This window comes from Crocuta crocuta, unplaced genomic scaffold (genome assembly GCF_008692635.1).
Source record: "Crocuta crocuta isolate KB4526 unplaced genomic scaffold, BGI_CrCroc_1.0 scaffold586, whole genome shotgun sequence".
Classification (NCBI taxonomy): Eukaryota; Metazoa; Chordata; class Mammalia; order Carnivora; family Hyaenidae; genus Crocuta; species Crocuta crocuta.
The window spans coordinates 3,065,148-3,136,721 of record NW_027532407.1 but is presented as its reverse complement, the minus strand read 5'-3'; the positions used below and the strand labels follow the sequence as shown (position 1 = coordinate 3,136,721).

At 44.3% G+C, this 71,574-nt stretch overlaps 1 protein-coding gene across 2 annotated transcripts; it reads left to right on the top strand.

Moving 5' to 3' along the window:
* The first annotated feature begins 13,732 nt into the window (after positions 1-13,732).
* RUBCNL (rubicon like autophagy enhancer) lies at positions 13,733-58,025 on the top strand. 2 transcript variants are annotated; one of them, XM_077778751.1, is made up of 14 exons: positions 13,733-13,751; positions 29,412-30,023; positions 33,154-33,236; positions 33,941-34,151; positions 38,792-38,893; positions 39,372-39,432; positions 40,238-40,370; positions 42,031-42,176; positions 44,111-44,175; positions 50,556-50,794; positions 51,764-51,825; positions 54,478-54,631; positions 56,197-56,287; positions 57,499-58,025. In XM_077778751.1, exons 2-14 carry the CDS (start codon positions 29,504-29,506, stop codon positions 57,609-57,611), a joined length of 1,980 nt encoding a protein of 659 aa, XP_077634877.1. In that variant the 5' UTR covers positions 13,733-13,751; positions 29,412-29,503; the 3' UTR covers positions 57,612-58,025. The 2 variants fall into 2 exon arrangements, with proteins under 2 accessions (XP_077634877.1, XP_077634876.1); XM_077778750.1 differs by lacking the exon at positions 13,733-13,751 and adding an exon at positions 27,460-27,729.
* The last annotated feature ends 13,549 nt before the right edge of the window (positions 58,026-71,574 follow it).

Genomic DNA, 71,574 nt, shown 5'->3' with positions numbered 1-71,574 from the left:
CATGTTGGGCTCTGTGCTGACAGCTCAGAGCCTGGATCCTGATTCAGATTCTGTCTCCCTCTCTCTCTGCCCTTCCCCCACTAGCATTCTGTTTCTCTCTCTCAAAAATAGAACATTAGAAAAAATTCGGGGTGGCTCGATTGGTTAAGCGTCCAATTCTAGATTTTGGCTCAGGTCATGATCTCATGGCTTCATGGGTTCGAGCCCTGCATCGAGCTCTGTGCTGGCAGCATGGAGCCTGCTTGGGATTCTCTCTCTCCCTCCCAAGCTGCCTTTCCCCAACTCATGCTGTCTCTGTGTCTCTCAAAATAAATAAGTAAACTTAAAAAATTATTTTTAAATTAAAAAAGATCTGGATTATGCTGTATATACAAGGTTCTTTTCAATTTTGTAACATATGTGTGTACATATACATATATAACATATATGTATATACACATGCAAAAAGACAAAGGAAATATACCAAAATATTAAGAGTTGTTGTCTGTAAGTTATAGGATTATGTCTGATTTAGAAATTCAGCATTTTTCCATTTGAACTATCCTACAATAAATATATTTTACTTAAAATCAGAAAAAAAACCCACATTTTTAACATTTTCAAGAATTGTATCTCCCAACGTGTCCAATCTGTTTTCTGGAACATTCACAAATATGATTAAGATAAATGCAGATAAGGCCAGGAATATAAAGGTGATCATTTTGTGAACTATTAATCTTGTTTCCTTACATGCCACGTCAAATCTGTAGAACTGTCTCTAAAATAAAAGCCACTGGTAACTGCTGGAGAGGCAGCTCGAGATCTTCTTCCTTCAGTGGGTCATCATTGCCCAGAGGGAAATAATAGCCAAGAAGAACCTGAAGGTGCTCACTTGTTTACATGCCATTCAACCCCTCTCTGACTGGCAGAAGACCATGTGCTAGGGTTGCGCGGATCCTGCCCAGGAGGTCTGGAGGCCTCCTTTCTGGCCTCGGCTCTGTCTTGCACACATCGTGTGGGTTTAGACAGAAACGACACAGACCTGGTGACCCTACGCTCTACTCCAGCTCTACCTGGACCCACACAAAGGATTGAGGGGAACTGGAAATGGAGATTCCATGGAGAAATACATGGCACTCTTTGGGCACATAGGAAGACTTTCTTTCTTATGATTTAGATATCTTTTAAAGATAACCAGTTACATAAAGCAAAGACAGGACTGCAGTAAATACGCACATTGTCTAAGTTTAATTTTCCTTGTTGCTCTATTTGAAGCGGGTACCCTTATCATGTGCACTTTACAGATGAACAGACTGAGGCTGAGAGAGCTGAAATATCTTGCCCAAGGTCAAATACACACATCACTTATATTCTGTCACTTTCCGTCATTGACACAGTACACAGTTCTCTTGCTAACAGTATGTGGAAGGGGGGAAATGTATTGAGTAATTACTATATTTAGCTGCCTGAACAAATGTCTCTTTGTTTAGAAAAAAAAGACATTTATTAGGACATATTACCATGTTACTCATAAATCTAAATATAAAAGTCTATAAAAAAAAAGAATGATGCCTGATTCACTGAAAGGGAAATGATCCGAGATCCGATGGATAAGGATCAGTTAGGCTTTATGAGAATTTAGATGACAAGCAAGTGGCTTTTTATGGTAATTAACTGAAGAGGAGAGAACAATGCAATAAGAGAATCTTCACGTTTCACTTTATGTCATTTATAGCTCCCATTTGGATTAGGGGAAAAGTGGACACAGGATAACTAGCATCTGGTTCTCTGCCCCACCACGTAGAATATTATTCAAGGGAAAGAATTTAAAATAGTCAATTTAAATCTATTCAATACATTTGATGGTACAAATCTCTATGACTGGACTTGAGCCTTTCAGAACACCTCAAGCAATATATAGGTTCATGAAACAATGTATAGATTTTTCTCCTGATTCAATAGTATCAGTGTGGACCAGGGAAAACCATGCATGCGTGTGTGTGTGTGTGTGTGTGTGTGTGTGTGTGTGTACTGTGTAAGGTTTGAGAAGCAAGCAACTAACAGAAGTTTGTTTAAAAAAAAAAAAAACCTAACATAGTGGGGGCACCTGGGTGGCTCAGTCAGTTAAGCATCTGACTTCAGCTTAGGGCATCATCTAACAGTCCATTAATTCAAGCCCTGCGTTGGGCTCTGTGCTGACAGCTCAGAGTCTGGAGCCTACTTTGGATTCTGTGTCTCCCCCTCTCTTTCTGTCTGTTCCTCGCTCTCTCTCTCTCTCAAAAATCAATATACATTAAACAAAATTTAAAAAAACTAACATTTAAAAAAACTAACATTTATATTTATAATATATCAGAAATGTTCCACACATATTTTTAAATATTATCTGTAATGTAATGGTTTCTAAGGAATACAAATTTTGGCCATTCAGGTGGCAGAATATATTTCTTAGATGTATTTGGTCTTCATCCACAGTTCCTAAAAATGCCTCAGAGCCATACAGGTGAAGTGGGTGTCTTATTATTAATGAATGTAACTTTTGGACCCACACAAGATGGGGGGGGGGAGCATGTGGTTGCCAGGAGGATGAACCATGTGACTAAAGATTTGCAACTTTTAGTCCCATCCCTGGACCTCAGAGAGGGGAGTGCAGGAGGTTGAATCAGCCAATAGCCCATGACTTAGTCAATCATGATTATGTAATGAGGCCTCCATTAAAAACACAGAGGGTAGCTTTTTTGGTCTTTTTCAGAGTTTCTGTACTTGGGAAACCAGAATGCTTCCTCAGGCCACCAAATCAGTCCCCAAACTCCACGAGGACAGAGGTCCTTTGTTCAGGACATCACCCTGTGCATCTGTTCATCTGGCTATTCATTTGTATCCTTATCACATCCTTTTACAAACTGGTAAATATAAGTGTTTCCCTGAGTTCTGTGAGGAGCTCTAGCAAACTAATGGACTCTAAGGAAGAAGCCATTGGAACTTCTCATCTGTACCCAGTAGGTCAGAAGTGCAGGTAGTAGCTGGGGACTTGAGACCGGAATCTAAAGTGGGATTGGGAGTGGAAGGCAGTCTTGTGGGACGGAACCCTTAGCCCATGGAAGGTGATGCCATATCCAGGTAGATAGTGCCAGATTGAGTTGGATTCTTGAACACCCTGCTGGTGTCTGAGAATGTCCTGGTGTGGTGTGTTGAGAAACCTGCCCCGTGTTGAAATTGGGCCTAGGAACTCTAAAATACTTTCCCATTCAATCTTCATTAAAACCTATATAACAGGTGTTATTATCCTTTTTTACAGATAGGGAAAATAAGTTTTAATGAAATCATCAGCACTATTAATAATGTTCTAAGCATTTATTATATGAGTTGTACTATGTATCAAATTTCTCTGTTAATCTTCATAATCACTATTTTGAAGTACATACTTTTATCATGTAGCACAGTTTACAATTAAGTAAAGTTAAGTAAACTGAGGCTTAGAGACCTTAAATATCAGATGTCAAATAGACACTCTTCATTTATACTATCTACTGCTTTGTGTCCTTGACTGAGCACAAAAATTTGTCCCATTCGTCCCTAACATACCTGTGAGGAATATATACCAATACCAAAGACAAATTTTGGCAAGGTACGTTTTCATTTATGATAATCAGTAAAAGGCTGGTATAAAGAAGGTCCCAGGTCTTCAAATCTGCATCTCAGTCTATTAGGGACGGGTGTCTATTTTTCCTTGGTTTCCAGAATATGGTGTACACTAGCATGGGACACTTGGAAGCTTAGATGTTGAGCGTCAGGAAGAGTCTGATTGAACATGAAGTGTTTGGGGCATGGTCCTTAAGGAATATGAGTGTAGGGCAAAACCAGAAGGTAGCTTTGCTGCACAAAAGAGCTACAATCATCACACCATAGTTAACTTCTCCATGCTAGACCCTGTGCTAAGATCTGGGTGTCTAACCCTATGTGGTGCATGTTATTAGCATTCTGTCCATTTTACAACAGGGGGAACTAAGGCTTAAGACGTATCTTGCCCAAGGTGCGGAGCTGGTAAGTGACAAAGAGATGGGAACCTAAAGATGTCTGACTGGGAATCCCAAGTCCACCGCGTTTCAGAAAACTAAACCGAGGAAGGCTGGCTGAGGAAGAGGGTCGGGCTTTATCTACCGACTGTGTCTCAGTTTGTTCTTATGGTTAACTCTGAAAAGACTTAAGGAGGGAACCAAGAACAGTAAGAGGAAGATGAGGACTTGTGGAAGAAATCAAAATGGATAAAATGGTACAATGAGGAAAAATCAGTGAATCAAACGTGTTACATAAATTTCAGTCTGTAAAACAGCAGTTAAATTAATATGTAAACTAAGAATCCTGATGTTGCTAGGCTTCCGGAAACTATCTACCCTATTATCTTCTTTCCTAATAGAATAATAATCCAGCGTATAATTGCACAAATGGTGGTCTCGGGTTTTATTTAAAGACTTTCCAGAAACTACCAACCTTTAATGTCAGTAAGCTCATTCTTAAATCTGACTGCACATTGCCTGCTGTCAAAGGTTTGAGAAAGACAAAATCCTTGCTCCTGTGGCTGGGAGGTCACATGACCCGACACGATGCTGACAATGGTGACAACTTCATCAGGAGCTCTCTGCATTGATAGCCAGTTTGTTGTCCTTCTAGGACGATTTGAAAAGCATAGCTGAGTCCTCTCTTTTGTTCTCTCTTTATAAATCATTAGTTGGAAAAGGGTCTGGTATTTTGCAATTGTAACTCATCCACAAAATGAACACAGAATTTAGGGCTCTGTGTGTGTATGTGTGTGTATTTGGGTCCATCTGAATAGTCTTTCACAATACTTTGTAAATCTCTAATAAATCCAAACCATAGCTAACGTAAAAGATACAGCTAGATAGTAGGTATTATTGAATATATTATTTCAAATACCAATCTTACCTTTTATGGTTAGTATTTCCTGTGTCCTGATTAAGTAATTTTTACTCAGCTCCAAGTCACAAAGGTATTCTCCTATGTGTTTTTTAAAGAAGTGTTTTTACTGTTCTACCTATCATAAGGTCTATGATCCCTCTCCAATTAGTTTTGGTGTATTGTGTGAAGTAAACATCAAGGTTCAGTTATATTCCATACGGTATCAAATTGCCCAAGCACAATTTATATGAAAGGACCATCTTTCCCCCACTGAATTGCAACTGGTACCTTTGTTACCAATCAAGTGGCCATATATATGAGTGTATTCAAACTCTTTCTTTTATTCTAGTGATTAGTCAATGAAAGCCTTGAGCATTAAGTAGCAAATTATACTGTCTTTCTGAGGTTAGAAGGAAGAGACCTAAGTTTAACGCAGTTTAACATAGTAAATTATAAAGTCATACATTGGATGCTTCTTGTGTACTAGACGTTATGCTCAGTATGTTACATCTATCATCTCATTTATACTATATAACTATATAATGGTGTCTGCTATGTTGACAAAACAAAGGCTTGACAAGTCTTGTGTTTCTCTCTGCAATATCAGTTTAAAGGGACCTAATTTATTTTTCTGCAACCTTCCTTCACATCTCTAAATCATCCAAACCAAGGCATGATAGTCATTTTTGAAGAATCTGATGTTCTTGGCTTGATGTCAATTTCAAGAAACGGAGAAGTCAGTCCTGCTTAAGACATTAGGAAAAAGAAATTTCAAAGCCTATTTATAACTAAGCACATGGAGTGCAGGACAAGGCAGAGAGTTCTGAGCTGAAAGTGCAGAGAGTCTGAGTAATGGTCCCGAATAAATGAAGGGCTCAGAAAGAATGACTAAGGACATTGCCACAATGTTCTCTGCCCGGGCTATTAGGTCACCCCAGGAAAACACACAGCTATTTGAAAATGGAAAGAGCTTTGTGTACACCCTCCAGCTGCCCCCTTGCCTTCTTGTGGGCTCTGAAAACAAATCAATGGTGGATGCTCACAAGGGATTCTGTTTCGGCCTTTGCTACTCGAAATGTGGCCTTCAGCTCAGCAGCTGCCCTCAGACCTTATTGTAGCATCAGGGGCTCCACCTGAGAACTACTGGGTCAGAGTCTGCATTTTTTTTCAAGACTAAGGGGATTTCCGTGCACATGAAAACTTAAAAACTTAAGATGTATTAGATCACCAAGGAAGGAAAATGCAAACATCAGCAGGCTCACAACCTGATCACGTCCTACTCTCCAGAAGCCTTCAGTAGCTCCCACTGCCCTTGGGCTAAAGCTCCAATGTGGCCTTAGACTCTCCCCACCGGCCTTCTCTCCCCTTGTATTTCACCCAAGCCCAACTTAGAGCAGCAACAGGAACCAGTCAGACTTTCTTTTTCTTTTTTGTGTTGCACATGTTTCTGCTATTTGAAACAAGACTGTCTTAAAGGCACTAGTAGAAATGATGAGCATTAAAAAAGAGGCCTCCTGGCTTATCGGAGCCTGGTGAATGTGCACGTGGCTAGGTCAGTGCATCAGCTCTGTACACGGCTGAACTCAAGAAGCAGAGCGCTCCCTAGGAGGGCTCCTCAGTCAGCAACTTTCGACTAACGGCATTTTCCAAGCGACCTCTTTGTTTCCACTTGGCTGGTCTCTGACAGTAGCTCCAACACCAGAGAATGACAATAGGACTCTTGGGAGCCCTTCTCAGTTGACCAACTGCTGTAATCATTCATTGAAATGCTCTACTTGTCTTTCCTTCTTCAAATAGACCTAGTGTTTCATGTTGTAAGTGAAATGGATGTCAGCTATGTTGACAAGGATGTCACAGCTCTTTCACCAGCCAGCCGAAAGAGCTTCCTCATGCCACAGAGTAGAAAGGAAGAATGAATCTCTTATATGAGTAGTAGGGAAGTCACTACTGTCTGCTAACACTGGCATTGATTTTTAAATTGAATCCCTATTTTCTCTGTAAGCAGAAGAGAGAGCTGGGTATTATCATCACAAATTCTGTTACGTAAAGTCCATACAATTTAACTACCAATATCTTGATAGCAGTGGCATTCGTTCACAACTAGTCAGAGAAAGAGATGGTTATTCCTAAAGTTCCAGGCTATCAAAGATAGACCAATCATGGCTTGCAGACTCTACATTTTGCCAAAATTTCTTTACTTGGCAGATACTTTTAAAAGCCTATATTCTGTTCAAAGCACTTTTGTGATTAGAGAGAAAAAAAACTGAGATATTTCCAGCGGAATCCAGGAAACCACTTGGCGAGGATACTACAATGTAGCTCCCAAAACTGCATTTCAGCAGTGCAACCAAAATCAATTTCTTGAGGTCTGTAACTTAAAACAATACAAATTTATTATCATACAATTCTGGAGGGCCAAAATTCTGAAATGGGTTTCACAGACTTAAAATCAAAGGGTCAGCATGGCTGTGTTCCTTCTGGAGGCTCCGCGGAAGACTCTACTTCCTTGTCTATTCCAGCTTCTAGAGATTACCTTCATTCTTTGGCTCACGGCCTGCTTTTATCTTCAAAGCCAGCAATGGCTGGCCAGAGCTTTGTTACATCACATTGCTCTGACTCTCCTGCCTCCCTCTTTTACTTATGAGGACCATTGTGATTACATTGGGACTGCTGAATGGTCTAGGATAATCTTCTCATGCTGGAGTTAGTTGCTTAGCAACCTTAATTCTAGCTGCAATCTACATTCTCCTTTGCCATGTAACATGACATAATTACAGGTTCTGGGGATTAGGATGTGGACATCTTTGGGGGACAATTCCTCTCCCTATTACAGGATCCTATTTAATTTGACCAAACTCACTGGAGACTAATAGGCAACAGGGAATAATAATTTATTAGTATTTACTAAGAAAAATATAATTTCAGGGAAGTGGAGTAGGTGAGAATATCCTACTTGACAGTTGGTCAACACTTTTTTTCTCTGTAGGCAAACAGACCCTGAAAATCTACTTTTAAATAGAAGTTAGTATGGAGAGCATGAAATTAGAGTCAAGCTGAATGACTTAATGGCTATTGAAATGAATCAAGAAAGAGAGAGAGAAGGAGGTCCCTGGGTTCAGTTGGTTAAGTGTCCAACTTAGGCTCAGGTCATGATCTCACAGTATGGGGGCTCGAGCCCGATGTCAGGCTCTGAGCCTGCTTTGGATTCTGTGTCTCCCTCTCTCTCTGCCCCTCCCCCACTCATGCTCTGTCTCTGTCTCAAAAATAAATAAACATTAAAAATTTTTAAAAAGAAAAGAAACAAATTGAGAGAGAAGCTGTTGGTTGGAGCCAACAGACAGGAGCGCCTCCTTCTCTTCAGATGGGAGACTAGTCTACAATGGTATTCATTTTACCGGCATATTAAAAGATTATACCTTAATGTGGCAAAATAACTTATTGAGAAATATATTTGTACTTTATTGTTCATGATAACTTATTAAGAAATGCACTTGTTTTATTCTTAGTGCTTTGCAGAAAAATCCAAATGAATGAGACCACTTTTCTCTTAATCTCCCCGACCCGAGGGAGGAGGATCAGTAGAGTGTTGAGTACCCCAGGGCCAAGTTAAGCCGTTGTGTATTTAATTCAATTGGTTTGTGTGGTGTGTTAAGCAGAAAGGCAGGAGTTGCCTGAGTGGGAAGTGGCTTCTTCAAAGAGAAGAAGATTTTTTTTAAGATTATTTATTTATTTTGAGAGAGAGAGAGAGAGAGAGTGTGTGTGTGTGTGTGTGTGTGTGTGTGTGCGTCTTCCTATGCTCATGTGGGAAGGCCAGAGAGAGAGAGAGAAGGGGGAGAGAATCCCACAGCGTGGAGCCTGTCAGCACAGAACCCCACGCGGGGCTCCATCTCACAATCTGTGAGACCATGACCTGAGCTGAAATCATGAGTCTGATGTTTAACCAATTGAGCCACTCAGACACCCCTGCCTTTTTGTTTTTTAACGCGAAGGGCAGAAAGGGTCTGAGAGAGCATCTTCTCTGAAGGGACAGCATTTGAATGCTGAGTGACTGAATCCCTAAGAGCCCAGTGAAGGACCCTTGTACCCACACTTGGCATAGAGTGACGGAACTGCTCAAATTAATAAATTTCAAAAGTGAGGATGTCTATAGTGACCATGATGGAAGAGACCAGAAATCTTTTCTCAGATGTTACATAAGCACTTGAGCTCTTGAGAAACTTCAGGGCGGGAGCAAGGCCCGCTATCACATGGCACATTTTTCTTGCTACCTTTTATTTTTATTTTTTTTATTTTATTAAAAAAATTTTATGTTTTATTTATTTCTGAGAGAGAGAGAGAGAGACAGCTTGAGCAGAGGAGGGTCAGAGAGAGAGGGAGACACAGAATCCGAAGCAGCCTCCAGGCTCTGAGCTAGCCATCAGCACAGAGCCTGATGTGGGGCTCGAACCCATGAACTGTGAGATCATGACCTGAGCCGAAGTCGGACGCTCAACTGACTGAGCCACCCAGGTGCCCCTCTTGCTACCTTTTCAAGTGGGGAGACCAAGTCAACTTAATTTGATGCAGAAAAAATTTTAGAAAAATAGGGTAACTTTTCTTTTCTCTCTTTTTTATCCTTTTTCTTTTTTTTTCTTTCTTTTCTTCTTTTCTTTTTTTTTTTTTTGTATCCAAGTTACAGAGAAAGATTCCCACCAGCCACACAAGATTTAATCTAGGCATTTTAGCCTGTCCTTATCAAATAGTCCATGTGGAAATGACTTAAGGAATTATCTATACTGGGCTAGAAGGCTACCAGAAAGACTAATAAAATGTCAGGCAAGAAACACCGAGGTTACCAGGTCATCTCTGGGAAGCCAACGTGAAAAATATAAGATGTGGTCGATGGCTTGAGACACAAAGGTAGGAAACAGTGAAGAATGTTCCCAGAGCAATTGGTGGGCCATTGAAGGTCTTTGCATAATCGAGACATGACTCAGAGAAGAGACTGGAAATTGGGCTGAGATTACTGTAAAGAACACTTTAAATGTTGACTAAGAAACTGAATGTCGGATACTTCAAGTGTTTCCAAACATGGGATAACCTTGGCCTAATGTCTTTCCCTTTTGTGGGATGGCATCCAAATCACACCCCGCAAGCCACGTGAGCAGTTAACAAATACATGGAACACCAGAAACATGTGAAGTACAGGGCCAGGTCTGGGGGAAGAAATTCAGACTCGAGGAGGGTCTCCCTGGGTCCACAATCCAGAGAGCAAGACAGAATACAAACAACTTTATGTTTTAGTTCTACTGGCAGACTACTGTGTACCCTTACACTCATGTGGGACCCCAAATTTCACATTTCTTGTGAAAAGAGACCACAGAACAGGTTGAGCTTCCGGTTCTACTAGCCCCCCTAAGGTATCTTCAAAGAGGATGGGGAGAGGATGAGGGAGACTAAGGGCAAGTTTTACTGAGTATCCGTCACACCCAGGGCACATGTCCTTCACCTGGCCGTCTCCACCAGCACAGGCTGACCCCGGGGGTCTGGGTTTGCCTGAAGCGGTGGGGTGGTGTGTCTCGTATTCCTGGCTCCTGGAAACAAACATCGTTACCCAGGCCCACCGTACTTTTGCTTGTTACAAAAGAACAACAGGCTCGAAATGAAGTCATCTGCTCCCACAAGAGTAAACCAGGAAGAGTTCCTTAGTTTCAGCGACACCTGGGAATGTTTCCTCCAACCAGTCTGGAATGAACAGATCAGCACTAGTGAGAAGTCTGGGTAAGAAGCCACCCCCGCTTTCCCCCAGAGGATAGTGACCTCGTTGGAAATAATCCTTTCTTTTGTTTATGGCTTCCTTGTCTCCCTCTCTGCCTTCAAAAACCTTCCCTGTTTGTGCAGACCCTCAGAGCTCCCTTCTGTTAGCTGGAGGGCATGCTGCCTGCCTCCTGAATCCTTGAATAAAGTCAATTAGATCTTTAAATTTACTCAGTTAAATTTTGTATTTTTTTAAAACACATTTTATCCTCCTCTGTCTCTGAAAGGTAGAGCCTCTTTCAGGGTGTGGCATTTCTGAACATGCCCCCACAGACCCCAAGCTACTTGTCGCCAGCAGAAGCAAGTAGTAAAATGGCAAGATTACTCCTCCTCCTGAATGAGGACTGCGAAAAACCCAAAGCAAGGCTCTGGCAACCCTAAAGGAAAGCAAAATAGGGCAAGACTTATGAAAATTCAAGGAAAGAGTTGCCTGGGGCAGAAGCCATCTCTTAGCTTGTTGCTTTCCCTTGGGCTTTTACTCCAAAGAAGTATTACATCATGATACTATATCTTAAATATATCTGTATATGTTTATAATATTACATATATTATATATGATGTATATAATATATATCATATATAACAAATATACTATGTATTTTCAATATATATTTACATACATATATATACATACATACACATATACCTTGTTATGGTAAAATATACAGACCATAAAATTTACTAGTTTAACCATGTGTAAGTATCCAATTCAGTGCCATTAAGTACATTTGCAATCATGGGCAACCATCACCACTATCCATTTCCAGAACTTTCTTTCCACCCCAAACAGAAACTGTACCCATAAAACAATAATTTCCCATTTCCACTCCTCCCATCTCTGGTAGCCTCTATTCCATTTTCTGTCTCAATGAATTTGCCTATTCTAGGGTCCTCGTGTAAGCAGCATCATTATACAAATTTGTCCTTTTGTGGATAATGGATGTTTCAGACAGACAGGAAGGAGGATGATGTCAGCAGACTCCTCCAGATGATGTCAGCAGGGTTGCATCCCTGCTCATGGCACAAATCGCTTCTTATGAAGTCTGGCCGGGTCTGGAAGGGCAGCTGCCAGGCTTCTGCTCTCCTGTGAGGCTGTCCTGGCCACAGTGGAGCCTTGTGTGTGATCCATGCGTACTGGGCATGAGCCCGAATAGTTGAAGCTGTGAGTTCCTGATACTCTCACTGCCCTTGGTTCCTGGGGCGTGGAAGTCACTGTGACCTGGAAGATGACCTTCCCCATGAAAAAGAAAGCCAGCCTCTGCTTTTCCTGAGTGGTTTTTGGCTTATAATTATCAGTGACGTTCTCAGCATTGAACACTTGATTAAGGCAGTCTTGGAAAGCCCAGCATTTAGGATGTGGGAAATTCTACCTCCAGAACTCTAATCTCAGAGGGGACAGTCGATTGCCACTATTTATTTGAAACAGCTGTCCTTGAGCTTGCTCTCTTAGTTGTAGAGATAAGCTTGAAGAATACGACCTCCTTTACTTGTGATTAGATGTTGAATGTGTATGTTCAAGTTCATCAGATGCCCACATAACAGTGCATAGGCCAGCCTATTTTCTTTTGATAAAAATGATTCCAAAGTGACTTCAAAGGGGACTGACCAAATCTTACCATATTGGTCTAAAATCTCCTGGTGTCCCTACAAGATTCTTGCCTTGGATATTTCCTGTCTACCACCTAGTATGGTTTGTTTTTTGTTTATTTTTTTCTTTGAACAGTAGACTTGCTGGTTTACTTTGGATGACATTCTTTCTTTCCACTCCCTCCCAATTCCTTTCCTTTTTTAATTATTGCTTGAAAATTCTCTTGCTTTGCCCCTCAATTTCATTATTTTTCTGGGTAGCGTGGTGGAAATTGACATAAGGTTTGGTTGCTAGACACATCGGTCTTCAGAACCTAACTGTGCTTTACTAACTGTGTGACCTTGGGCAAGTAACTTAACCTCTTTAAGACACAGAGGAAGAATCTGTGGAAACAAATGATTTGTTATTCTCAGGAATATTGATAGGATGGCTCAAAAATAATTTGTAAATGTACCTAATACATAGCCGAGCAGCGCACATCTACAAACTTTTTTTTTAGTTTAATGTAAACCCTCCCCAGTCTGCCTTCAGCTGATCTGAATACCTGAAGCAGAACCCCAAAAGTTCAGAGTCTTTTCAGATCTAAGCTGTTCTAGGCTCCAAACACGCTGTGCTCAATGTAAGTGGGGTGACTGACAGCTAGTGTTCACCAGACTTTGACACTGGATCCTCCTGTCTTCCAAGAGAGCAGAGACCACCTGACGCCGCCCCTGAGCCGCTCCAGTCCAGGCTGTGCCAGGGAGGGGATGTTCCAAAGAGACATCGAGCGAATAAAGCCCAGCATACCCTTGAGCTGGCCCCACAACCTGGAAGTGACACAGGACAAAGCCCCAGAACCAAGGAGGCTGCACTGCGGTTGTTTCATCCTGCAGAAGGGATCCTTTTAAGTAATCCTGGGCCTGCTCACCTGCCTGTTGTTACCGGGGCAGATAACTCTGAGATTCTTTCCCCAAGAGAGACTGGGGCGCTGGCGGAGCGCGTTCGGCCTCTCTAGGGGTGAAGAGACATCGTGCACTCAGCCCTGCTAACGGTCAGGGCTTCGGTTTCCAAGTGTGAAAGCTTCCTATTTGGGTTGGCAGCTTCTCCCCAGCGTCCACCTGGATCTGGATGCAACCGCGGCGCAGCAGCGACGAGACCGCCAACCCTCGCTTCCAGAGCACAGGGTGGTGATTAGGTAGGAGGCGGCCAGGGAAGTCCTCGTCGTCGGGCTTCGCGCGGAGCAGCCAGCTGAGGTCACGCTCGGGGCAAGTTTTAGGTCTCGGTTGGGCGCGTAGATCTCCGAGCGGACGAATCCCAAGTATTCGGGAAGTTCACTCCTTATCTCAGGCAACTGCACTGAACGCCAAACACCGCTGCCCGGGCTCCTGGGGCTGGGAATTCATGCCCACCGGGTCTGCGCGTTATCTCCGTATTTCAACCCCCGAAAGCGCGTTTGCGCCTGGGCCCCCAGCNGCTCACCCAGCGAACGGGGGTGAGCGGGCCTGGGGCGCGCGGGCAGGGCGAGGCTGCTGCAGGGGTGAGGTGGGGCGAGGGACGCCAGGGCTGCCTGCGCGAGCCTGAGAGCGCGCCGGGNGAGGGCTCAGGAGCCGAACCTCGGGGCTCTTTAGCGCTGGGCGACGGTCAGTGAGCCCAAAGCCTGCGCTCTGCGTGGTCCCAGGCGCTGTGCTCCTGGAAGCGCTGGGTTTTCTCGGTTCCCCAAAAGCGCGCACACAGATGTCGAGGGCCCGCGGAGGACTCCCTCCCAACACACCCACACCTATGTTTGGATGTCTGGTGGCAAAAAACCATAAACTTTCTGCTACTTAACCGAGCTGGGTTAGAGCACGAGGGCGCGGCAGGTTGTGTGGCCCGAGCCCCCACTGAGAAGTCCACCTGCTGACCCTGCGGTGGCGGGGAAAGCGGAATTGGTGCGATTCCCCACCGCCACCCCCTCCAGCCTGCCTGTGGCCACGAGCTGAGGCTTGCCACCCCCTCCTGCCACGTTGATAATGTCTGCAAGGAGAATGCGGAGAACCTCCAGAAGAGGGGTTATGTAGCCCGAGTGGGAATCAAGACAACGAGGAAGGGGTGTATTCACGAACCGTGCTTTCCATGTTACTGCAGTGTAACTTGGAAGGATCTTTGAACTGGAGGTGTGTTGGGAAAGCGCAGAGGATTGAGTGAGGGTCGTCCAACTTGGGTTCCGTGGACTCTGTCCTAAAAGGCTGAATACCAGTGAGGTTTGGGCAAAGTCGAGAACCTTGCTTGCGTGAGAAGTAGGAGGGTCCCTGCCCTACCTCACTGGACGGTTTGGAAGGTAACTGGAGGGAGAGTAGAGTTTTGACCAGCTGAAGTGTGGTTTCCATAAATCAAGGTATCGCCACGTTGCTGCCCACACCTTGCCCTGGCCACCAGCAGACCCTTGTTTGGGGCAGAGGTAAGGCAGTAACTTTAGGGTAGTGCTGGCACTTCGCTGCTTACCTGTCCACAGTATCGGGTTGTGGCTGTTCCTCAGTGTGTTGTTCTGCCCCCTCTTCCCAGCACTGCTACCTGACGCTGCGCATCGGTGTGACATCAGGGGACGGGAACTGTGCCTTCCTCATCTTCTTTAGGGCCTGACGGAGATGCTAGGAAAGTTGATGAAAACTGGTCATGGCCTCTGGGGGTTAGAACTGATCTGAGATGCTCTTCATGACTCTGAAAACATCACGAGCTTTCTAAAGTTGGAGTCGTTTTCCCACACAGGAAGAACTCTGACAGAGCCAAGGATAAACCTGCAAGGATAAGCATTTTAATTTGAATGGCCTTTAGAGGAAGATACGCAAAGAGGTACAGAAAGAGTACATGTGCTTGCTAACACATCTTCCCCACCTGTCAGAGGGCACACAAATAATAGCTGTGCCAAATTTGAATAGTTTCCCTTGTTGCTAAATTTAGATTCATATTTCTCATATGGAGAGAGTCACATGGTTGGTTGCGTTACTGTTACACTTTAAGCAGTTCTTTTTAAATAAGCTTGTCTAGCCTTCCAGAGATTATAAACATGAGCAATACTAATGCCTGTGTATCAATCATATTGTATTTTTTTTAAAGAGTTAAGTAAGGTACCCAAGTCCGTGTCACCAGGACCTCTGATTGTTTTTTCATTTTCATTTTTTTAAATATTTTTTTTTGAGAGGCAGAGAGAGACAGAGCATAGGCAGGGAAAGGGCAGAGAGAGAACGAGACACAGAATCCAAAGCAGGCTCCAAGCTCTGAGCTGTCAGCACAGAGCCTGATGTGGGGTTCAAACTCACAGACCTCAAGATCATGATGACCTGAGTTGAAGTTGGACGCTTAACTGACTGAGCCACTCAAGTGCCCCAGTTTTTCATTTTAATTAAGTGGACTTGAAAGATGACTCATTTACAAAGTTGGGAAATAAAACTAGGTCTCCTTAATTGTGCTGTCATATACTGGACTGTACATCTTTGTAAAATAACACTGATGATGATGAAAAGTTAACTCTTACGGAATATTGTGTGCCAGACTGAGATATGCATGTTATAATTCGTTAAGTTCTCAAAACAATCTGTAAAGAAACTGAAGCACAGAAAGGTTAAGTGCCTTGCCCAAGGTCACACAGCTAGTAAGTGAGGAATTTCTCAGATTGGCCTAAAAACTATATTTGATTGGGGCTCTTTTTTTCCCCCTTAATTTTTGCACTGTGTTTTATCCCCCACACGCAGGCAACATGATGGTGACAGGGGGCTTTGGAGTAAGTTTCCAGGGTCCGAATCCTGAGCTTGCTGCTGCCTTGCTATGTGGTCTTTACTTCTTCTTCCTGGGCCTCAGTTTTCTCATCCACAAGATAGTAATAATAATCCTATATTGAATGGATGCTTTATTTCTCACTGGAACGCGAAGTGTGAGCTGTGAAAGGGAAATACTGCCAGCAGGTAAAAGGAAGTTTCAGAGGCAAGTGTTTTTGTCATCATTAACAGTTGGCTGGAAAATGACAAAGGAGAAGCTGAGATGATCTACACACTTAAATATGATCTGCTCAACAACTAATGTTTGAAAATGACTTAAAAACATATTTTAGTTCAGGGGCACCTGGGTGACTCAGTTGGTTAAGTGTCCAACTTTGCCTCAGGTCATCATCTCACAGCTAGTGAGTTCGAGCCCTGCGTCTGGCTCTGTGCTGACAGCTTGGAGCCTGGAGCCTGCTTCAGATTCTGTGTCTCCCTCTCTCTCTGCCCCTCCCCTGCTTGGGCTCGCCCGCACTCTCTCTCTCAAAAATATATAAACACTAAAAAGTAAAAAACGTATTTTAGTTCTGTTCTTGGATCCTTAGTTTTACATTTATTGAAAGAGATAAATGTAAATTAGACGTCAGAGTTTTTGGGGCAGGTGACATTGAAAAGCACCCACGGCCAATAGGTGCTCTTCTCCAGTTGATTTCACATGATGAAAACTGAAGGGCGGTGTGGGTTTTTTTTTTTTTAATCCTTACACTTTTCTACATTCTTTTATTTCAACAATCTATAGTGGGTCAGGAAACAAGTGTCCTGGAAACATATGTAAAGTACCTCCCTACTTTCTCTTTCTTTCTTTGGAATTTAGGACAGCTATTTTAAATGCGATAGGTCAGGAGACTTGAGCTTTTATTTATGCACATTTCAAGGGTGTTTTAAACTGTCAGATCACTTGAACTGTCCTATGACATATATAAAATCTGTTTTGTTTTGTTTTTTTGTCTTGTGTTGTTTTGTTCTGATGGCTCACTCTTAGTTTAAACTCTTGGCGTTTGTGGCGATTTGGGCCAAGGCCGCTGACATTGCCAGCAGCTACTTTGTGCTTGATAAACTTTGATATTCTGCAGAAATGTTTGAATCCTTGAGGTTTAAAGGTCTTTCCTTCATCCCTGTGCTGTTGTGGGTAAGAATGTACTGGGCACAAGACTGCCTGGGTGTGAAATGCTCCACTTATAGGCTGTGCCTCGGGTTCTCATCTGTAAAATGAAACTAGTGTTGTTGTATCTACCTCGTAGGTTGTTAAAGGGATCAAGTGTTTGTGGGTGTGTGTGTCTATAGAAACCTAGAACAGTGCTCAGCATCTAGTAAATGTCACGCACGTGTTAGTTATGAACTGATGACGATGACTAAGGTAATAGGTGAGTGCTCTGGAGAAAGAAAAATAGGGCAATAAATGAGGACGGTATGCACCTTAGGGATGCAGTTTTAAAAAGGGTGATGAGGAAAGTCTCATTCCAAAGGTAAATGTGAATAAAGGTGGGGGTGCAGAAGACTACAGAGGAGTATAGGGGAAGGTTGCGGAAGGGTATAGAGGTGTAGGGATATAGAGGTGGTAGATAAAGAGGTCAGAGAGGTAACTCAGGGACACGTGGACAGATATTGCAAATGTGAAGGGTTTTTTGTTTGTTGTTGGTTTTTGTTTTTTTTAACTTTTACCGAGGGAGTTTGCTTATGGAAACTTTCAAACTTAAAAGCAGAGGGAATAGTACATGTATCCTTCTCTCATTTTCAACAATTATCAGCATGGCCAGTTGGGTTTTATCCATATCCCCCACTGGCACTTCCCACTATATTATTCTAAAGCAAACGCAAGAGGGACGGCTGGGTGGCTCAGTCAGTAAAGTATCCATCGTTGGCTCAGGTCATGATCTCAACGTTGGTGAGTTTGAGCCCTGCATTGGGCTCTAGGCTGTCAGCTCTGAGTCTGGAGCCTGCTTCAGATTCTGGCTCCCTCTCTTTCTGCCCTTCTCTTGCTCCACTCTGTGTCTCTCCCTCTCAAAAATAAATAAACATTTAAAAAAATTTAAAGCAGGGACGCCTAGGTGGCTCTGTCAGTTATGCATCCGACTTTGGCTTAGGTCATGATCTCACCATTCCAAGGTCGAGCCCCAAATCAAGCTGTGCTGACAGCACAGAGCTTAGAGCCTATTTCAGATTCTGTGTCTCCCTCTCTGTCTCTGCCCCTCCCCACTTGTGCTCTGTCTCTCTCTCTCAAAAATAAATAACGATTTAAAAATTTTTTAAAATAAAAAAACCGTTTAAAGCAAATGCAAGAAATTCTATCAATTGTTTCTAACTACATCTGTGTATATTTCTAAAAGATAGGCACTTGACAATACATAACCACAATATTTAACTGCATTGACTTTGTTTCCCATCTATAAGTTGAGACCAGGAGAATGTCCCTCACGGTGCTGGTTTAAAGATAAGGGTGGATGTCTGGCCTCTTGGTGTAGCGTCTGGCAACTGGTACCCAGTTACGGGTTGCCATCACTGATGGCGTTGCTGATGATGTTGTCTTACCAGTCCTTGGTTTTGTTTTGTTTTTCTCTTTTCTTTTTCTAGATAGTTCTCTTGTGGCATTTTCACTTCTACTTCTTCTCTCTTCTCTATACCTACTTCAGGCACATATGTTCAGTATTCCCTTTATTTACTCTCTATTTCCCCTTTCAGTTTTCAGTGCCTTAGTTTGCAGCCTGACTTACAGCCTGCGCTCCTACGAGCCCCCTGCCCATGCACCCCTGCGTTCTCCAGGCCTCATAGACCTTTTTGAAGAGAGATTGGTACTTCTCCCATTTCATTTTTTTGGACAGCATTATTGAGATTGAGATAGAATTTACATAACATACAATTCACCCACTTACAGTGTATAATTCAGTGGCCTTAATATATTCACAGATATGTGTCATCACTGTCATGGTTGATTTTAGAACGTTTAAAACCTGAAAAAGATATCCTGTACCCTTTAGCTCTCACTGTTTATGTTCTCATTCCCTTCTCCCCCCCTCCCCCAAATTCACTCATCTATGCTCTCTCTGTATATGGATTTGCCTACTCTGGACATTTCATAAAAATGCACCTATAAATATAATGTCTTCTGTGACTGGTGATTTCACTTAGTATAATGTTGTCAGGGCTCATCCTTGTTGCGGTGTGTGTTAGTACTTCACTTCTCATTGTGGTTCATTTCTGCTCTGATTTTTACTATTTCTCTTCTTCTACTGGGTTTGGGGTGCTCCTCTTGCTCTGCCTCTAGTTCCTGTAGGTGAGCTGTTAGATTTTGCACTTGTGCTTTTTCTAATTTCTTGAAATAGGCCTGGAGAGCAATGTACTTTCCTCTTAGGACTGCCTTTGCTGCATCCCATAGAGTTTGGATTGTTGTATTTTCATTTTCATTTCTTTCCATATATTTTTTAATTTCTTCTCCAATTGCCTGATTGGCCCATTCATTCTTTAGTAGCGTGTTCTTTAACCTCCATGTTTTTGGAGGTTTTTCCAGACTTCTTCCTGTGATTGATTTCAAGTTTCATAGCATTGTGATCTGAAAGTGTGCATGGTAGGATCTCAATTCTTTTATATTTATTGAGGGCTGCTTTATGTCCCAGTATGTGATTTATCTTGGAGAATGTGCCATGCACACTTGAGAAGAAAGTGTATTCCCTGGCCTCAGGATGTAGAGTTCTAAATATATCTGTCAGATCCATCTGGTCCAATGTGTCTTTCAAGTCGATTATTTCTTTAGTGATTTTCTGTCTGGTTGATCTATCCATTGCTGTAAGTAGAGTATTAAAGTCCCCTGCGATTAGCACATTCTTATTGATAAGATTGTTTCTGTTTGTGATTAATTGTTTTAAATATTTAGGTGCTCCCATATTTGGTGTGTAGACATTTCTAATTGTTAGTTCTTCCTGATGGATAGACCCTGTAATTATTATATAATACCCTTCTTCATCCCTTGTTATTGTCTTTAAAGTCCAGTTTGTCTGTTATAAGTATAGCTACTCCAGCTTTCTTTTGACTTCCGGTAGCATGATAGATATTTCTCCATCCCCTTACTTTTAATCTGAAGGTGTCTTTCAGTCTAAAATGGGTTTCTTATAGACAGCAAATAGATGGATTTTGTCTTTTTATCCATTCTGCTACCCTATGTCTTTTGATTGGAGCATTCAGCCCATTTACATTCAGGGTTATTATTGAAAAATATGGGTTTAGAGTCATTGTGTCATTGGTGGGATTCATGCTTGTAGTGGTGTCTCTAGCATGTTGTTCCTTGCAACATTTTCCTCAGAGAGTCCCCCTCAGGATTTCTTGTAGGGCTGGCTTAGTGGTGATGAATTCTTTCAATTTTTGTTTATTTGGAAAGATTTTTATCTCTCCTTCTATTCTGAATGACAGGCTTGCTGGATAGAGGATTCTTGGCTGCATATTTTTTCTGTTCATCACATTGAAGATCTCCTGCCATTCCTTTCTGGCCTGCCAAGTTTCAGTAGATAGGTCTGTCACCACTCTGATAGGTTTCCCTTTGTATGTTAGGGCCCTTTTCTCCCTAGCTGCTTTCAAAATTCTCTCTTTGTCCTTATATTTTGCCATTTTTACTATGATATGCCGTGCAGAAGATCGATTCAAATTACGTCTGAGGGGAGTCCTCTGAGCCTCTTGTATTTCCACATTTACTTCCTTCCCCAGGTCGGGGAAGTTCTCTGCTATAATTTGTTCCAGGACTCCTTCAGCACCTTTCCCTCTCTTCCACTTCTGGAATTCCTGTGATACAGATATTGTTCCATTCGATTGTATCGCTGAGCTCTCGAACTCTTCTTTCATGTCCTGGATCAGTTTCTCTCTCTTTTTCTCAGTTCTTCTTTTTCTATAATAGTGTCTTCTAAATCACTTATTCTCCTTTCTACCTCTTCAATCCGTGCATTGGATGCCTCCAGTTTATTATGTATCTCATTTATCGCATTTTTAAATTCATCATAATTGGGGCGCCTGGGTGGCTTAGTCGGTTAAGAGTCCGACTTTCGCTTAGGTCATGATCTCGCAGTTCGTGGGTTCGAGCCCTGCGTCGGGCTCTGTGCTGACTGTCGGTTCAGAGCCTGGAGCCTGTTTCAGTCTGTGACTCCCTCTCTCTCTGACCCTCCCCTGCTCACACTGTCTCTCTCTCTCTCTCTCCTAGAAATAAATAAAAAAAAATTAAAAAAATGTTTAAATTCATTATAACTATTTTTAAGCTCCATAGTGTTTGTAGCCATAGTTTTTCTGATGTCCTCCATACTTTTTACAAGCCCAGTGATTAATTTTATGATTATTGTCCTAAATTCTTGTTCAGTTATGTTGTTTATATCTGTTTTGAGCAGTTCTTTAGCTGTCATTTCTTCCCGGAATTTCTTTGGAGGAGAGTTCTTCCGTTTCATCATTTTGGTTAGCTTTCTATCTCTTGTTAATTTTAGATTTCTGTCTCTCTGCTCAAGTGCAGCTTGTGTACTCTGCCCCTGCGAGTTCTGCTGTATTAGAGAGGGCTCTTTGACTGTTCAGGGCCTGTCTGTTCAGGAAGTGTTATTTGAATGATGTCTCTTGGTTTCTCTTGTTGAGTGTTTGGTTATTTTGTTTCCTTACTATGTGGGACTCTCCACCATGTGTAGTTTGGCTTGTTTCTTGAGGCAGCCCTGGAAAAAAAAAAAAAGACAACCACAGAGGGAACAAAGGTACACCAACACACAGACAAAACCAATAAACACACAAACCCAGGCTCAGGTAAAAACAACAACAACAACAAAACAGCTCTCTGGAGGCGATGGGTGTTGTTTGGTGTAGGCAGGTCTCGCCTCCACTGTGTCCGCTGGCCTCCCTGACGGCCCACCTTGGTGGTTGTGGGGAGAAGAATGGCAACTCCCCAGTCCCTTCTCAACCAAGCATTGCAAATCCCTTCTTTGGGTTCAATCTCCCTGTGCTGAGGATGTAGCCAACGTGGGCTGAGTTCTATGCCCCGCGCCCCGCCTCGTTTCCAGGTCCCAGTCCGCGGGCTTTGTTTATACCGCCCTAAACAGTCCTGCAGGTCGCTGCTTCCCTGCAGCCGGGGGTTGAGTGGGGGGTGGGGGCAGTGTCGCAGCCTCAGATCCGCTGGGGTCAAGCAGGGATACAACCGGAGTGTGTTTGGGGAACGTAGTAACTTCAGGTCCGCAGGGTCCGCGGCTACCGCCGCTTCACCGGGCCGCCGCTGCCATGGATGGTGCCGGGCGTAGGGCAGTTCAGATTTTCCTGGCGCTTTCTGGGACTGGGGGCACCTAGTTTAAAGTCAGCACCCCAGCCAGAGCTAAAAAACACTCTCTTTCCAAGCCGAGGTTTTTGTCTTCTCCAGGGATGGTTCTATGAGCAATCTCAGCTTCTCTTTCCTTTCCGCTGGACTCGCGACAGCTCACCACCACTCACTGGTTTATCACTCACCGCAGCTGCACGCAAGCTGGGTTCCCTCCCCTCTCTCCGTATCTCTGGGCCCCGTCCCGCTTTTACCTTCCCCAGTTCGTACTCACGCACTTATGAGGTTTCCTTCCCAGTGTACTCTGTCTCTTTCTCTTCCCAAACTCCTGTGGCTCAGTGTCCTACGACTTCAGGCCTTCTCTGTTTGAGAGATGGGTGCAGGCGAAATGCACGGAGCTCCCTACTTCTCCGCCATCTTGCCCACCTCCACCCCATTGTGGTTCAATAATGCCGCTATTGATAGCTATATGGCTGTCCCAATCTTGGTTTACCCATTCATCAGTTGATGGACATTTGCATTGTTTTCACTTTTTGGCTACTGTGAATAATTCTGCCATTAACATGTGTGCACATATGCTTTCATTCTCTTTGGTATGTACTCAGGAGTGGAATTGCTAGGTCAAATGGTAACTGTATATTTAACCATTTGAGGAACTGTCACACTGTTTTCCAGTACGGCTCCTCATTTTATTTTGCCTAAACATGGAAACCCCATCATTGTTCAAGTGCAGGTACCTTCCCTTACTTTGGGTAAATTTTTGAATTAATAATATTTTTTAAGTCTTATTCAGTTACCTAGTGTTGATGTATAAGTCATTTTTTATTTGTTATTGTTTTTTATATAAAAGGTTTTAAGGAAAGCATTACCTCAGTGGTGGTAGGTACCTTTAGGTTACAAGATGATTTATTGGAAAGCAGGAAACAAAATGCTGTTTTCATGAATTTTTAAATTACATAATATATTAGAATAGCCGTGCCTATATAAGGTTTATAAATAAAAAGATAGTCCCATATTATAGATGTATGTACGAGACTTTTTTGTTTTTTACACAAATCGGTGTTAATTGTAACATTCTGGGCACAACTGTTCTAAAGACATGGAATCCAATATAGTGGTGTGGTTCTTAATCCTTTGTTTTGTAACAGATTTAACAGGAAAGTTCTTAAATTTACTTTGCTAATGAAATTGAAAATATCCCAACTTCAGCCCCAATGATATACACATTGGAAGGAGCTTTGGATCAGGTGTCAGAGTTTTGTTTTTTGTTCTACTGGTAATTACTAATGGTGAGGCCTCAGTCAAGTCCCCTAATGTTCTTTATTTCCATTCCCAAATTGCCATAATAATACCTGAAATATTTCACGCAAATGGAACATGTGACATACGCAGTGACCACAGGAAGTTAGTCATTTGTGTATCTTGGGCAACCTTGCAGTTTTCTTAGGCAAATAGTTGCCGTTCCTTGATCTGTGTCTTTTTTGGGTCTTCCCCGGCTAACCTTACCCCGCCCATCTGTCATAATTGCTTTCTGTCCTTCTTCTGTGTTCTTCTTACAGTGGACCTTCAAAGTTAAGGGTCATTGCCAAAGGTAAGTTGGTCTGGGAGGAGTGCATGTGATGCCATGCCAGCATCATTGCCATATGCCATTGCAATATAGCACTGTTTCCTTCCTGGTTCTTTTTGTGTTAGAACACAGAGTTCAGCATGTGCTGTGGGGAAGATGCAGCTGTGTGGAGATGGTGGTTTACCCTGATTACTGACCACGTTGTGGAAGCTGCGGAATCGCTTTGTCGGGCATCTTAATGCTTTCTGGTTGATAAGTAAGGGTTTGAGTCTCTCGACATCCTTGGGGGTTGGAGCTTGTTTAAAGGCAAAGCATGAAGGGAAATAGATGGGAAGAGGACTGGGGAGCTGTGTGAACGAGACAGCGTCCCTGCTGTTTGCTCACTGCAGTTCATTCTTACTGAGCATGCTTAAGGCACCTTAAAATTGGCATAAATGAATTTTACCTTTTACCCCAACTCTTGTTTGTGTTTTCTATTCTCTAACTTCCTTTATTCTAAGAACACAGTTGAACAGAAACTTTAGGTCGTGATCTCCAGTATCTTCTAAAGGTTGACATCTGTTCTTGATGTTCTTCCTTAGACAACAGAAATAACCACAACAGAATGATTCGTAGGTACTGAATGAAAATTTTTGTTGAGCACCTATTATGTGCCTCTGTTCTAGGTTCTGGAAACAAAGCAATGTCCAAAGTACAATTAAAAAAAAAATGTCACCCTCAGAGATTTTCCATTCTAGTGGATTTTAGTGTTTGAGTTAAATACAGTGGAGATTGGTGCTAAGGAGTAAGGAAGGGGGGAGAGGAATTGCTGGCTGGGACAGTTGCCATGACATAGGGTGGCCATGGAGGCCTCACTGAGAAGGTAACATTTAAGATGAATCTCAGTGCTCCTAATCATGTATTCAGTTGGTAGTTGGTGCTGGGGCTGAGAAGATCTTAAATCCAAAATCTGACATGCTTGTGTCTCTTCATGGAGTCACTCTAAGATTGTTAGGGGTATTGGGAGCTAAAACTGCTCATCTGCATCAAAGTTCTGGCTGCTTATGGTCTGAAAGATGTTTATGAGGGCCCTGTAGAGGTCATGGTGGCTCATGCCCAACTGAGCCGTCCACCCCTTTTGCAAAAGTTGCATCTTTGCAGTCAGTATCGTGGCTCTGAGGTTGCCCTCACTATGCAGTCATTCATGATGGAACTACTGACTTTCATGGGCAGAGACCCATCCAGAATGACTTGTTAGGGGGAGTGCAGGAGTCTCTCTCTTGTCTAGGACCTTTGCTACTGCATTTATGGGAACTAGTAGTAATCTGGCCTGTGCTCACCCTCAGTAGGAAACTCGCAGTAGACATGACAGTAAGCTTTGCAGTTTGACTTACCTTCCTTTAAAATGTTTTCGGAAATTGCTTTTATCTTTGTACTTAAGCCTCTCTGATTCCGAGCACCCTACTTATGACAGCGAGATGCATTTTGGGAAGATGCCAACCACGCTTACACCCATTCTACCTGCCGGCTGTCGGCGCTGAAACATATGAACGGATATGTTCAATCACCGTCTCCTCTCTGCCAGAACATAAGCTACTGGAAGAAGCACCGACTTATTTTACTCCAGTGCTTCTGAAACAGAAACAATGCCGGCCGTGTAATAGTTGCTCAATAAATATTTGTTTAATTGAATGATTACCAAACGACAAGCAAGGTGACAACGAGCCAAAATACCATACGATGGTATCTCGTAAATTATCTGTTGCCCCAAAGGTCAAGCAGTGGAGAGGTGGACCTCCTGGACTAGCACCAGCACTTTGTTTCTCACCATAGCTCCGTCCTGTGTCGGTCTCCCTCTCGGAGAGGTTCATACTTCTTAATGACTGTCCAACCTGGTTTGTCATCCTCTCCTTGCCACTACTCAGCCTGTCCTTAGACATGGCTTTTAATCTCTATGGGCCTATCCCAGGTCTGAAAGGTTCTCGTTTTATCACCTGGAAAAGCCAACACCTGCTAGTTATTTGTACGAAACAAGAACACCTGTCTAGAAGGAAGTGGAGCAAGCACCACTTCTGAAAATTACTTTTTAAAAGGAAGTCTGTTTTTGCTCAGTGCCGTTAAGTCAGTTCCATAGCTGGGCGGCTCATAAATAACATCATTCTTTTTGAACTATTGTCTTTAATTGGTTTGTAAAAAAACACGGGGGTCCCTGCCACTTGTCATTGGTTCGATGCTATGCATTTTTTTATGTGATGTCACATCTGCGTTCCTCTTCCCCACACAAGAACATCTATGACATGTAGAGAATTGAGCACAGAATATGACTCATGTAGCTTCATTTGCTTGGAAACCATGATGTTATCATGAGCTATGGACTCAGTGAAAATTGGGAAAATTTAGTTAAACAAATTTAACAAAAAGCAATATGAACAAAGTTATTCATTGCTTTATATTTTGTAATTGTGAAAAACTAAAAATAAATTTCCATCAGTAGTCTAAGTAAATTATGATCCTTTTATATTATAGAAAGTGGTTAAGATAGTTAAGAGTGATATACACCCTCAAGAGCTTGTTTAGAGAAAAAGAAGTTTCATCTTAGATTTTGTCCAGTGTGAGCTCATGTGTACAAAAGAGAAAACAAAATGCATCTTCTGATCTGATGTGTGTATGTTAATTCATCGGGAAAGGTCTGGAAGGGATAAAGTAGTTATCAGTGTCATTTCCGGGGCTGAGGTAGGATTGGCGGATTTGTCACCCAAGTGTGAGTGCTTCACTCACTCTAGGCTTCTGTGTTTTTGCCATTTCATAAATACACAGTCATGATTCCCACTTGTAATTTTGATGCCCAGAATTATTGGAGAGGAAAAGATGTGCAACAAAGAGAAATTGGGGTACCAGGTAAGATTTCAGGTCTGGAGAAGGAAGACGATGCGCTTCAGATTGCCACCACATCCCGTGATATTTTGTGAGCAGTGATTTGAAGCTTATGCAGTATTGTGCAGTATTATGTGTATATCATGTGTATGTATATGTATATGTGTATATATGTATGTATATGTACATGTGATACACACATAATACTGCACAACACACACATATATGTGTATATACATACATATATGTCTGTGTGTGTGTATACCACTTCAATAGGTTTGACCTAGAATGGAAGGTCCCCAAATCAAGAAAACCCAAGGAATTTAGTACAGTTTTCACACATACCTTCTTTTGGCCTATTTGTAAGCGTTAAGAAGAATGTCATACCTTTGGGAAACATGAACTCACTTCTATCCTTGTATGAATAATTCTGTCACAGTAACAGAGCAGCTGTATCAACCTCGGAAGTTGTCTCTCTAGCTCATGATGTCATTTCCACCATTGGATTTGTTCTTTCAGTCTGTAAGTTTATTGAAGTCCCATATGTGACCCTATGTCTGACCTGGCAGAGAACAGACAAGACCCCTGTTCTCATGGAGCCTATAGGCGGGGGGGATGGGAGGGGGCAGATTAGGGGGTGGAGGGAGTGACAGCAAGGAGCAGGAAAAAAAATCAGGAAGTGAGGCTACTAGGATGAAAATGAAGCAAGGTGATGTGATAGGGAGTAACTAGGGAACTACTTTAAGAGAGGTAGTTAAGAAAGACTTCTTTGAGGAAGTAATTGATAAACCAAAGCATGCAAACAAGACAGGAAGGAGCCAGATGTATGGTCAGTTGGGGGGAGAAAGAGCCTTCCAGGCAGAAGGGCTAGAACAGCAGCATTCGGGTGGGCAAGAGCTTGTAGGACTGAGTTTGGTGCGTGCTTGGGACTTATGGAGGTTGGACAGAGATAAGTGAGAGAGGTCTGCGGGACAGGATCGGGTCATGCCTTAAAGACAAGGTAAGGATTTTGGATTTTATTCCAGATTTGATGAGAAGTTGTTGGGGGGTGGATGGTGACTAGGGGAATGACATCTGATTTATACTTTATATTTATATTTTCTTTAATATTTATTTTATTTTTGGGCAGTCACAAGCAGGGGAGGGGCAGAGAGAGGGAGATAGTGGGTCTGAAGCGACCTCTGCTCTCTGACAGGCTGACAGCAGCGAGCCCCATGGGGGGCTTGAACTCACAAACTGTGAGATCATAACCTGAGCTGAAGCAACTGACCGAGCCACCCCAGTGTCCCGTGATTTACACTTATAAAAGATCTCTTTGCATACCTCTTGACTATCAGTTAGCAGAGTTGAAGCAGGGAGACCCACTGAAAAGATGGGACGAGGCCCAGGTGGGAGAAGATGGTGACTTAGATTAGAGCGGTAGCTATAGATATGAACTTGCTAACGGATTAAAGATGGAGAACTGAGGAAAGATAGGATCAGAGAGAATGTCCCAATTTCAGGCTTTAGCAACTGGGAGGTGTGGTTCCCGAGATGGGAAAACTAGGGAGGAGCAGATCTGGGTGAAATTAAGGTCTTTTTTGGATGTGTCAGGTTGTGAGGCCCCCTGGATGACTATCAGAGAGGCAGTAAAATTTGCTGGCCCATAGTTCCGGGGGGCAAGGGAGGGGTCAGGCATAGGGATCCAGGTGGGAGATATCTGGATACATAATGATGGTATTTAAAGCCCTGGAACTGGGGCACCAGGGTGGCTCAGTCAGTTAAGCATCTGACTTCAGCTCAGGTCATAATCTCACGGTTCGTGAGTTCAAGTCCTGCATCTGGTAAGCATGAGTTATGCTCTAGCTCTCTCTCCTCTCTCTCTCCTCTCTCTCTCTTTCTTTCTCTCTCTGCCCCTAGTAGGATTCTCTCTTTCTCTGCCTCTCTCTCAGGCTTGCTCTCACTTAATGCCCTGTCTCTCAAAAAAAAGACATAAATAAATAAAGCCCTGTAGCCCTGTTCTCCACTCTCCCTTTAAGCTGAGCTCGCAGAAGCCGACCACTTCCATCTCCAGGCCTTGTTCTTGCTGACCTTGCTTGTGCTGACCAAGGTTGCGTTGAGCCTCACAGTGTGAAGGACCCTGGAAGAATAGAAAGTCACGTGCTGGGCCAGTGGTTACAGGGACCAGAGTGCTTCTCTTTTATTATAAACTAAGTCACATAAAGCAAAGTTTTTAGTGCTATTAGTTGTCCTCAGTTTCACATGCCACTTGTCTACCTTGCAGAAATACAAACACAGATTAAATAAAAATAAGGAACTGTGAAAATGTGTCTTTACTTCCAAATGGTATTCCCATTTAGGGTTGGACATTTAATCTCATTGGAAGAATGCGTGGCTGTCTTTCACTTTTGTCTGTTTTATCCGCAGTGTGCTTATCTGACCGTATCCGTGTATAAAAGCAATCTTCGTTTATCTTTATGCCTTGAAAACCCTTTCCTATCCTGATGTCACGCCTCGTGTGCTTTGTTGCCAGTTTCATCGCTGATTTGTTTGCTTATTTCTTGTCAATCCAGGTGGATTTTACTGTATTGTACAGAGTGAAGTACAAACTTATTTATTTTTCGTTCCTCCTCCTCAAAAGATTTTGGAGTTACAAATACGACTGAGTTCTTATTTACCTGGAATGGTTTTTGCTCATTGCAGAAAAGCTCTCTGGACCTGAGCCAGCCTCGTGGTGAGTTCAAGGCCCTAAGCCCGTAGTACAACGGAGTTCACACCACTCTGAGCCTGGAAAGATGGTGTCACAGTCTATGGGCCGGCAGGATTCTCCCGTGCACCCTTGGGAAGGGGTCAGCAATGACCCTGGCGACATTGATGGTTCGCCCAGTCTCCTGGACACTGACCAGCCTCCTCACAAATCAGACGTCATGTTCATGAGGCACCGAGCTGCCTGGATTAACCCCCAGTGTGCGCAGCAAGAGCTACAGGATTTGCTGCCTCAGGTGCCGACAGGGGAGAACAGTGGGAGCCACTTTGGAAGGGACACCATCCCTCCCCTGGGTCCTTCACCATCATCCCCTGGGGAGTCCATGGTGGAGACATCACTGTCCAAGGACAGTACAGACCCTGCCTGGGGCTCCGGTGACAAGAGCAGCGACTTCTCTTCTACCTCAAAGGAGGAGCAGGCAAGGCTCCCAGGACACTCTCTTCAGGTGTCTGTGTTCACAGGCTCCAGGATTTCAGCTGCTTCCTCATGTCCAGAGGCTGACAGTGCTTTTTTGAAGCCTTCCTTCCCGACAGCTTCTGCTGATGAAGGTAACTTCAGTCGAGACTTGCCTCATTCTTGTCTGTTCACATGCAGCTTTGCCTTGGTCAAAAGCCTGTCTTACTGTCTTCCTTATGAGGAAAGAAGTCCTGGCTTTCCCCTCTGATCGGAGGCCAGTACATTAGCGCATTTCATCTTCTCCAGCCCAGCTACCTGGGTGCCTGGATGGTCACAAGGGGTAAAGTCAAGAATTTCCGTTTTCCTTCCATAGCAAGGAAATGTCATCTTTGCTCCGCTTAGGGGGCCGTCCATGCCGGCTGCCATCTTTGAGTGGAGTGTGCCTTCCGGAGTTTCCAGCTGAAGAAGTTGTCTGCAAGCAGGAGTATTATAAGTGCTCTCAATCCAGTGTGGTGGTAGAGTGTGTTGCCAGACAGATTGGGCTCCATTTCACACTAGTACTTTCCTAGGAGATGAACTCACCTCACCACCATTTACCTGGACAGGGTGTGACTAGAAGCTAGTCGGATTTAAAAACAGTAATCGCAATTTCCCCAGAGACTATACAAAACCTTTTTTTCCCATTAAAACAAGGGCTCCCATTGCTATGAAGTAATGCACAAATTCCCCAAATAAGAGAAATGTATGTAAATGCCACTCGAGAGCCAATACATTCTCTTATTGCTGTTATAATTTGTGGCATTCTATTTTTTTTAATGTTTATTTATTTTTGAGAGAGAGACAGAGAGAGACAGAACGTGAGTGGGGGACGGGCAGAGAGAAAGGGAGACACAGAATCCAAAGCAGGCTCTAGGCTCTGAGCTGTCAGTACAGAGCCTAACTCCGGGCTCAAACTCGTGACCTCGAGATGATGACCAGAGTCAAAGTCAGATGCTTAACCGACTGAGCCACCCAGGCGCCCCAATGGCATTCTAATTTTTTAAAAAAAATAATCATCATAGTTATATTTGTATTCATTTATATTTTTGTTAGAACCCTAGTTCAAATACTCAATGAAGTTTCTTCTTTCCTAACAATTTGAACACTGCTGGCCTGCCTGTATGTGTGTATGTACATACGTAGGCATTTATTTTGCATGTATATACATAGGCATTTATTTACTTCTCACTAGCAAGAGCCAGCCCTCCACTTTTCCTAAAGCATGGGTTTCCGTTGGTTGTATTGGAAACACTTTTGAAAAGTCGAAGATGATGATGGTCTTTTAACGTATTACTCATCGCTTAAGAATAGCAGATTTTGGACCGTCTTAAAATGGGTAATTTTGAAAGAAAGACTAGATTTGGGCAAAATGACACGTTCTACCGGAAGTGGTTTTGCAATTTAAAATTTTGCTGTAGTTTGTCTTTCTCCCAGAAAGAAAACAGGTACTCCAGCCCCTTTTGTCCAAAGACAACAATTTCTCTAACTACCTTTAAGAACCATCTTCAACTTGGTAGGGGGATGCATCCCATGGGATTACAAACAAAGGAAGTCCTGAGTCATCTGGTCTTTCTTGGCTGTGGGACGGCATTGCGAGAACAGGCATTTGCTGCTAAGACACAGGATTTTTCCTATGACTGCTGCATCATGAAGTACAGCGGCACACTTTTCGTTTTCTAGATAATGTGGTAGAGAAAGACCCTCCCCCACCCCAGCCTGTAAGCACTTCCTGAGGCTGGAAGAAACAGTCCCACGGTTCCCTTTCTCCTGGCATAGGATTTAGGTATTTACGGAGCACATTCACATGCCTTATCTCCTCTGATCTCCTAAGAGAATTATTATCCAGTTTAAGGCAGGAGGACATTTCAAGGCAGTGGCACAACAAGCAGTAGAGAGAGAGCTGGGACTGGAATCCATGCTGTTTGACTCTCCTCTGTACTTCNATGACCCAAGCGAAAGTCGGACGCTTAACCGACTAAGCCACCCAGGCGCCCCTCTCCTCTGTACTTCTGCTTCTATACTCAGGGTCCAAACACTGTGACCTTCAGGCCAAATCCAGGCCTCCGGATTTTACAAAGTTTTGTTGGTGTTGCTGATGGCTGCTTCCTCGCTCCGGTGGCAGAACGGCATAGTTGCACTAGGTGGCCCTCAGATCCTGCCATATTACTCCCTAGTCCTTTGCAGAAAATGCTTACCCACCCCAGTTGGATCCTGACACTAAGAGAGTCGACGTCGCTCATGGAACAGTCACTCTCTTGAAGGGGTTGGGTGATGGCTTGCATCTCTGTCTGTCCCCTTGGGAACTGTCTGGTCATCGAGACACCCGTGGCATTTTGTCCTCATTTAGCGGGTTGGGACAACTGAGCACTTGGGGCTCTCACAGAAGGGCTTTGCCTGAAATGCTGCAAGAAGGAACCACATGACAGGAATCATTTCATTCGATGGTGTTCACTGCCAGTAATGGAGTGGCTTCAGGGTGCAGAATGGATGAGTCAGCAGGGTATACCCTCTGTGGTTTCTTCTTGTTATTGGCCTGGAGGAAGGCCGTTTTAGAGAAGCAGTGCTGGCCTTTGTCAGATAGATTTTGTCTCTGTAAACAAGAAGCTTTGGGCCAGTTGCAGTGCATGGGAGAAGAGATCCCACGAGTCTTAGGACTCTGCTTCTAGACTGTCCCTTCTCTCCCTTCTCCACCTCTTTTAGGTAGTTTCCATGACCCCCTCCTCTTTCTTTCATTGGTCTCCTACATTCCAGTGGTTCTCCCATCCCTCCTCTGAGGACCCCTGCCAAGTTGCTCCAAAAGGCCCTTGTAGGAACAATCACTGTAAAGGCAGTACCTGCAAAGCCTACCCCCAGAAGGCTCTGTCTTCTTCTGGCACCGTAATTTATTCTAGAATTCTGTTAATTTTTTAAAAACAGATTTTAGGGGCGCCTGGGTGGCTTAGTTGGTTAAGCGTCCAACTTCAGCTCAGGACATGATCTCACGGCCTGTGAGTCGAGCCCCATGTCAGGCTCTGTGCTGACAGCTCAGAGCCTAGAACCTGCTTCTGATTCTGTGTCCCTCTCTCACTCTGCCCCTCCCCTGCTCACGCTTTGTCTTTCTCTGCCTCTCTCTTAAGAATAAAGTTTTAAAAGAATTTTTGAAAAATTAAAAAAAAAAACGGGTTTTAAAGGCCACTGTCTAGAATTGCTTTGTTGTCTTTGAACGTCTTTTTCTCCGTTTTTAATACCTTGCTGCATTGGCAGGTGCTGTTCCGGTCGGTCGAAGAGCCGCTTCTTTGAATTCCTTCTCCCCAGAAGCGTTCTTGCTTCCTGTCAATGTAGAAAAGGTGAACACATTTTTTTCTTTAAAAAAAAAAAACCACAGAGAGTGTAAATCCTTAAGATAGTGTTGTTCTGACTTAAATCTGGAAACTTCACTTGATGAAACATGGCGAATAGGTTTCATTTCAACCTTTGGTTAGCAGAGGCCGCCAGGAGCTAAGGAGGGTTTGGGTTCTGAGGCCGCCTCTGCGCTCAGCTGGGAAGTTTCCCCTGATTGATGCATGATGTCTACCATTGGGCCACCACCATCCTAGGGGTTTATATCACAGTAAATTCAACTTGGGTTATCTATGGGTTGCAGTGGGCTAAATTTGATGTGCCTGGGAGATATGGGCTATACCTCATGTGATTACTCAGTTTCATGAACATTAAAATGTGTGTTGTGTTCATTTTTGAGAGAGAGAGACAGACAGAGCATGAGCAAGGGAGGGCCAGAGAGAGAAGGAGACACAGAATCAGAAGCAGGCTCCAGGCTCTGAGCTGTCAGCACAGAGCCCCATGTGGGACTCTAACTGAAGGACTGCAAGATCATGACCTGAGCCAAAGTTGGACACCTAACCGATTGAGCCACCCAGGCGTCCCTTAAATGAACATTTATATTCCTATCCTTAACTCTGCTTACATACAGGTTCTTGATTTTCAAGTTAATACGCCCTCAGTGAAAAACAGTTGATGCTTTGCAATTTAACTGATAATTATTTTTCTGCAGGAAAATGCCCACTTTTATGTAGCGGACATGATGATCGCCGTAATGGAGGAAATAAAGTATACCGTCCTCAGTCAACAGCACACACAGAACTGCAGTGCAGAAGGAGCCAGTGCGCCACTCGGGAATGATCAGGCGGACCCTGAAGCGGCCTCTTATACGAGCGTTAAGCAAGAATCTGGATCTTCCAGTTCCTCTGACAGTGGCTATGAAGGCTAGTGGGGCAAATCAGAGCAACTTTGCTGCGTTCGCGACTTAATCTCTTTTCCATCACATCGCGAAATATATCTTCACATCCTTTGTCTAAACCTTCCTGGATAACCGTGATCCTCGCCATTTCTGCCATTTGGACTCGGCATCTATTTTCATGCTCCCCTCTGTCGTTACATCGATGTGTTGTTTATTCTGGGACTCCATCCTCCTTTGTGTTTGGCAGTGGCTGCTGGCTTCCCTCTGTGTTTTCTGCCTCGTGGCATTCCCCTAGCTCTTCTCACACATTGGTTTGTTTTTTTTTTTTCCGAATAGACCTCTTTCCTTCATTCCACAAACCAGGAGTCTGAAGTCCTGGGTGCCAGGAATCGACAAGCAACAAGATACATCCCTTCCCTCAAGGAACACCCCTGCGGGAGCTGGCTAAACACAGGACACTGTGTGGGGGTCACCTGGGTAGTGGAAGCAGGGGCCCCATGCAGCAGGCCCCAGAGCAAGAGAGGCAGGCTTGGTGTGGGCACCAGGGAGTCCTTTCTAGAGAGGAGGGTACCTCAGCTGGGAACTGAAGTTAGGACGCGTCATTTTCCTACCACTTCCTGAATGAGAGTCCTGCTTCAGTCCTAGATTCGTTCTCTCTGTTCACGTAGTGGGAGACCTTGCCTACTGCAGGATCTTTCCATGATTGTCCCTTGATATCTCCCAAACCTGTGTTTCTGTCCCATCCCTCTCTGACCAGTGTTTGTTCCATACTGCTGGGTCCTGTTTAGCTGGTTGGCAGGTAACTAAACTCACTTAACATGTCTAAACTAGTTATCTATCTATTCCTCCCTCACAACCCCCTTCCTTCCAAAAAAAAAAATGCCTTTTGATTTTCTTAACTTTAGCATCTTAAGCATGAGCCTTACAGTAAGGAGGGAGCACTCCCTCCAGGCACTACTGTGTGGCACAGTGACTGGCACAAAATCCATGCACAATGAACAGCTGTCGAATGCACTTCCCAGCGCAAATGGAAAGGGAAAGTTTTTCAAGGATACAGAGCATCCTCACTGAACCCAGTGATGGGAAACACAGAATGACCAGCGTGGAGGATCTGTCTTTTGTGGGGCCGTGTGGCCTCTTACCGCGTTGTGCAATTACTTAGTTCTCCTTTCCTGCAGCCTGACTTCTCCCCCCAGTGCTGCATCTGGTTTTGGCTCTGTAGCTCTGTGGTCTTCCCGACTGCCAGGTGGGGGCTTCACAGTGCAACCCAGTCTTGCAGGACCCCAGGTCCACATTCCCAAGGAAGAGCATGTGAGGGGGCGGGCTCTGAGTGGGCGTCCGCAGCTGGTGGGCCAGCTGTGGCCAGGGGAGCAAGGGAGTGTGATTTGGATCATCATCCCCTCTGAGGCTGCTCATGGAGAGAAAGGAAATGATTCCTATTTCAGTAACTCTTGTGCTTTATCTTTGGCTCTTTCTTCTTCTTTGTGCCTGTGTCTCTGCCCTGTTTCTAGTGAACTGATGAGCCCCAACTTCTTGGTAATCATGACACATCCCCTCGAATAGTTCCCCATTCCTGCCTTTGACCTGGAGCATCTCAGTCATTCAATAGAAAGTGCAGTTAGGTACTCATGGCACATTTGCTGCCTTTAATTTTCTCTTTACTCGCAGCTTATTTCCCCTCATCGAATACTACACACGTCTGGCTTCCTAGGCCAACTTCTATTCCTCTAAAATGGGCTGCTGACTTTGTGCCACATTTTATCCTCAGATTTTTAGCCTCATGGGATGTAGCTTCTCTGTGCCTTTCCAACAGGCATATCCTGGCATTTCCCATGGGCTTCAGTAATCCTGGCCAGTCAGACTCGACAGTGGACATGTCTCCCAAGCTCCTGCCTTCCTTTGCTTGGTCTAGGCTCTTCTGGAATACTCGTTGCCCAGGAACTTCATATTAGTTATTTCATCTCTCCCATCCTTTGAAAGCAGTCTCCTGCCACCAGCACTGTGACGTGCTCCCAGATTTGCATCCTGGAGCAGGACCACCATTCATGTGGAATCCAGCCTAAGTTGTGTTCCAGAATGTTCTATAATTGCCCATGTGCATGCCTCAGTCCCTCCTGGAGGTGTGTGGTGTGGGACCCTGCCTTCTTAAAGCCCATGGCACACAACTGTGTTTTCCTACAGTTGTGTGTAACAGTGTCTCAGCTCCTTGTGAGGTTTTAAACTCCTTGTTGGATAAGCATTTGTCTTATTGGAATTTGCCTTCAGCATAGTGTCTTCCTCAAAATAGGTATTTTATAAATATTTGTTGAATGGTCACGTGGAAGCTCGTGTCTAGCTCAACTTTTTTAATGTGAATATAAATATGTTAAATGAAATTTTAAAACATTTCTACCACCCCTAATAAAAATAGGCATCTTTTATTAAGTATCTCTTCTGTGACATTTACATTGAGAGATGCCAGTGGTAGAGGTAGCTTAGCATTCTTACAGGTTAGTCTTGAGAGCATTTAAAAACAAACAAAAGAGGGGCACCTGGGTGGCTCATTCAGTTGAGCATCCGACTTTGGGTCAGGTCATGATCTCACACATGTGAGTTCGAGCCCCGTGTTGGGCTCTGCGCTGATAGCTCAGAGCCTGGAGTCTGCTTTGGATTCTGCCTCCCTCTCTCTCTGCCCCTCTTCCACTTGCACTTTGTCTCTCTGTCTCTCTTTCTCTCTCTCTCTCAAAATAAATAAGCATAATAAAAAACTTTAGACAAACAAAAGAATAGAAAGTATCTGTGTTCACCTTACCTAGACTGAGCAATGCTTCCTGGAAATTTTAACCTTTTTTTTTTTAATCAGTGATACATATTTTTGTGTTTGTACTAACTTGCAGTGTGAATATATGTTACTGTGGATCATGATCAGTCAAAAGAGTGCAGGGAAACACAGAGAGTTAGGGGAAGTTGCCCCTATTTTACCCAGAAGGAAACTAAAGCCAAGAAGTTGATTGTCCACAGTCACATAGCTAGGACGGGGCTGCGCGGTTTTAAACCCTGGCCAGTTCACTGCAAAGCCCACTCACATAACCCCTGCATAAAGCTGTGGTCTAGAATATTTCCCTAAACAACTGTTTAGGGAACTTCAATAGAAACCCAAACATTTCTCTGTGTTTTTCTCTTACATTTATTCAAGTGAATACAGTTTTGTGGTGTTCTGTACTCCTATTAATATAGTTCTATTAATAATAGGACTATATTAATGTATTTCATATACAGCTTTCCATGTTGCTACAGGTTTCACATTTTTCTATGATGGTATTTCTTGAGTTAATAACATCATTTGCAAAATCAGTGCACTATTATTTGGCATTTAGATAACTTTCAATATTTTAATATTTTAAATGAACTGCAAATAGCTCCTTTAGGATCAAAGTCTGCATTTTCCACTTTAAAAAAAGTGTTTAATGTTTGTTTATTTTCGGGAGAGAGAAANAACTTTGAGATCATGACCTAAGCCGAAGTAGGACACTTAACCAACTGAGCCATCCAGGTGCCCCATATTTTTGCTTTTTAATGACACTTTTAGGATAATACCTCAGACTACCATTCGGTATAGAAAAGCATGGACATATTTGTAGTAGTTTCCTATAGTTGCTGTAACAAAATACCACAAAAAGCAGGGGGAGCTTAAAACAACAGAAGATGTGTCATCTCACGGTTTTGGAGGCCAGAAATTCAGCAATGAAGTTGTTGAAAGGCTTGGTTCCTCCTGGAGGCTCTGAGGGAGAACCCCTTCCCTGCCTCTTCCAGCTTCTGGTGGTTGCTGGTGGTCCTTGACGTTCCTTGGCTTATGTAGAAGACACCACTCGAGTCCCTGCCTCCTCCTTCACTGGCCTTCTCCCATTTAGCAATGTCTGTGTCCATTTCCCTCATTTTGTTAACATGAGTCACATTGGATTTAGAGCTCACCCTAATCCAGTAGGACCTCCACTGAACTTGATCACCTCTGCAAAGACCCTACTTCCAAATAGGGTCCCATTCACAGGTTCTGGATGGATATGTATTTTGGGGGGACACTCTTTGACCCAGCACAACATTTATGTCACTTATACTTTTTGTGCCACTGTGAAGCTGATTTTTGCCCTCTTTTGTTTTTTTTAAACTTAGCATTATGGAAAATTTCAAACACACATAAAAGTAGGCAGCTTACTCTTCTGAACTCCCTCATCATATATATTCATCAGTCTGCTTTCCTGAGTCACAGTGAATGCAAGAACAACACAAAAATAGCTCCTTGCAGTTTTTAATTCTTTTTTTTTTTTAATGTTTATTCATTTTTGAGAGAGAGAGAAAGAGAGAAAGAGTGGGCACAGGCAAGGGAGGAGCAGAGACAGGGAGACACAGAATCCAAAGCAGGCTCCAGACTCTGAGCTGACAGCACAGAGCCTGACGCGGGGCTCAAACTCATGGACCGCGAGATCATGACCTGAGCTGAAGTCGGATGCTCAACCAATTGAGCCACCCAGGCACCCCTGCATTGTTTAACTCTTAAAGCTGGATTTTTAAATTCTTTTAAATTCTTGGCCCATTTTATTCCCCAGTTTCTAGTTAATTGGATATGACAGGTTGTGCAGTTTTTCTTTTTCTTCTTGTCGGTGAAACTCCTTTCATTTCTTTTTCTAGGCTGTGCTGTGTTACAGGGCAGCCCAGTGGCTGGGACCCCCACTTACTGTGATGTGCTCAAAGAAGCCTGTAAATGTGACTTTGATGACTTTGTTGTCGTAGGTAAGGTTTGGAAACTCACCAGCTGAAGCTGATACTTCCCCCGCCCCCTCCACACACACATATTGACGTTCATCACATATGATATTGCATGATAGTGGCTTTCAGAGAAACTTCTCTCAAGATCCAATTGTGTCCCTGATTTAAAAAAAAAAAAAAAAGATGTTCTTCAGATGTCTTGATAATCAATCTGTCATCTCACTTGTAGAACTGAATGCAAAAGCAGATACTCATTATAGTCTGGTACCTGGCCCCTCAGTTATATTTTGGTGGAATTCCAGGTGAGTATATCCTGAAATCTGGCCTCTGGTCATTAGCTGTAACCTCATAATAGAAACCCAGAGAACCAGAAGTATGAAGATGCTGAATAGCTAGTTCTTTCTGAAATGTAGGGATCTATTTTTGTGTTCTTATAAAATTGGGTATGAACAAGCGAAACAGACAGAAAGACTTTAATACCCTTTCTTTTATTTGCTTGCAGAACTTGGTGAGTGTAACAATCTCACAGAAACCTGTGGATGCTCCTGCAGCTCCTCTAAGAGGTATGTGTCTTCCGCGTCCCCCTGCACCTAGGCCCCTGGGCCATTACCTCTGAAGCACTAGGAACGCCAAGCCTCTGACAGCTTGGACCAAGTTCAGCCAGTTCCAATGACAAGAATTAGTAATTAGCAATGAAACAATCACCATTCAAGTTTCTATAGAGCTTTCTATAGTTTTTATGTAATAGCATTTAAAAGACTGGTATATATTCTCCTTTTTTTTCCTTAATATGTATTTTTGAGAGACAGAGATAGAGCACCAGCGGGGGGAGGTGCAGAGAGAGAGAGAGACACAGAATCCAAAGCAGGCTCCAGGCTCCATGCTGTGAGCACAGAGCCCGATACAGGGCTCGAACTCATGAACCGCGAGATATGACCTGAGCTGAAGTTGGACACTTAACTGACTGAGCCACCCAAGTGCCCCTGGTATACATTCTCCTTGAATCAGGCTGGGTAGGGTTTTTAACCCCATTTTATAGATGTGGAAACTGAGGCTCAGACCCAGTGTGCCTCAGGACATTAATGCAGTTAAATAGCAGAGGTAGGACTTGAACTCAGGTCTTTGGACTCCAAATCCAGTGCTCTTTTTACCACATTTCCTCGTCTTGGTACTCAATAAATAAAAGCTGCTGTGTCAAGCACGGAGGAATTGCGTTGAGTAAGACATTCGATGGGTGTAGATGCATGGTCTTTTGTGTGACCCCTCTTCTGAGTTTTTAGAGCAGGAAGGAGAGTTGAAAACATTGAAAACCCTTAACATACTCTTTATGAGTATAGTTTTCCACTTTTTGCATCTTTTACCTTTCAGTATTATTTATGAACCAGACTTCAATTCTGCTGAGCGAATAGCCAAAGAGTTGTACCGAGTATTCCAGAAGTGCTGGATGTTGTCAGAAGTTAATCATCAGCTGGCAGGTTCTCCAAATGCAGCTGGCTCAATAGTAAGTACCAAAATTAGTTGGCCTTGAATCGAAAGTTCCTCAATTCTCATTTTGGCTGCCAATCACTTCAGACATGTATGCGTCTCCTTGTATGGTGGCCGGGTGTTGTGGGGGACACTTGAATTAAAGGATGGATCTGACATTTATGGAGTGTTTCTTGTACACCAGGGAATTCAGCATTGCACATTTTTCATTCTCCTATTAGGTAGGTGCCATTCTACCTAATATTCTACCTATTCTACCTATTAGGTAGGTGCCATTGTTCTGTTTATTTAAAGGGTTCGTTCCAGTGGCTCAGCAGGGCTGGTCAGTGGAAGGGCAGGGGTCATGCCCAACCTGTGGAACACAGTGCCCCCTGACAGCCTGCAGCCCCCTGGGGAGAGAACTTTGTGGCAAAGCTAAAATAGGGGTAGGGGGAAAAAAAGCACTCTGGGCGTGCAGAAGAGGCAGTGTTTATTTTATAGGGGGGCTTGGGAAGGCCAGTTGGAGATCTTAGAACTGGAGAAGGGTGGCAGGTAGAAATGTATGGAAAGACATTCTTGGTGTAGGGCAGCTGGAGCAAAAGTGACGGGTGTGTGTGCTGGGTTAGTTGAGCAGGGCGGCTTGGTGTGGTTGCATACCATGTGTTTGTGTGTATCTGTGCGCTGGGAAGGGCTGTCAGTCTTCCTGAGAAAGGAGGTTTGAAAGGTATGATCAAATTTGGGGGGACATAGAATGCTAATTTAACAAGTGTGCATTCATTATTTTTAAAATAATTTAAGTTTATTGAGTTATTTTTTTTAATTTTTAATGTTTTATTTATTTCTGAGAGAGAGAGAGAGAGACAGTGTGAGCAGGGGAGGGTCAGAGAGAGAGAGAGAGCACAGAATCTGAAGACAGTCTCCGGGCTCTGAGCTAGCTGTCAGCACAGAGCCCGACGCGGGGCTTGAACCCATGAACGTGAGATCATGACCTGAGCCAAAGCTGGACGTTCAACCGACTGAGCCACCCAGGCGCCCCTGAGTTATTTTGAGAGAGAGCATTCATATGTGTGCGTGCACGCCGGGGAGGAACAGACAGAGAGGGAGACACAGAATCTGAAGCAGGCTCCAGGCTCTGGGTGTCAGTACAGAGCCCAATGTGGGGCTTGATCTCACGAACCATGAAATCATGACCTGAGCCAAAGTCTGATGCTTTACCGACTGAGCCACCCAGGCACCCCAACAAGTGTGCATTTTAAATACTAATAGGAAACTTGAGTGGTTCAGAGGGGAGCCACTGGACATTTTTAAGCAGAGCAATGGTCTTAAAAGAGCTGGGGAAGTCTGACAACAGCTGGGTGTTCTGGTTGGTAGCATCTGTCAGCCTGTTGACTAAGAGGGGTTAAGGCTTCTGCACATAAAAGCATTCCAGGTCACAGTGACCTACTTCCAATAATTTGAAGTCTGGAAACAAATGAACTACTGAAAATACGAAGAAAAGTGACCTTAGCTACATGGTGTTTCAAGTAAGTCTGTACACGGCATTAGATACAGGGAGGGCTCCTTTACTTCAGTTGAAAGCAGTTTTTATTTTTCATGGCAAATTTTAAGTCTGGAAACACACATGAATGTTCTCTTTATTTCAGTTCCTGGAATATGCTTATTCAAGTTGCTCTGAAATCCTCTTCTGTGTTACGCAGGTTGTGAATGAAGAGCAGATCCGAAAAGACTTGGAATCCAGTGTGGATGTAGTTCAGGAGATTAACTTTAAGTCGAGGATCAGAGGAGCTGAAGACTGGGAGCCCCCTAGATTTCAAATCATATTCAATATTCACCCACCAGTCAAGTAAGTCCAGGTGCTGCTTGGGCCTCCAATCCAGGTAACAAAAGTCGTGATGGCTCCCGCCTCCTCGTGGAAGTAGGGGAAAGGGTAAAAATAACACAAGGGACAAAGGAAAATTTGTTTTAGGAACAGGAAAGTTGGGCATATTTTTCTGAGTTAGCATCTTAGCTCCCTTAGCATCTTAGCACCCTTTTTATCATGGGTTTTGGGGAGGACTCTGTAAGTTTGATAAATTGAGAATTTTACCATGTCCTTAATGATGTACGTTACATAGCAATTAAAAATTAAGTAGGTTTAAAGGGATATTTTTAAGTAGCTAATATTGAACCTTAAAAGCCATATACAGCTATTTATTTATTTGTTTATAAAAAGTTTGTTTATTTTATTTTGAGGGAGAGCGTGAGCAGGGAAGGGAGGGAGAGAGAGAATCCCAAGCAGGCCCCACACTGTCAGCATGGAGCTCGATGCAGGGCTTGAATCCATCGTGAGGTCATGACCTGAGCAGAAGCCAGGAGTTGGACTCTTAACTGACTGAACCACCCAGGTGCCCCAAAAATCAAATACAGTAATTTTAAAAGACATCTCCATTTACCAGTGAAATGTGAAATAAAAATCAATGGATACATTTTTTTTTTAAGTAGGGAAAATTTACTCTTGAGGAGAGCTCCTATAGTTGAGATAAGCAACAGAGTGCAACAGAGAACCAGAAATAGAAACATCCTGTTCTCTAAGAAGTAACATCATCCTAAAAGACAAAACAACCAAGATGATGCAAAAGAAAAAAGTAAATTTGTGTTTATAAATGTATATATATAAATGAAATGCATGACAATAAAGTAGTAGTTTTATTTGTTTCTGAGAGTATATGACATTATAGCCAAGGGTACATTAAAAAAATTTTTTTTAACATTTATTCAGTTTTGGGAGACAGAGTGCAAGCAGGGCAGGGCAGAGAGAGAGGGAGACACAGAATCGAAAAGTAGGCTCCAGGCTCGAACTCATGAACCATGAGATAATGAACTGAGCCACAGTCAGACGCTTAACTGACCCAGCCACCCAGGCGCCCCAACAAGGGGACATTTTTTTAACCAGTTACAGTATTTCCATTCTTCTTGGCTTGTATTTAATGTGGCACCCAAACTGCGTTGTAAAGAAGGGACTGGCAAAGGTTATTGCCTGTGCCCCATAGAAGTGCCTTCTAGGCTCTGTGTTACGTTTTCTTCTAAAAGAATGACAAGAAGGTGTTTGAGGCTGCTTGGGCAGAACAGCTCCTCCAGGCCTTGCGAGGGATCACTTTCCTTAGCAAGGGGTGACATCTCTCTAGGATTTCTCTACGTCCTCTCTAAGGGACCTGGGTAGGGTTCCGCACATTTTTACCACGGTCTTTTTTGCTGACCCCAAAGTGTAATAAAATTGTACAACTTTCTTCATATTTCCAAATCACGTGTGAAGTTGTGACCTCAGTAGTTCAATAGAAAACACTTCAGTAGACTCTCACCAGAAACATCTGATACTTTGTCTTCTATTACCTCTTTCTCCTCTGAATTTCTTTGGATCCATTTGTCAACTTCCCAAGTGCATTACTTCTTGGTATTTCATCTCCCTGAACTTTCTCCAGTGCATTATGTGTCTTAAATTCTGTCTGGCGAGGAACCCATGCATCACAGCGAGAAGTCTCTGAAAAGCCCATGGCGGAAGGCTTACTCACAATACTGACTTCTACTTTGGTGGTAGCTGGGGCTTTTAGAAGACCCAGTGATCTCAACTCTAGAATAGAAAACTCTATTGAATAATCCTATTTTTTTTCCAAATGAAAAATGACAAAATTAAGGCTCCAAGCCAAGAAAAGTACCATGATGTCCATTTCTTTTCCAATTGACAAGAAATGCTCCATTGTCCTTTTCTGAATTGTAACTGTTATCGTTTTCTCTACTCAGGAGGGAGCTCGTGGTAGCAGCCCAGAATTTTTTATGCGCTGGCTGTGGAACACCAATAGAAACTAGTAAGTATGGACAGTGCATTACCTGCTCAGTGTTCAGTGAGAGGGCAAAGAAGAGCAAGAACACATTGTTTTTGTGAGAGATGCACTTGATGAGAAGTTGTTATAAGAACTTCATGGTCTTGCCCTCTCTTCCATGAGGAAGCCATTGTAACCTATAAGGCTGCGCGGCGGGCCTGTTATCTCTCGGCCTCATCTCCTACAGCACGCAGCTCCTGCCCTGTGGCCTCCCTGCTGGTCCTTGAAGGAGGCGGGCTCACTGCTGACTTAGGGCTTTGCATTTGTGGTTTTCTCTCCTTAGAATGACATCCCTGTGGCCGGCTCCCTCACTTCCCTCACATTCAAAAGTTAATGAGGTTTTCTCTGGCTGCCCTGTTGGAAATGTCTGCCTTGCCACACTCCTGGCCACAAACATCCACATGGACACTCTGCATTACCCTTCCTTTTGGTTTTTATGCTAGTACTTATCTTCCTGAAGTGTTCTTTTAGAATTTACTGATTTTTCTTATCATTGTCTGTGTCCCTGTCTAGATTCTAAGTTCCATGGGGACAGACGTGTTGTCTGTTCTATTCATTGCTTTATCCCCTGCTTCTACAAGAGTACCTGGTACCTGATTGTTCCTTAAAAGAAACTTGTTGAATGACTGAATGGCCTATCAAGGAGCTAGCCAAACTCTTCTGAGAGGGTTTGAGGAGGTGGCTGGAGGGGATCGTTCCTGAGCTAGCCGAGGCCTAGAAGATGGAGCTTCCTCCAGTCAGAAATGCAAATTGTCCACTCAAGACTAGGAATCACTTGTTTTGCTTGCAAGTGTATCCATAGGTCTGACCTATGGAAGGCAGGGAAGAGGAGCTTTGCTGGAAAGCGTCTCCCGGCCTTTGATGGAAAGTATTGGAAAGAAAAAGACTTTGGGGACTTCCCCCTCAAGGAATAAAAATAGAAAACAGAAATGTTTCTGGGATTCCTTCTACCATATTGAATGTCGGCCGCCATTCTTCACAGTTATAACTAGTTTTAAGTGATTCACCCTCCCAGCTAGTTTAGCAGGGACTATGTCTGTTTGGTTAGCCACTGTATCCTGGTGCCTCAGTGTCTGCATGGTTGAGAGCATGAGTCAGAAACTATGAACACACCACTGTGATTCCACCAACTCTTTAAGTATTTCCCTAAGTTTGTCCATCTGGGGAGATGTATGCCTGCCCTGGTGACATAAACATGGTCTTTCTCTCACGGAGCCTGCTTACAGGAAGGTGTAGTCATCAGCAATGCTTGCAACGAAAGAGAAAGTCAAGAGCACTGTGGGATTTACAGCACAGGAACCGAATCTGGGCTTGCAGGGCTGGGAGTGAGAAGTTCCACAAGGAAGTGATGGTCCTCAGCATGTGTGTGTATGTGTCTGTTGGGAAGGGTTAGGGGTCACCATGAGCAAAGGGACTGCAGTGATGGCAGAGAAGTCCTGTGTGACTGGGGAGTAATAAGGAGAGGAGAGCACATGCTGTAGAGGTGCCCAGGGCACAAGACTTGATGCGTTTTCAGCCGTGTAGACAATTTTGGACTTTTCCTATGAGCTTCCTATATAGTTCTTAGGATACATTTTCACTCTTTATTTGAAGATATTTTTAGACTTACAGAAGAGTCGCACAAATGGTACAGGGAGATTCCGTACTCCCTCCACCCAGCTTTTCCCAATGTTAATATCTTATAAAAATCAGAGTATGATCATTGAAACCGAGAACTTAGCCTTGGTACAATTCTGTTAACTCAACCACAGACTTCATTCCGAGCTCACCAAAGACCTAGAATTGCACGTGGCATTTAGTTGTCAGGTCTCAGTCTCCTCCAATCTCATTTAAAAAGTAAATGGACAATGTGACATTTTATTCTTTAATACTTCAGCACGTTCTAAAAATAAGGGTGATGAACAGTTAGCACACCAAAGAAAGTTAATAACAACTCTCTAATAGTCGCTTATACCAATCCATGCTCATCTGTTGTTCTCAAGATGTCATTATAGCTAATTTTTCCACCCAAGTTCTAACCATGTTTCATACATTGCATTTAGCTATTATTTCTCTTTAGCTACCTTTACTCTAGAACTGCACTATCCAACATGGTGGCCACTAGCTCATGGAGCTATTTAAAATGTAATTTAAATTAATTAAAGTGTTTTTTTTTAAGTTTATTTATTTTGAGAGAGAGACAGAAAGAGAGAGAGAATCCGAAACAGGCTCCACACTGAGAGCCCAATATGGAGCTCGAACTCACAAACTGCAAGATCAAGAACCGAGCTGAAATCAAGAGTCAGTTGTTCAACTGATTAATTTTTTTTATTTAAAAAAATTTTTTAATGTTTTATTTATTTCTGAGAGAGAGAGAGGCAGCGTGAGCAGGGGAGGGTCAGAGAGAGAGGGAGACACAGAATCTGAAGCAGGCTCCAGGCTCTGAGCTAGCTGTCAGCACAGAGCCCAACGCAGGGCTTGAACCCACAGACTGTGAGATCATGACCTGAGCCAAAGTTGAACACGTAACTGACTGAACCACCCAGTTGTCCCACAGCCAATTAATTAAAGTTAAAAATCCAGGGGTGCCTTTGTGGCTCTGTTGGTTAAGCATCCGATTTCGGCTCAGGTCAGGATCTCACAGTTTGTGGGTTCGAGCCCTGTGTCAGGCTCTGTGATGACAGCTCAGAGCCTAGAGCCTGCTTCATATTCTGTGTGTGTGTGTCTCTCTCTCTGCCCCTCCCAACTCCTCTCTCTCTCTGTCTTTCTGTCTCTCTCTCAAAAATAAACATCAAAATAAAATAAATAAATAAATATTTTTTAAAATTTTTAAATAAATGAATGAATCAATCAATCAATAAAGTTAAGAACCGAGTTCCTCAAGCACACTGGCTACACTGCAAGTGGTCAGTAGCTTCGTGGGGCTAGCAGCTGGTATATTGGCTGGCACAGGCTTAGAACATTTCCATCCTCACAGAAAGTTCTGTGGGACACTGTTCTGGAATTTTTCTTCCTTATTTTTCTGTGACCTTTCCTTTTCCTCAGATGACAGCAATTCTGGGTCAGAGCAGAGTTTCTCAACCTCAGTACCACTGACTTTGTTGTCCGGGACTGTTCTGTGCATTGCAGGGCATCAAGTAGCACCACTCGATGCCACTAGTGGCTCTCCAATACAACAGCTGAAACTATCCCTAGATATCTCCAACTGTCCTTAGGGAGAAAAAAAATTACTCCTAGTCAGGAGGCATTGGTTTAGGATACGTTGTTTTGCTCTGTTTTAATGAAAGGACTGAAGAAACCAAAAGAGACAGACATAATTGATTCTGTGTTGATCGTTTAGTACTTAGTATATATTCAGTGAAATTTGATGAATGAGCAACTGGGTATTGAAATGTTCAGAAAGTAGATGTCAGGGAAAGATGAATTACGTCAGGAAAATGTATTATCTCCTTCTGTCCTCTTCTTCTTCCCATTTTGCTAAGTTTGATCAGAAATGTCGAGTGGAAGGGCCAGAGTATACCTCATTCTGCCCATTTTATATAAAATATATCAAGGCTCTGCCACAAGCAAAGCAATACTTATTACCCACCAAATCAGAAACCTTGATCCAGGGTGGGAAATAGACACAATGCAGAAGACTTCTTGAGATTTCAAATTTGAGAAGTTAGACATAAACATAATCCTTTAAGAAGTTGTTAACGATAATTTGTCAAATCTAGAGAGAGGTCTATATACATGTATTTATCATTGAACCTGAGTGTTTATGATTCCATATTTGTGAAACCATCTACTTGATAAAATCTGTGACCACAAAATCATGACTCGTGGTCATGCACAGATATGCACAGATATGCCCAAGTGCCAACAATCTGAGTTGCCCAATGCACATGTTTCCAGATGAAGGTGAAGGCGGTGATGCTCTTCCTTATTTTCTCTCTCGTACTGTAAACAAGGACTTCTTGTGGCTTATTTAGTCCCCTCCTTTTCTTTTTACACTCTGCATTTTTGTTGGTGATTTAGTTGTTTAAAACACCCCCCACTTGTAGTACTAAAGTGCTGTGTAGTGTTCCTAATCACAAGAAGGTTGTGATTTGCTTTATGGAAAATGTGCATGCATTAGATAAGCTTCATTCAGGCATGAGTCACCCTGCTGTTGGCTCTGAATTCAATGATATAAATCAACAATATATATATATATGTACATATATATATATTCAAGTTTATTTATTTTAAGAGAGAGCAAACATGTGCATGAGGAGGAGAGGGGCAAAGAGAGAGAGAGAGAGAGAAAATCCCAAGCAGACTCCACACTGTCAGCACAGAACCTGATGCAGGGGCTTGATTTCACAAACCTTGAGATCATGACTTTAGATGAAATCAAAAGTCAGACATTTAATCAACTGAGCTACCCAGGTGTCCCAACAAAATATATTAAGTATATTTTAATATTTATTTAAAGAGTGGGATACAGTGACCAAAATCTGGAGCTTCAGGCCAGATATGACTGGGAATCCCATCTCTGGCATGCAGCTTTACCTTCACTGTCTGTGCTCTCATCAGTGAAATAGGGAAAGAACTAGCCCTGCCTCTCTAAGTTTTGAGCGGAGAATGACATAGTGTATGTAAGACATTAACCAGTATATGACATGGAGTAAGTGTTCAATAAACGTGTGCTCCTGCAGTCACTGGGGCCTTATTCAGTTTTCTTTCTTTCTTTCTTGGAAATATATGTGCAGAACCATATAGGAATAGCCATGTACCTAACTCATTGAAAGCACACGGTGTATACATCATCTTTCAAACAACATTTCCTTAAGCTGTAAGTGGCCATGTTTGTTGTTGAAGCTCGTATAAGGAAACTAGATTTCACATCTGCAGTGTGCCAGGCTCTGCGGTGGCTGCCTTGCCACCCACGGTTTCACTTAATCTTCACAAAATGTATCATCAAATATTTCTATTATACCTTATGGTATTTTAATGACCAAAAAAACCCCATGAGTCAAATGATGAATGTAAATATCAACCGTAATCCTCTTAGACTCAAATGTTGAGGGAGGGACACACAGGAAGCCTAACTGAATTGTCTTCTTCCACCTGGTGGTAGGTACCCGAGTAGGTACTACATTTGTCTCTACACTTTTTGCTTGTCGCTCTGTTTTGCTAGAAACACATATTTCTGAGAGCAATGTGTGCTCATTTTACCAAATTAAAAAAAATGTAAAGAGCAAAACTCCTCCCCCCCAGAAGTATTCACTATTGGCTTTTTGGTAGGGACCCTCTTAGACTGCGTATGTGTATTTAAAAAAAAAAAAAGCAAGACCACATTATGCATATCTGCAACCAGGTGCCCACTGCCCACGGGCTAACATGTATTTCATTGGCTCTCTGGCATTTCATTGTGGAGTGCCCCATACTTCCTTAACTAGTTGCTTCTTAATGTGTATTTCGATTGCTACCCCTCCATTATAAATGTGCTGCACTGAACACCTTTCTATGTCTCCACGTGTACATGTTAGTATTGCTGTCTGGGATCACAGTAGTAGGATCCCTGCTACACACTGAAGAATTAACATGTATCACGGAAAGGTCCTAAAAAGTGGCCCTCCTGTCCGCCCTGTGAGTGCCCACCCCAGCACCCCAGCTGCTCTTGGATGTTCTGAATTTGTGACAGTCGGATGCAAAACCAAGGAGTTTGCTCTGCTAACACGCATGTCTTTGCCACCGAGATGGTTTCTCACGTCGTTCCTGGTCGTTTGCGTTCCATGGGTCTATGTATCGCCTGTTCTGTTCTTCGTGCATTCTTGTATTTTTTTCGTCACTGATTTATCCAGGAAGTTTTTTTGGGGTGTCACTTCCTAACTGTATGTATCATGCTTTCCAATTGGATGTTGCTAACTGTGTACATATCGTGCTTTACAGTTCACAGAGCACTTTTTGTTATGTGAGATATACTGGCATCTACTTCTGAGTTGCTTCTTGCAGCCTCAGGATGGTTTGCTCAAGAGATTTTGGCCCTCAGTCCACCTGCCAGAGGGAGGTTGAGTCTGGACTCCCACCAGACTTCACCCCTCGTGTTCTTTTGGCTACACTGCAGTTTACAATGCCCAACTTCCAAGTTCAGGAGTGTTTGGGGAGGTTTCTGTTTTTCTGACAGCTGTTTCCGTAAAGAAAAGCTCGTGAGCAGCTGTGATGCTCGGCCTCCAGTCCCCGCCATAGCTTTTCCAGGTGCTGCGAGGTGGAGTATGGTGTTCACAGCACAAACACAGCAGTCTTGAACCTGGGGTGGGAAGGGGAAGCAGGGGCTGGGGAGGGTATGTTGCCAGCCCAGGCGAGCTGCGCTCCCCTCCCATGTGCTCACCCTCCCCACCCTCCCGTGTGCCCTGCAGAGTTTGTGAAGCGGCTGCGGTACTGCGAATACCTGGGGAAATACTTCTGTGACTGCTGTCACTCCTACGCGGAGACCTGCATCCCTGCCCGGATCCTCGCCACGTGGGACTTCAGGAAGTACTACGTCAGCAATTTCTCCAAAAGGCTGCTGGACGGCATATGGCACCAGCCCGTTTTCAATTTGCTGAGCGTTGGCCGCAGCCTGTATGCCAAGGCCAAGGAGCTGGACAGAGTGAGGGTGAGCGGCCGCCTTTGCTGGGGAGGCAAGACCTGGGGTCCCTGGGGCAGCAGATGCCACATGGCGCTGTCTCAGGGGACCCACACAGACCCTCCAAGGGGCAGATTTACCACCAACAATTGGAGGTTCAGCTTCAGGGCCCTTCCTGATACCCTGTACCAAATTTTATATTTATGCATTGATTTGCATTTATAAGTAGCTTTTGAAATGTATTTATTATTTTAAAAATAGAATTATTTATATTTAAGGTATACAGCATGATAGTTTGATATATAAATACAAGAGAAATAATTACTGGTCAAGCTAATTAACCTATCCATCTCATCAGAGCCACGTTGTGTGTGTGTGTGTGTGTGTGTGTGTGTCTGTGGTGGGGGCACCTGAAATGTACTCTCTTAGCAAGTTTCCAGTATTCAGTACAGTTACGAGTAACTGTAATCATCATACCATATATTAGACCTCTAGACTTACTCATCCAACAGGACCCCCACTTTGTTCCCTTTGACCAACGTCTTCCCACTTGCCCCACCTCCCCGCCCCTGGTAGCTTCTGTCCAACAACTATCTGCTTCTGTGTATTTGACTTTTTAAGATTCCACATATAAGTAAGACCATGCAGCTTTTTTCTTTCTGTGTCCATCTTATTTCACTTAGCATACTGCCCTCCAGGCTCACCCGTGTGGTCACAAATAGCAGGATCTTCAGCTTTTATACATAGTTTTGTGTTCTCCACAAAGAGGGCCCCCAACGGTTGTGTGAGCTTCAGGCTCCACAAAACTTGGGTCCATCCTGGACCGTCTGTGGATATCAGGACTCAGTCATGAACCCTTGCTATATAGACTGTTTATATCAAAGTCTTGGTTTACAGAGTTGTAGCATTTCAAGGTTAGAAATAACATTTCAATTTAACTTCCGTGTTTTCTGTGTCATTTCTCACATTAACTTTTCCCCCTTTGGTGTCTTACATTAGGAAACCCGGGAGCAACTTTTTCATATCAAGAAGCTGTTGAAGACCTGCAGGTTTGCTGAAAGGTACTAGTGTTGGCTGGGACAGGCCAGGCCTGGGTCCGGGAGGGCTGGGCGCCTCCACAGACCAGCCAGTCCCCTGGGTGCCACCTGGCCCCAGCTCCCCCAGTCCGCAGGGCCCCTTAGCACAGCACCTACCTCGGGCCTCTCCTTGGTGTTGCAGACCCTGTTGCTAAAGTTTCTAAACCTTCTGGCTCACTTGTAGTGAATGTAATGTGTTAGAAGAATTGGCCAGTACAAGGGTGAAATAACTCTAGCCAGTGACATTATTATTGTTAGTTATTTTAAACTGTGATAAAATGCATGTAACCAAATATACCATCTCAACTGTTTTAAGTGTACAATTCAGTGGCACTAAGTACGTGCACATTCTTCTGCAACTGTCACTGCCATCCATCCACAGAACTTTTTTATCTTGCAAAACTGAAATTCTATATCCATTGAGCAGTAACTCTCTCTTCCCTCCCCCGTCCCCCCCACGCTGCCCCTCTAGCACCTGGCCACCACTCTACTTAATGTCTGTATGAAGTTGACGCCTCTAGGTACCTCATATTAGTATCTTTCCTTTTGTGACTGGCTTATTGCATTCAGCAGAACACCCTTGAGGTAACTAACACCTATGTTGTAGCATGTGTCAGAATTTCCTTCCTTTTTTAGGGCTGAAAAATATTCCATTGTATGCATCTGCCACATTTCGTTTATGCATTCATCACCAAAAACGTTGCTTTCACCTTCTAGCAAATACGAATAGTGCTGCTATGAGCATGGGTGTTATCAATGGCCTTTTAAAAAACCCCAGTAGAGAAGCATGTCAAACTGTCATTGGCTGAATAGTATTCTGTACAGTGATGTAGTGTTGATTTAAGTATTATTTGCTTATTGATAATATTGATATTATTATTCGTATTACTATAATGGATTTTAATATGTTAATATTAAAATAGATTTTAATATCTTTACAGATATTAAACCCAGTTGATTTTATTTTTATTATTATTTTTTAATGTTTTATTTATTTCTAGGAGAGAGAGAGAGAGAGAGACAGCGTGAGCAGGGGAGGGTCAGAGAGAGAGAGGGAGTCACAGACTGAAACAGGCTCCAGGCTCCAAGCTGGCAATCAGCACAGAGCCCGACGCGGGGCTCGAACCCACGAACCGCGAGATCATGACCTAAGCGAAAGTCGGACACTTAACCGACTAATCCACCCAGGCGCCCCAAACCCAGTTGATTTTAACACCTAATAGATATTTAGATAGATTTTTAATATCTTTTGTGATTAAAAAACTAGGTTTTAGCTGCATATCTCTGTACATCCATAAATATGCCCTTAGGATTAATTTCTAGAACTGGGATTTCTGGAAGCTGTGGCCATAGAGGTATAGGCATGAATTCCTTGACAGAGATAGAATTTTTTAAGTGGAAAAAGAGGTTGTTACTCAAAGGGTTAAGATTATTTGTTATATAGATGGGATCACAGTTTCTAAAAATCTGTTTTAAAGCTTCTTTCAGTTTCGGATCTTTTTTTTAATGATAATGTATTGCTTTTGAATTAAATTTCTTGGGGAGGAACATGGCTCCTGTAGTCATTTGGCCTTAAGCTCTACCTCATGGCATGGGATTTGCAGGTTAATTACTTCTTGGGCTCTCAGTTTTCTTGTCTGTAACATATTTTTATATGTTAACAATACCCACAATTATTACTGTCTACAAAAATTTCTTAAAAATTTCTTTTCTGTGCTTCAGATAAAAAATCAATAGGATTCATGCTAAGTTCAGAGAAAAAGCACAAACAGATTATGTATGTTAGACACATATGCGTGGTACCCTAAGGATGCAGAAAAGGTGTCTTAAGGGGTGGGTTGGGGTGGAGAAGAAGGCCACAAGGCTTCCTAAGCCTGAGCTTGAAGAGTGAGTTGAACTGAAGAAGAAGGGTCAGAGATCCCCCAGGAAGAGTAAGCAATGTAAGCCAGCGACCCCAGTCTGCATGGAGAATTCAACACAGTCTGCATTACTGCAGTGTCAAATCCAGGGTAGGCAGCAGCAGCTGGCTTGGGAATGCAGTGCATGATAATGCCACTAACTGATTTAGGGAATTCAAGAAATCAGTAGGGGTTGGAGAAAGTTATGTTCAGTTTTGAATGTCCTTGGGACACACAGGGGGCTGTGATCAGCTCACAGTTGGATGTTTGAGTCTTAAGCTCCGTGCTGGACTCATGGTTGAGAGGAGTCCCACACCTGCCCGTGAGCGTGATTCTCTTGCTGGCTGGGACAACAGTCCGCCTGCTGATGGTTGAAATTGAGCTGAAACGAACAAGGTAGTCCTTTTATTCTCAGTACAGATTTTTAAGCCTTGAAAATAGATCTGCAGTTGTCCTTTGCTCAGTGTATACATGGGCAGGCTGCAAGAGACATGTTTATCTGCTGGTCCAGCTTTTTGAAATCAGCTTTTATAGAATTTTAAGTTCCTGGCTTCTAAACAAATTTGGAAAAGGTAAGGTGGTGAGTAAGGTTAACTTGCTCTTGGTTTTTTTTTTAATTGAGTTAAAAAAATGAAGTGTGAGTGCCAGAAAAAACAACGGCCTGCTCCCCCCCACCCCTTTGTGTCCCAGCCTCTGTGTGGGTGGGTGCCTGAATTGCTCTTTGTTTCCTCTCTGGCAGTGCATTAAAGGAGTTTGAGCAGGTGCCGAGGCACTTGACTAATGAGCTCCACCTGTTCTCCCTGGACGATCTGGTCAGGGTCAAGAAAAAGCTGCTGGTGCCGTTACTCAAGGACATTCTAAAATCTTCCCTCGCACATGTGGACGGCTGTGAGGTAAGGATTCACCTGGCACTGGTGTGTCCCCAAGCTGTCCCTTACACATCAGGACCTGTGACGGCTGTTCTACACGTCACTCCGTTTAACCCCACAAACCCTGAGGGAAGTGCTGGGAGTACTATTCCCAGATGAGAGACAAGGTTCAGAGCAACTCAGTCACAGCCAAGATCATCCTGCTGGCGGTGACAGGGCTAGGATGCAAGCCTGAGCCAAGTGACTTCCAGAGTAACCAGACTAGAGGAGGGAAGAGATAAGAAGGAGAAAAGGGAGAATATATCTAAATAACAGGAATTGTCCTAGAATTAACACAGGCAATGCCACAGCGCTGGTCTGGAGAAGGCGGCGGTGTCCCTCTGCTCCTCTCCCGGCTCCAGCTGACTCACAGTTCCCGGCGCGGAGGGGCATGGTTTGGGGTAGGTGGTCCGGCCTCCACTGTAGGCCCCGTCTTACCGGTGGTGGAGAGAAAAATGGCGACACCCCCAGTGTCTTCTCCAAGGACTGGTGGACTCAGTTTCAGCATCTTACCGTGTACCGTGCCGCGGGAGTAGACGGGGCGGTCTTTCACCATCCCCTGACTCCTGAGCCCCTGAGCTTGGCTGGGATTTAAACTCGGACACCTGCCGCCTGGCACTGGGGAAGCGCCTTCCAATGCCTCCCCAAATGTGGTGCTGGTTTTGCCCTATCCCGCAGTACTTCAGGGGAGGGGGCCAGTTTCTCCTGCTGCGGACTGTCCCTGACCTACCACCGGACCCAAAGGTGGCTCCCCTCCCCCCCCAGGTGCGTGAACAGGGCAGCCAGCCCAGTCCGAAGAAAGCCCGGCAGGTAGAGCTGGGTTCCTTCTCCATCCCGTGGGAGGCTTTTCTCTTGTCCAGATACAGTCATAGGCTTCCCCAGCTGCTCTTTCTCTTCCCTTTGTCTCTCCACAGAAGGGGATCCCTCCCCTCCATGCCCACGTGGCTCCCCCAGTTCACAGTCACCCACCTATGGGCTGTTAGGTTGTCCCAGTTCCTCTCTGGTAGACTCAGTCTCTTTCCCTTCCAGATTCTTGGGGTTCACAGCCCTTTGGCTTCAGTCCTTTTTTGTTTGAGAGACGTGGGAATCACAGATCCCCCTACTTCTCCACCATGTTGACCCCTCTCCTTCCTAGGGTGCCAGGCCCTGCTTGGGGCCTTTCTTGACTCAGGTCTGCCCTGACCTGCCAAGTACAGCTATGTGGACCGGACTCCAGTCGAACAAGAGCTGTGTCCACATGAGCTCAAGAATTGTAGTGCAGCCCTCAGAAACAAAAGCAGATCATTTAAAAGCACACATGTAAAATCATGACCTTTCCCTGGTGCCTCAAACTATCTTGATGTGAAATTTCTCCATGCAAAACACAAAGACACGTGTTCTGTTAGAATCTGTTTACTGTAGCGTCAGATAGCCTCATGCTCCTTCTAGAGGCTGGAATGACAGACACTTAAAAACTGATGTAAAAGTTCTGTAAAAGCAGTAACTTGGCTTCTCTATCAAAAGAAAGATTGCCAATGAGGATTTTAACTTTTTGGCCCCTTCTCTTACAGCTGTGCCAAGGGAAGGGCTTCATTTGTGAATTTTGCCAGAGTGCAGCTGTCATCTTCCCATTTCAGACCGAAACATGTCGAAGATGTTCAGGTATCTTAATAGCTTCATAATGTAAGCTTCATAATGGCTTAATAACTGAAACACAAAATTAACTTAATGGCAATTTAATTTTAGCACTGTGTTGTTTAAACTATATGATGCTGGTATGTGCTTATGTGTTGGAAGGTAGCTAATGGAATTTTGGGTGTACGGAGAGGAGTATATGGGTGGTCAGGGATGAAGGGAGAGGTCTTCCTGGACAGTGTTTGGAGAGAAGAGTGGTTCCTCTTTGGCCCGTGTCCCACTTCTTTTACATCAGGGCAAGCCACAGCCACTGCCCGGTTATGTGGTTGGATCAAAATCAGGCCTAAGGCTGAGGTGCCGTCTCTGGCTTCTGCCCTCCCCTGGCAGATTGTATAGTTGTTAAGGAGACGATGTAGCCCAGAAGACCTGTTGCATTTGCCTGGCTCTTTACAGAGAGATTTTTAGACCTTGTTTTACGTATGTGTTAATGCTCAAGGAAGTCCCATGATCTCTAAACTGTTTCATGGGAGCCATCTGGTAATGCATTCTGCCTTTACTCTTGATAAGAGCCGTTCCTCCTCTTTGACCACTCCAGCGCCGTCTCCCTGAACCCGTTCCACGATATCGTTAGGCTGTATCGCAGGAGAGGCTCCCCAGCAGAGAAACTCCAAGGCATAGAAACTCCAACAGAAAGCTCACTGGGGCGTGTTCTCAGGCTCACTCCCTGTGGGGGTGTGAAGTCACAGGGCCTGGCAGAGGGAGAAGTTGAGCTGGGGTATGGTAACCACGAAGGCTCAGCACATCTCAGGGTGCTCCCGAGCACGATGGCCTTCACTATTGTCACATAGCCCGTCAGGGACCAGCCAAGCCTTTAAACCCAGGGCTGACCAGTCACTGGATGCAGGCCAGTGCCAGCAAGTGGAGATGAAATTGAGGGAGGCAGCTCTCTTCAGTTAGGGCTACTTCCAGTGAGGGCCGCCTCCTGGGCTGTCAGTGGCTGGGGGAATGGTCCTTTACCAGATGTGGGGACACTATAGCATCCACTATGTGAGGCTCTCTCAGCATCATGTTGGTGACTTAGCGGGGACTTCATAATCCCTCAGTTTCAACCTGCCTCATTTCTTGTCGGATGACTCTGGATTCAGACCACCTCTCTCCCCAGGGTGGGGATGAGCATCTGTACATATGTGAGCAAGCAAAACAGCTCATTTGCTGATAGCTGTCCCCTCTGCTCGTAGGGTGCAGAGCCTGCTTTCACAAGCGGTGTTTTCAGTCGTCCGGGTGCCCCCGCTGTGCGAGGATCACAGCTAGGAGAAGACTTTTGGAAAGTTTACCCTCTGTGGCATCATGATTCTCCGAGTACTGTGGAAAAGACTCTTCAACACGCCTGATAACACCCATTTGCATCTGTTATTGATAATGTCGTTTTAGATTTTGAGTATATTAAGAAAAGAATGGCCAATATTCTTTTTATTACCTATATTTAATGTTTTCAAAAGAATGCAGTTGTTTGTTATTAAGCATAGATTTGTTACTGGTGGTTTTGTTTACACACATTCAGTGTTTTTGCTGCTACTGTTTTTTTTTTAAAGAGTTTTTTGGATACTTCTTAAATTGTATTTGACTGGTTGTATATAGTTGATATCGGAACCTATTTTTTTATGAATTATAACTGACAAGACAAATTACTCCATTCCTCTTCTTGTAAAGCTTGTTTTGTGAAATGGATTGGTACTTTGAATGAACAAAAGTACAACCAACGATCTATTTGCTCTCAAGTTTTTTTCTGCCTTAACTGCCATTTTGTAACTGTATCAGTATTACAGACATTACTTTTTCCAGGGTTCCTATAGAGAGTGTATGTTACTTCTGCGGTTATATCTGTTTCAAGATGAACTTGAGTTGCTTAGCCGTGCCTGGAGGCGCCATTTAACACAGTCACCTCTACGTGGTGCTCTCAGAAGCCCACACCTTTGTCATCTCTCTTCCACACACTAAGTCAAGGGATGCATGGATGCATAGAGCTTCCTCCCTGCCCTTTAGGATTCTGTCTCATAGATATAACACTGAACATAAAGTGTTTGCAGACTTAAATTGTGGGACAATACTGTTAATGAGCAATGTGATTCTAGTAATAACATTAAAATCATAGACATCAACTTAAAAGGTTAGGGGGATCACTATGCTTTCTTGAGACGTGTGAGTCTGTTTTTTTCTTCTGCCTCCTACATTCTTTCTCCTACTTGAGAAGGGCCCTTGGCCTGGGTCCCTTCCTGGAACATCTTTAGTCTGGAGCATGGGTGTCATATACCCCAGGGCTCACATGCCCTATTCAGATGAACTTCTGAAAGTACAGGTAGGCAGTAGATAGGTACTGGTCCTCTCCTAACCCCATCCAGTTTGTGCGTGTGCGTGTGTGTGTGTGCGTGTGTGTGTGTGTGTGTGTGAGTCAGTCAGTGGGATAATATTGAGCACATGAAAGAAATGAGTGTCTCTCATCAATCTGGTATCTTCCCATATGATCACTTGTTTTCCCATCCCAGATGCATCCAGAGCTGTGCTCCCACTCATTATTTAAGGCAAGTTTCTTTTAAATAGAAACTTAGGTCCATGCGATAAGATAAACAAGGTCAAATTTAAAGCAGTGTTTTATTCTTGCCCATAGCTTCTATTCCCTCTCCGGAATCAAGGATCAGAGTGGTATGTTAATATCACCTGTCTATGAGACTCGTGTCAATATCTTCATTCCACAAGTAAGGAAACAGGCTGAGTGAAGAGAAACAACTCATAGATAGTGTATGGGAGAGCTGGTGTTGGCTCTCAAGTCTGCCTGCCTCCAGAGCCTATGACCCTAGCCCCTACCTATGTCATATCTTTGAATTGGTATGCAAAACCAATTCTAAGTGGTACGTGCTGGCCAAGCCTTAGTACGTGGCATGGGGCTGAGTGCCTTCTCACATAGTCTCTTGAGTTGATTTGAGGAAGTTTCTGTGGCTTATGCATTGCTTGAAGGACTCTGTGTTCAGGCTGCTGTGTTTGTAAGGCACTAGTATGTGTATATGTGGTAAACACATCTTTGATGTTGAAGAAGAAGGCATAGAAGCTGCCAGAAAGTGATGCTTTTGATTTTTTATGCCAAGGCAGAGTGAGGCAATATAAATAACCATTCTGTGGGCTTGGCCGAGATGTGTTTCCTCCCCACATGGTAGTGTACAGTGTTTCCCAGCAAGGTGCCTGTTAGAACAAAGAAGTAGCCTCAGCGCATGTGTAGCGCCCTGCAGGGAAGTGATTCGTTGTGACATATATTGCTCTTCAATGGGATTTACTCATTGTGCTGATTTTTCCATGTAACTCCTCCCTGGCTGCCGGAAGGCAGATGAAGACTTGGTCTTTCTCATCAGACTGTCACCTGCTGTGAGGCATTGAGTGGCAGTGCTGTGATCCTGGTGATTTCTTTGGCCTTTACACTGTTCGCTTGAAAAATTCCAGTAACATGTCCTTTACAGTCATGGCTCTCAGCTGCAGGCAAGGCAGTTATACCAGGGAACATGGAGCGAGGAGAGGTGAGTCATTGCAAAGATGTTCTAGTGGGTTGGCTTGGGTGAGAATTATTGGATCCATTCCCAGATCTGCCGCTTTGTATTCGTGTGACTCTGCCAGAGATACTTCAGTGATCTGCGCCTCTGTGAAATGGGGGATAATAAATATATACAGTTGATATGAGGATTAGAAATAAAAATAAAGCACCCAGCAGAGGGCCTGGTATAATCAGTTATTAAGTGGTAATAGTTAGATCTAGACAGATTAAATATTGAGTTATACCATCTATTTTCTGTGTATCTTTGTATAAGTCACTCTGTGTCTCAGTTTAGTATGAGGATTAGAACAGTACCCACTGTTGTGCAGTGAATTGTGTCCCCCACCCCCCCAACCCTGGCAAAAAGCTATATTGAAGTTCTCAGTCCAGGTACCTGTGAATGTTACCTTATTTGGAAATAGGTCTTAAACGATGTGATTAAGATGAGGTCATCCTGCGGGCATCTGGGTGGCTCAGTTGGTTAAGTGTCCGACTTCGGCTCAGGTCATGATCTCACGGTTTGTGGGTTCGAGCCCCGCATTGGACTCTGTGCTGACAGCTAGCTCAGAGCCTGGAGCCTGTTTCAGATTCTGTATCTCCCTCTCTCTCTTACCCTCCCCTGCTCACTCTCTCTCTCTCTCTCTCTCTCTGTCTCAGAAATAAATAAAATGTTAAAAAATTTTGAAAGATGAGGTCATCCTGGATTAGGGTGGACCCCAATCTAATGACTGGTGTTCTTATAAGAAAAGGAAAGTTTGCATGGAATTCAGACTCAGAAATCACAGGGAGAACATCACATGAAAGAGACATGGGCCACCTGTCTGTAAGCCGAAGAACCCAGCAGACATGAGCAAGGAGGCATGGAGCAGATTCTCCCTAGCAGCGCTGAAGGAACCAGCGCACCCAAACCTTGACTCCGAAATTCTAGCCTCCAGAACTGTGAGAGNCTGGTGTTCTTATAAGAAAAGGAAAGTTTGCATGGAATTCAGACTCAGAAATCACAGGGAGAACATCACATGAAAGAGACATGGGCCACCTGTCTGTAAGCCGAAGAACCCAGCAGACATGAGCAAGGAGGCATGGAGCAGATTCTCCCTAGCAGCCAGCCTCATGAAGGAACCAGCGCACCCAAACCTTGACTCCGAAATTCTAGCCTCCAGAACTGTGAGAGAATATACGTCTGTTGTTTCACTCACTCAGTTTGTAGTCATTTGTTATTGCAGCCCTTGGAAACCGGTACAGCCACATTTGGTGGTGTTAGGAGGGCTAAATGGTGATTAAGTGGCACGCTTCCTGGTACCAGAGAGGAGCCATCCAGTTCTGGACCTCTGACCTTCAGGCATCAAGATACAGAGAATGGACTCTGAAAGATAATGATCTTGCATCTATAGGTCAGTGGGTGTTTGGACAGAGATTCCCCAAACAGAGCAATGGTGACTAAGCACTGCCCCCACCTCTTCTACATCCGCTCTGGAGCTTTGGAGAGAACGGCCACCCTCTGGGGCCAGGAGTTTGGAAGATGCTGGTCTGAATCATTGTGAGGTGGGTGATGGACAGTGGCTATTACCTCCTGTTAAAAAGCAAATGAATCCATCTTGATTTTCAGGTTTAACATAAATTGGAATATACTTTCAGACAAATCCCAAGTGAGACTTTGATTATGAGCCCCTTCTTTTCCCCTTGTCTGCACAGGGCTGGAGGGGGATTGGGGCTCACTGCTGGCCACACTAATGGGCATCTGAGTATAACAAGGGACAGGCTCTAGCGGCCCTGCCCCATCCCAGGTCCCTGTGGAGGACCTCAGACTGGGACATAAAAGGTGTTGTGGTGTCCCAGGGAAAAACTTTGGCTGTGGACAAACCAGGTCACTTTTGTAGCCCTTTGCCGAAGATGCTAAGTGTGCCAGTCTAGAACAGGGCTCCAACTTCAACTCAAGCCTAAGGCATCTCTGGGATATCCACCAGGTAGCGGCGAAGATCCCGGTTGCTGTGGAGAAAGATCCATTGCAAAGGCTGTGAAGGAGATAAGCAGAACATTTGTCAAAGTATGAACCGGAGCTAGAGGCTGAGGACACGCTGAAGAGGAAGTTGGTAGTGCTGTCCCCAGGGATAGGTGGGGAACAAAGGGCAGACTCTGCGATCAAGGTGCCCACAGTCACCCCCAGGGGGGGCCAGCAGGGGCAGGGTGACAAGTAAATAGCCATCAGGGAGCAGGTATAGTCTAAACACTGCAAGAGTGCAGGACCCACTTGGGACACCACGAGTGCTCACGGAGACTGATCCAGGAAGTGTCAGCCAGACTCCGCAGTGAGGGAGAGGGAGGGAAGAGGCCCCAGGAGAGGAAGAGCAGCCCAGAGGCTTCTCTGGGGAAGGGCGGCTAGCCAAGCATAGAACTGAGGGATTGAGCTGAAGATGAAGCCAGAAAGGCTAGCAGGACCCAGGACATAGAGCCCAGTGAACATGAGGCCAGTGAGCATGATGGGCTTTGGATTCTACAGGAGGCAGGGAAGGTTTGAAAGAATTTTTTAAACATTTATTCATTTTTGGGAGACAGAGCATGAGCAGGGAAGAGGCCAAGAGAGAGGGAGATGCAGAATCTAAAGCAGGCGCCAGGGTCTGAGCTGTCAGCACAGAGCCCAGAGTGAGACTCAAACTCACGGATTGCAAGATCATGAGCTGAGCTGAAGTCAGATGCTTAGCCAACTGATCAACCCAGGCATCCACACACACACCCTTTTTTTTTTTGAAGATTATTTATTTATTTTGAGAGATAGCATGTGTGCACAAGTGTGGGGGAGGGCAGAGAAAGAGAGAAGGAGAGAGAGAGAATCCCAAGCAGGCTTCACACCACCAGTGCAGAGCCCAATCTGGGGCTTGAATTCACGAACCAAAAAATCATGACCTGAGCTGAAGTCAGATGTTTGACTGAGCCCCTCAGGCAGCCCGAAGGATTTTGAGAGAGAGAGGCTCGCAATTCAACCTCCACAAACAAAGATAATTCTGAGTCTGGGTTTAGGATGGATGGGAGCCGGGAATTGTCAGCTGACTAGCTGATGTGATGAGGTTCTGAACAAGGGCTGCCATGGAAGAAATGGGAAAGAGAAGATGCTTGAAGAGGGGAGGGAGAACCAGAGTGAGGAGAACAGGAAATTCGTCTCAGGCATAAAATTTGAAGGAACCTGAAAACTCAGGATTTAAGAAAAATCATTTTTTGTGCAATATTTTTAAAAAATTAATGTAAAATAATTCAAGATGAGCAACAGTCAACATTTCAGATAAAGACAGGATCCTACCCTGCCCTGGCCCAAATGGGCCTCACGCATCCCCTACGAATCCCAGCCCATGGGAAGAACATAGGAGACACCGAGGTCATGGGCAGGAGGTATGAGAGGAAAACCACCGCTAATGTGTGCAGAGCCCAGGCCAGAAAACACACCTCAAGCCCATATACCAGATAGCTAAATCTGTAAAAATTAAACAAGATTCATTTTATCCTCCTACTGTGGAGAATATACCTTTGTCAGGACTCAGGAAGGCAGACTTGGATCCAAACCTGAGACTCCATGGGGCGCCTGGGTGGTATAGTCGGTTGAGTGTTTGACTCTTGGTTTCAGCTTAGGCCATAATCTCATGGTGAGTTCCAGCCCTGCATCCGGCTTGCACCGTCAGAGCCTGCTTGGGATTCTCTCTCTCTCCCTCTCTCTCTACGCCCCTCCCCTGCTCGTTCTCTCCCTCTCAAAACAAACAAACGAACCTGTGACTCCTTAGTGCTCTGGAACATGATGGCCCAGAGCTAGCCGAGACCTGGGCTTTATCTCTTCCTCCCCCGGCTGCATCCTATAAGCTGCTGCTCTGCAGTTGTGGTGGGAACAGCACAGCTCACCTTCAGGAGACTGGCCCAAGGGAAAGGTCCCGATTGTCCTCTGTAAGTGGTCTGGAGCCGCAAGGCAGGAAATTCTGGGGTCCCCAGAGCACCATCTGAAAGGAGGAGCGGGCCTTGGCAGGACCTGTCCCCTGGGCCTTTGCTCCGTCACCTGTGGGGAGGAACAGGACCAGAGGAAGTCCACAGCGGGGCCTTGGGCTCCCGGATCTAAGGGCACAGTGACCCCAGGCAGGGGGTGCGGGAAGGGCAGCAGCAAGGACACAGGAACACAGCAGATGAGGGTGACAGGCAGCCCCAGCGCGAGAGGGGCCTGGAGACACAGGCAGAGGCCTGTGACGTACAGAGCAAAGTACGGAATTCGTCTAACTTCTATGGTCAATCGCTTAGATTCTTCGTCCTCTTGAGCAGGAGAGCTGGCCCTCGTCGAGAGGAAGTGGAAGAGGCCGTTTTTTTGTTTTGTGCTGAGGTTTTCCAATTGTGTGTGCAGTCTACCCACTGCAGCATCACTCATGAAAGTGCTCTTTTAGTTTCCAGTGAAGCGAAAAGGGAAACTACCATTCCTCTTTTCACACCAGTTGGGGAATTGTTTATTCAAACATAGAGATCCTTAAATGTTTTTTTTAAGGAAGTGGGCTTATAAAAGACGCTGACAAATAAAACAGTACAATCCTCTACTTCATCGCTTTTTGGAGATGAGCCGAGAAGGCTTGTGACTGAGGCTTTCCATGCGTGGTGTTTGCTGATGTGAAACCAACTGAGACCTGGTGCAGGACTGAAGTCCCAGCTCCCCCCTGACATGTCTGCAAGGTTCTTTCAGTACGAAGAGGAACCTGGGGTGTGGGGGTGCTGCCTGGAGGCATTAGATCAGCAGACGTGGTGTCCAGAGTCAGGGGCCCACGCACCAGCTTTCCACTCACCGAGCTGTTCTTCCACTTCTGACAGAGGTAGACAAGCTTCTAAGTGTCCACTTGAGACATGTCCCCTTCTGCAACCTCCCTCCCCCTATGACATTGATCTCATCCTCTGTCCCATTCACTTGAGCAAATTTCAACACTAGAAACACAATAATGAAGGCAATTAATAGTTCATTTATTGAGCAAGTACTATTGCCAGACACATAAAGATGCCTTTGGCAAAGGGCTTTACTATAGATCTGAACTCTTTCCCCTGTACTTTGCTAATTATGGATCCCAAAAGTGTCCAACCAGAGCACGTGGCCTTCCCACTGAAGGTGGAAGGCCCTGTGGGACAGCTTCTTTGTCAATATCCAAGAGGCAATAGCTTCTTAGTAGCGGGTTGACAGTCTTATATCAAGTTAACAGACCATGAGGCTGTAAGAAACCAAGAAGGAAGGTGTGTCTAAGGCTTGTAGCATAGCCACCAACATGTGGCTTTCCTCTCCCTGGGCACACAGTTAAACTACATGTCACCTGGGTGAGCCAGGGTGGTATTGAAATCCAAGTGGAGGCAATGTATATTACTTCCAGTCTAGCCCTAAACCTCCTCCTTGACTTTCCCCTCTCACATTCCTCTCTGCCTGTCTGGAAGCAAAGGACTACATGGCAGAAGAGCCACACAAGGAAAAGGCCTGGTGCCCTGAGTGATTATTTGAAGGAGATCTACTCCTTTTTTTTTTTTTCTTTTGTTTTGGAGCATATTTTTGTTTTATTATAATTAAAATTATAACAAATATTTCTTTCTTTTTTTTTTTACAAATAGTTTATTGTCAAATTAGTTTCCACACAACACTCAGTGCTCATCCCCACAAGTGTCCTCCTCCATGCCCATCCCCCCTCCCCCCCACATCCATCAGTCCTCAGTTTTTGTCAGCATTCAAGACTCTCTCATGGTTTGCCTCTCTCCCTTTCCCCCACCATTTCCCCCCCTTCTTCTCCCCCTTGTTCCTCCGTCAAGTTCCTCCTAATCCTCCTATACGTGCAAACATATGATATTTGTCCTTCTCTGCCTGACTTATTTCGCTCAGCATAACACCCTCAAGGTCCATCCATGTTGCTACACATGGCCAGATTTCATTGTTTCTCATTGCCATGTAGTATTCCATGGTATAGATAAACCACATCTTCTTGATCCATTCATCTGTTGATGGACACTTAGGCTCTTTCCATGTTTTAGCTATTGTGGAGAGTGCTGCTATGAACATTGGGGTACATGTGCTCCTATGCATCAGCATTTCTGTATCCCTTGGGTAAATTCCTCTAGCAGTGCTATTGCTGGGTCATAGGGGAGTTCTAGTGTTAGTCCTGAGGAACCTCCACACTATTTTGCAGAGGGGCTGTACCAGTTTACATTCCCACCAACAGTGTAGGAGGGTGCCCGTTTCTCCACATCCTCGCCAGCATCTAGAGTTCTCTGATTTGCTCATTTTAGCCACTCTGACTGGCGTGAGGTGGTATGAAGGAGATCTACTCCTAAGCATGGCACCTGCATTAGACTTGGCATGATAGAAAGCGAACTTTTATTTTGTTCAGTTACTGAGATTTGGTGGTGCTTGTTATTGCAGCATAACCCAGCCTTCCCTAACAAGAAGTCCTGATGCCTGTTGTCAAGTGGATTAGCAGGTAGGGGGCAGGTTCATCACACAGATAGCAAAAGCTGTTCTACTACGTCTAAGTCACCCACTAGCATCTAGTATCCCTTATATTAAAAAATAAATGAATAAACAGAAGGGAAAAATTCTTTGACCTCACATTCATCTGTATTTTCACTTCTATGTTCTTTTTCACAGCACTGTTTTTGAAAGAAGAGTCTTTAATTTTTGTCTTTATTTCCACACCTCCTGTTTTTTCCTTAGTCCAATAGAGTTTCAATTTCAACCATTCCACCCAAACTGTCAAAATCACTAAGAATATGTTTGTTACCAAATCCAATAATCATCGCATTGTTTTCATCTTAGTCTGTCCCTCAGGAACACCCTTTGTATATATTTTAAGACTTTTTTTTAGCCATATGCAATTACAGAAATGGAGAAACTAGACTAGAATTAAATTCACCACATTTATTTAATGGTGAATATGTAAGGCCAGTGTGCATACCATGTCCTGGGAAACAGGTGTGGTTTAGTACCTGACAGAAATGGATTAGTAATCACATTCTAGTCTCTAAAAGTGGACACTCTCATTATATACAATTTAGTCTCCAGCAAATTTTCACTCAGAGCACCCTCTTTCCAGGACCTAGACGTACAAAAAAATAAATACTTTTCCTGCCTTGGGAATATGATTCAGATTTTGTTGCTTGCTAGATCTGGGAGCCTTTAGTTAATCTCACCTGTAGAGGTTAAGATGAAGTATAATTGAGACCCTGTATGTGAAAGCATTTGCAGCCTGTGAAATGCCACTGAAATGTTGTCTTCTACCACACACCCCATACGTGTTTAGGGGCGGTTCTAACAAGGACATCAGGAAGGTGATTTACAGTTCACAAAGTGCCATATTTCTGTGGCTTTTAGGCCTGAGTCCCCTCTCTGACTTGTAGCCAGAGAGGAGAAAGCAGAGGAAATCTGTTTTTAGCTGTGAGGGACCCAGGCTGTGGGTAACTGTAAAGAGGAACTTGTATGTGGGCATGTGGGAGGGACACAAGCCAGACTCACCCACTTGTAACTGTTCCCTCAGCCTTCCCAGCTGAATGAATGAACTGCTGACCAGTAGTGTGTTCTCCCTTAGCCTCAACCAGCTTCAGAGCTGGAGGCGTACGAGGACCTCAATCTTTATGCTCATGGCTTTGTTTCTGTCAACAGCATCGGAGCCTGTGCTATCTGCTGAAAAGAAGCAAATTAATATTTATTACTTATGTATTATGTAGTAGAGACTGAGGTTTTATATTTTAAAATGAATGGCCAGAAAATGACATTGATTCTAAGTTTTAAGTAATGCAGAGGAGACAGACTAGAAAGATCTGGGGCCAGAGCAGCCTTTCGGCAGAAAGAACGGCAAATACGGAAGACCAAAGGTGCAAAGGAGCCTTCTATGTGCGAAAACCAGAAAGAAGGTCATGGCTGGACAAAGTCCGGGAGAGAGCAGAGAGCAGGCGGGAGCTAGATCACATAGGGCTGCCCAGGCCACAGTGAGAGTCTGCCTTTTACTCTGTGAGTCACAGGAATCCACTGGAGGATTGTATGAAGGGGAGTCTGTGCTTTGCTCTACGTTGAAAGTGATCACCTGGAGAAGGAAGTGTGGAGGGTAGGAAACTGGCTGGTGATCAGTTGGAAGTGGTTCCAGGTCCAGGTGAGAGATGATGGTGCCTGGAATGGCAATGGTGGCAGTCGAGTTCGAGAAAAGCTGATGGTCTATTGTTCAAGCATCAACACTTGATTAAGACCTCGGGATGTACTTCTGCTCTAATGTGCGGTGAACCAAAATTGTCTTTGGCCATGATCACCAGGAGGCGCCGACACAGCACATGGGGAAACAGGCTGGGATCGAAATCTCCTTTCTCTCTCTCTCTCTCCTTTATTTCTAGAACTGTTAGCCTTGTTTAGAAAAGAGGGGGAAAGTCATCCATTTCTACAGCAGGTGGCAGCATCGCTTTGATCACATCACAGGCCTCAAGCAAAGAAGCCTGCCCATCAAGGATACCAAAATCCAGTGTTTCAAGCTCACCTTGGTGTCCCCACGGGAAGAGAAGCAGCTAATCAGTCATTATCATTGTCGAAGAAATCACCTGTTAGGAAGGCGGTTAATCAGATTATGTTTCAAGTATGTCATTTTCCCACAAGGGTAGCATGTCACCTTTTTGAAAGGAAGAGTTGTTTTTTTCTGTCTTTTTAGTCATTACAAAGCACGTACTGTGCCCTGGGCTGTTTCCTGACAAGTCCGCAGTGTCTTTAGCAGTTTAAGGGCAGGGCTCCCAGAGCTGTGCTTTCAGGCCTCGTGGGGGGTGGGCGGAAGTGCTGGGTAGCACAGAGTTTGAGAGCCTCTGGATCCGTTCTGGATTTCAAAGCTGGCTTAGATACTTACTAGTTCTGTGATGTTGTGCAAGTTACTTAACTCCTGTGTCTCGATTTCCTTGTCTGTAAATGGGCACAATAATGGTGCCTGCCATGTGAGGTGGTTGTGGAGATGAAGCGAGTTAGAAGTGTAAAGCACACAGAGCAGTGCCAGCCTCGGGGCAAGCACAGTAAGGCGACGGCTAACACAGTCAACATGCTTTGCGCACTTCATGGGTGAGAACAACTCTGCAGAGCACCAAGTGCTCACTGCCCCAGACCGGGAACAGCTGGCCACAGACTATCTCCTTAGCCTTCCAAGGTTAGCATCTAGGTGATTGAAACCCAAAGTTGCAAGGGACTGAGACAGGCATAAGGTGTGTCCCTGCTTCTAGAATGATCTATACACAAGCCCATGTAGAGACAGGGTAGGTACTAAATTTGTACCTAGTCTAACCTCCTCTGCTTGTGGGTCCCACCTCAGGATTTGGCCTCTGCTTGAGCACTCTAGAAAGGAGAGCATTTGCTCTCTGAGATTCCATCTGGCCCCCTGTCATTTACACCCCTGATCCTAACTCCACATTCACATCAGCCTCAATAAATGGAAATCTGCCCCCATTCCAAAGGTTCTTCAGGGAAAAGAGATAGAAGATGTCAACTTTGACCCCAGGTACTATCATTGTTGAGAAATCCTTAAGGAAAAGGGACTGTTGGAACATTCATTAGGGAAAAGGGAGTCTTTCTGAACTTAGCCTCCCCTTGCTTTTGGTTAGAAAACAGAAATTCATTACAGTATGACCTTGACTGCAGGGTCAGCCATGAGCTGGTCTTTCTTTTGACGAGTGTCTAAGTGCCCTGGGTCCATGAGCTGCATCAATAGGAGGAAAAAACATGGCTAGAGAATTTGAATATCTGTGAAGCAGCAGCAGTGACCAAAGTAGGGCCTCACTGAGCCGAGTGAGGCTTGCCTCCAGGTCCCGCCCCCAGCCCACTTGTCAGAGTCACACAAAAAACGCTAGGATAGGGTTGAAGTCCAAAGGCTAGAGTTTATTTGGAAATGTAGCTCTTCCATGCACCACTCAGGTTATATAACTGACGTAAGCAAGTCACCTCACCGCTTCGAGTCTTCATTTTCTTGCCTACGAGGTGAGCATAAAGGAACTCAAACAGTGTTTCCAGAAGTGAGTTCCTGCACCATTAGTCCTTTGAGTTGCTCCGTGAAGACACAAATTCTATGGTCTAAACCGTGTTCCACCAGGAAGTGCATTTTTGGCCCTCAGTGACCTTTGGTAATGTCCGGAACCATTTTCAGTAGTCACAGTGTTGGGGGAGGGGTGGGAGGCTACTGGCATCTAGTGGGCAGAGGCCAGGGGTTCTGCCAAATATCCTGCAATGCACAGGAAAGTCCCCACAACAAAGAACAAAGTTCCCTGGCCCAAAGTGGTACAAGGTGGAGGAACTAACGAGAAACGAGTGAGTTGGGGACATACGTGGCATATTCTGTCACTTTCTTTCTCATTATTCTATCTCATTCTGTTTTTCGCATTGGCATAGTAAAGGCAGGGAGATGTATCTCTATACATTCTCTTCAACCCAGTGTTTGTCATACTTGTCTGATCTTGTAACGCTCTGTCTCCCCACCTCCTCCCAAATATACCCACAACCTTATTATCCTCATGCGAAACTGCCTCCAGGTAGTGGGCCATTTGGGGAAATGATGGTTAGATGATCCCTAAAGTTGTATTGCATTTTAAAAATCACTTAAAGATATTTCCCTCTGATGAGGCAGCATAATGTTGGGCCCTGAATAAGGCTTGGAATCCCCCTGGTTGAGTTCAGTGCTGGGGGTCTGGGAGCTCTGTGACTTTGGACAGAGTGGTAGAAATCGCACCACTCACTCCCTCGGGTGCTGGAAGGCTGGTGGGAGGTAATGCACTTGTAGACGCTTGCAGGTCGCAGGTCAGCATCGGCACTTAGCAAACTGCCAATCAGATGTCAATCATTATTATTAAAGTGTTTTGTTTGATTTTATGATTGCCTTAAGATGCAGTTTCCTGGCTGTGTTTGGTATCTGATGTGCCCACAAGGGGGCACTGGTGACACAGCCCTGACTGAGAATGTTTTCCAATCTCTTTGGAAGGCCAGGCAGCTTTGTGGGATCCCCGATCTGATTTCTCTGGAGCTGCGAAACCACAGATTGTAGAGCTGGAAGAGACCCTACAAATGGTATCACCCAATTATCGGCTTTTGCAATTTTAAGGCACAGGAAGTTAAAGGTGGAGCTGGCAAGTATGACTTATGAAACCAACTTAGTAGCAGGAAAAACAATTCCAAGTATGTTCTCTGTGGAGCTGGATGGTAGGACAGAAATTCCATCTTTCTGGAAGGAAGAAAGACATCAGATGGGTTAATGGCAACGCCAGGCTGAAAGGAAAGTTAGCCGCCGGTGAGGCCGGGGGCGGAGAAGACACCATGTACCCTTGGAGCACCTGAAGGAAGTACAGGGCTGCTGGTGCATAACCTCCTTTTTATTCTGAAGCAATTTGTGTCTCTAGTTTCTTGCAATGAAATTGCTTGATGAAGATCAAGAGAAAGTTTTCAGGGCACTATCAGATTAGAGAGTCCTGTTTTACGGAGTAAAACCTCATTGTAAGAGCCTGCAGGGGTGTGTAGGTGTTCAGAGGGAACAGAGCAGAAGATGCTTCTTCTTCTCCTCCTCCTCCTTCTTCCCTTTCTTCTCCTACCCCTCCTCCTCTCCTTTCCCTCTTTCTCTTTCTTCTTCGATTTCTCTTCCTCTTTCTTAGCTCTAACAGTAAAACCCTTTTTATTTTGCAAGTTTCAGAATCACAGAAAGTTACAGAGGTAGTGCAAACAATTCCCCTTCTCCTTTGCCTAGATTCCATCAGTTGG

Coding starts and splice junctions, on each gene's coding strand:
- RUBCNL (XM_077778751.1), top strand. CDS start 29,504: ATGGTGTCACAGTCTATGGGCCGGCAGGATTCTCCCGTGCACCCTTGG. Junction 33,237..33,940: donor TTCCTGTCAATGTAGAAAAG/GTGAACACATTT, acceptor ATTTTTCTGCAG/GAAAATGCCCACTTTTATGT. Junction 54,632..56,196: donor CACATGTGGACGGCTGTGAG/GTAAGGATTCAC, acceptor CTTCTCTTACAG/CTGTGCCAAGGGAAGGGCTT.